Source organism: Rhea pennata, chromosome 3 (assembly GCF_028389875.1).
Source record: "Rhea pennata isolate bPtePen1 chromosome 3, bPtePen1.pri, whole genome shotgun sequence".
Lineage (NCBI taxonomy): Eukaryota > Metazoa > Chordata > Aves > Rheiformes > Rheidae > Rhea > Rhea pennata.
In genome coordinates this window covers 103,632,593-103,704,681 of record NC_084665.1, presented here as the reverse complement: position 1 = coordinate 103,704,681, position 72,089 = coordinate 103,632,593, and the positions used below count along the sequence as shown (strand labels likewise).

The window sequence follows — 72,089 nt, the reverse complement described above, 5'->3', positions numbered from 1 at the left end:
TGTCCGGGATACTTCTCCCTCTGTCACTTATTCAAGTGTTAGTAGAGCAAATACTGGTTAATATTTGCACAGTGCTTTCAGACCACATGTTTGGAAATTGCGCTTAGAGTGCAAAATGTGGGCTCAGCCTTATTAGGACCTGAGTGCTTCCAGTCCCATTGCCTTCTTTGAAACCCCTGATTATAAGTGCCATCCAGTATTGAAGGAAGTACACACACAATCAGACATAAGTGCTTTGACGGATTCCCAGATGACGGTTGGCCTCCATTACCTGTTTGCTGTCAGCCTGTGGGATTATTGTGTAAAACTACAGAGATTTAAATAATGTTTTATTTCACAACTGCAACAGGCTGGGAACACAAGGTGGAACTTGTTCCTGGTGCAAGCAAAGTGCAGCAGCTGCCTGCAGGGGCAAGCCACAGGCAACAGCGCGCTGCCTGCTTGCCTATAGGGTTTTTTTCCCCAAGACCCATGCCACCTGCACACCTGCCCAGGTCCCGCTTTGCTCTTCCTCCTTCCCCCAGACCCACAAGCAGAACCCACTCTGCCGTTGCTACAGACTTCAGTTTTGCTTGTGCAGCTGAGCAACCTCGAGCCAACTGTCCTGTGGTCGGTTACTCCGGTTCAGATGACAAACAGTAACTCATTAATCATGGTAATTTACCCTCAGAATACTATTGCAAGAAAACAGATCAAGTTCTTCTCTCGGCTCTGTTAATCGGCTTTCAGGAGCCCAAGGCAGTGGAGGATCTGGCCCCTAATCTCACCACAGGCTCCCAGTTGATGCTATGAACTCCTCCTCGTGAGCCCTCTGAATTCTCAAGCAGTTTTCCTGTTGCAAATTGCCTTGCAAGTAAAGAAAAAAAAATCTCTTCGGGCTAGCTAGACTGAATGGTTCGTTGTTCCTTTGTTTTTAAACACAGTCAAGCTGATTTACTTCTGCTGCCGAACAACTGCTTTAAAGAAAACTCTGAAAACACACAAGAAAACAACTGGGTGTTGAACGTGAATGGCCATGAGCCCAAAGAGAAAAATACCACATCTGACAGAGAAAAGAAAAATGATATATTCCTCCTATATATAAGGGAAACTGTGTATTTTTAAATGCACAGGAACAAATACCTTTTGTTTTCAATGTATGTTTGAAAACGGTGACATCTATGGCAGGGAAAAACAGTTTTAATGCCTTGCTCTGGGAAAAAGGAACGGGAACTTCCTGCCTTTGTCCATGAAACATTCCTTAATCTTGGCAAACCGACAGGCCCTTTCATTGTTCTGTCTGAATGCTCCTGTACTTCTCATTAAAATCATGTTCTCCCTTTCCCCTTCCAGTTGTCAAGTCCAGTGTTTATCATGAGGTCACTGAATAAGCCTGTTAGATAAGCATAAGGTATTATTAACATTGTAATATTCCTGAGCTGATTCTGTAACTTTTACAATGCTATACAGGATATGCTAACTCAGTATTTTTTGCTGGGCAGCAAGTGCAGAAGCCAAATGTATGATGGTAACTACAAATCTGTTCTCGTGGTCTGTGGAGGACTTTTCTGAAAGCAAAAGAATGAGCTCTACTGTGTGCACGCTCTCCTGCTTGATTTCTGACTCCTTCTTCCAGTGTGCACAAGAAATTCAGCAGCACGTTTGCAGCATAAGATGATTTCGGTCTTGCTGTGAAAACAGCAAGATTTTCACCTCAAAATCTTGAACTGTTTGCTAACTTAACTACTAAACTACTAAAGAGAATAATTTAAGATAAATTTTTGGGGCCTAATTACAATTTCATGTCCTCTGGCAGTAGGCAAAGGCTTTAAAATTTGGATACACTAAAGGCTTTTTTATCTTGCCAGAAAGATTTATTTCAGTTCATGTATCAGTAATGCAATAATCACTTTTTTTCTGTTGCTCTGATTTGAAATTACGTGACATTTTCTCACATCTCCCATGGATAGCACAATTAAGGACAAGACCTAGATACAGCAAAATTATATACTCCAGTGTCTGAACTTTGTAAAGGATGAAGTTTTTATCAGAATGTAGCTTTTTGTGACTTTACCTTTTCCTGTAAAATTTGTATTTGATATATATCGTTCAGCACACGTCTGAATATTCATAAGGGGAAAATGCTCCTCAGAAAAAGCTTTATCTTGCCATCCATATGATGCTAATATCCACTGCAGCTGAATGGACAGGGCAGCAGGTGAGTATATTGTAGTCCTGGCCTGCCTTTCCCTTGCAAAAAATATTATGCAAAAAAATTCTGTAAATTACGTTCAGTGTATTTGAAAAGCACTCTAAGGATGTTGCCTTCATATGTTTTAAAAAAGCTTGACTGCAGGTGTATGTTATATAACATTTCCAATGAATGGATAAGCAGATAAGAATAACAAAAGATAATCTGTTTACCCATTCCAATTACAAAAACCTCCTGCCAGGTGACTTTCTGCTGTCATTTATTGTTGCTATAACACTGAGGTAACCTCAATGCTGTTACTCCACATTTATAGCCACATAGGTGAGAGAACCAGAATTTGGCTGCCTGCCTCATTTTGATATAAAACACTCTGGACATAAATTATCATCAGATAATTGCAAAGATTTGCTCTGCTCTGCAGAGTCTCAACAGGCAGCCATCCCTGCTTTGAGGTGCTATCTTTTTTAGATAACTGCCATACAATCAGTAAAAGTTCAGGAGAGAACCATGAAGTCAGTAGCATGGGAAACATGCCCAGCATTGGAAGTCCACGTGCAAGGTGAGAACTGGAAGGAGGAAGGGACATATGTTTGTGCTTGAAAGACCAGGAAGGTTCCTCCAAGCACAGCAAATGGTGCCTGGGGAAAAGGCACCAAGCTGAAAGTTGAGAGCAAATATCAGTGGGAGTGTTTGGGTGGGAGGATGTGAGGGCATCACACATCACAAAGTAAGCATAAAAGGAATATGCTCTGTTCTGAAACATCGAAAACTAAATTGTTGATGTGACTACCCAGCTGCTACTTGACACAATTAAAGGCAATGAAAAATATGCGTTGGTATAACCAGGCCTGTTGGTCTATATTTGAGGAAGTAACAGAACCCTTATTAAAATGTGCCTTTAGCTTCTCTCCTTTCTCTTCCCTCTTTACATCTCCCTCTCTCTTTGCTCCTACACAACTCTTTCCACCTTATGTAGAAGAAGGAAGATCTACATGTGAGTCCAAGAGACCTGAGCTGCTCCCAGGCCTGCAGCCTTTCTGAAATGCCATGGTTTCCTCGTTGGTCCTGAATAAACACAGAAATAGAAGGCAAGGAGGAGGGACGCCTGCGGTACCCAGCTCCTGAGCATCAGGACACGCTCCTCTCATCTTACCCAAACTTACCAGTGCTGTATTTAAGCCCTGCAACACTTCTGCTTGGAGCAGATCCCGTACTGTTCATTTGCCCAAATACACTTTAGTCTGAGATATTCAGAGAGGACCTGTAATGTTCCTTCACACACAGCAATGCTGTGTGATCTGATGACAACACAAGTGTTTGAAAAGCTGACAAGGTGAGGCATTCTACTGGACCTCATAATTACAACAAACAAAGGACTGGTTTGGATTGTGAAGGCCAGGATCAGCCTTGGCTGCAGTGACCATGAGATGGTGGAGTTCAGGATCTTGCAAGGAGGTAGTAAGGTAAAAAGCAGGGTCACCACCCTTAGCTTCAGGAGGTCAGATTTTGGGTTGTTCAGGGACCTGCTTGGAGGAATCCCATGGAATATGGTCCTAAAGGACAGAGGGGTCCAAAAGAAACAACGAAGCAGAAAATCAAGCAAAAGTGGCAGGAGGCCTGCATGAATGAACAAGCAGCTCCTGACTAAACCCAAACATCAAATGGAAGCATACAAGAGGTGGAAACTGGGACCCATGAGGGCTACAGAGACACTGTTTGATTGTACAGGGATGGGGTTAGGAAAACCAAAGTGCATCTGGAGATGAATCTGGCAAAGCAAGTGAAGAGCAGCAAAAAAGCTTCTACAAGTAGAAGCAACAACGGAAAGACCAGAGAAAATGTTGGCATACTGCTCAATGTTAGTGGAGCACCCCAAGGGTCAATACCACTGCCAAACCTGTTTATTATCTTCATTAATGACCTGGATGATGGGAATGAAAGCACCTTCGGCAAGTTTGCAGATGATACAAAACTGGGAGGAGTGGCTGATATACACCAGAAGGCTGTGCTGTCAGTCAGAGGGACCTTGATAGGTTGGACAGAGAGGAAGTTCATGAAGTACAACAGGGAAATGCCAAGTCCTTCCTGCACCTGGGGAGGAATAAATCCATGCACCAGTACAGGCTGAGGACTGACCTACCAGAAAGCAGCTCTGTGGAGAAGGACCTGGGGGTTCTGGTGGACAAGAAGTTGACTATGAGTCAGTAATGCATCCCTGTGGCAGGAAGGCTAAGGGTATCCTGGGTTATATTAGGCAGAACATTGACAGCAGGTCAAGAGAAGTCCTTCCCCTCTACTCAGCCCTGGTAAGGCCACATCTGGAATGTTGTGACCAGCCAGTAGAGAGACAGATTTACTGGAGCAAGTGCAGCAAAGGGCCGTGATGATGATAAAGGGACAGGAGCATCTCTCCTATGAGGAGATGCTGAGAGAGTGGGGACTGTTCAGCCTGGAGAAGAGAAGGCTGAGGGGAGATCTTATCAGTGTGAATAAATATCTGAAGAGTGGAGTGAAAAAGATGGAGCCCTGCTCTTCTCAGTGCTTTGTGGTGACAGGACAAGAGGCAATGAGCACAAACTAAAACTCAGAGAATTCCATTTAAACATAAAAAAGCTTTTTTTTCCTGTGAGCATGATTGAACATTGGGATAGATTGCCCAGAGAGGTTCTATCTCCGTTCTTTCAGATATTCAAAATCCAGCAAGACAGGGTTCTGGGCCACCAGTTCTAGGTGACCCTGTTCTGAGCAGGGGATTGAACTAGATGATCTCCAGAAGTCTCTACCAACCCCAAATATTTCTTGATTCTGTTCTTTAATTTCTAAACTTCCATGCAGTTGAACTTCATGTTCATTTATCAGAAAAGCAAATAAATCCCTGCTCACGCTGCAGGGAACAGGCACCCCTCCACAAATGAGAACATCTATTTATTACTACTAGACACTAAGCCTAGATGTAGCTTTTCAGATGTTTTGCAGAAAGTTGGACTTGAAGATGAAGTGTAAGAACATTTGTTACATGAGACTCAAATACTGCTTTATTTTCACAAGGCTGAATCAAATATTTCTGAGCTTTTGCCATTGCCTGGAGCTGCAATATTTGACCAATCTCCTCAACTGTGAAAGGCTCTTGGGTACTATATAGTACTTCCCATCAAGTGCTGCTGGATTAACACAAAGGCATAAAATTCCTCTAGGTCTGTAGGGATATTGGGGAACAAAAGTAAGAAATGATTTGGGTATATAAAAGTTAAATGCCCTTATGCCTAATTTATAGACACCTATTCTGTCCAGCAGAAGTTGGTGTGAGGTACGAAGGCTACATCGCTGTTAGTAAATGAAACAATCTGAGGAGGCTGATGAGCTTTAAGGCCAGCACAGTTCATGTCCATACAGCCAGTCTCTCTCACCCAGTGTGGCCGAAACCTGCTGCCTTTGGTTACTCTTGGGCCATGCCCAGGCATTGCTTAGGAGAGTGCTTGTCACCTAAGGGTGAGACTGTGCCAGGGAGTATGTTAACCATATGTCTTCTGTGCACAAATGGCCAGGCCTTAATAAAACTGTATCTGAGCTCTACAGTCTTTGTCCACTTCATGGGGGTGGTTTGCATGTCCATAGTTCAAAGAAATGAGCACTTCAATCAAAGGGCTGGTTAATGTTAACAAGTTGTTAGAGCAATGTTTCCCAAGATGTGGGTTGTACCCATTAATGATGTATAAGAGATGACTGGGAAGGTACCTGGGGCATGAGAAAGAGCAAGGATAGGAACAGTAGCATGTCACTGCACTTGAGTAGTCAGGGAGAGGTGTGTGAATGATTAAATTCACTTAGAGCAGGACCATAGTGCAGAACAATTTGGAAAATGCTGATCTATGGCAAAACCAATATGGAGCATTGAGTTTTTCCTTAAATTTGCCTGATCAAGGTTGCTAGGGAAGTAGCTCTACAAGAGCCCTCAGTCCTCCCCAAGAGAAGTTGCTGAGCTACGATCACTGGTGGGGCTGGGCAGGCTCCACTCTCCTGTCAGGGGACAAGGCAGCGCTGCTGCAGCTGCACTGGTTGTGCTTCTGCACAACACCATTTTGTTTAGAAGGCTCAGCCAGAAAGGCAAAAACCTGAATCTAGCTGCATTCTCAGCCAGCTCCGTTCAAATTGCTAACAACCACCCGCAAGAGGAACCGTCAGTCCACGTTCAGGGCTCAAACCAGAGTAGTGTAGTCTGGTGACTGGGATGTTTACCTGCAAGGGGAGAGGTCTGAGAGGTTCAGATTCCCTTTTTCTGTATGCTTCTGGTGATTGCTTAAATACTGACACAGCCCCGAATCCAGGACCCATAGCCCAATGCCTGCCTGCTGGGCTGCAGTCCTTTCTTTCTTCTGTGTGCTCTTCTCAATTAATGCTGAATTGTGTAAGAACACAGAAATTGTTTAATGCAGTCAGACCTGAGATCCAATATTTTCTCTCTGACAGATGTAGATACTTAGGGAAAAAATGTAGAAAACAGAGCCTATACAAAATGATCCTTTCCCCAACATATTTTTCATCTTCCAGCAGTCTGTGGTTTGGGGGCTTCCTTGACCAAAGGTGGCACCCAGCTTCTGTCAACTAGAAAGCTAAATATTAAAGCAGATAATAATGATAATAATAGTGATGATGATGCCACTAGGTACTGCAGCTCTATCTTTTGCATCATTTTGGCTAATACGCTGCTGGACCCTTTCATACTTTGGCCTCCATGATATCTTACAGTGATCGATTCCACAATTTACTTAGATGATTTAATATTATGTACCCCTATTGTATTCCCCTCCCAAATGCCTATTTTCCAAAAGTGAGAGTCCTAATTTACTTTGTCTCCCTTGTTATGAAAGATCTTATATTTTTCTGATCATCCTCTTTGGCCTTGGCTGTCTCTGGCTCTATTTTATGCTTTTTGAGATTAGGCAACCAGAACATTGCACAGTAATGAAGATGTCAGTACTTTATAGATTTATACAGAGATATAAAAATATGTTCACTTTTGTGCTCAGTGGTAGCAAAGCTCAGTAGGAGGGATGGATATTCTGACCCTTTCCAGAGCCCCTGTAGAAAACATGTTAATGAACTAGTTTAGTTACTTCCTGAGGAAATTATGTGTATTTGAACACTTTCAGGCAGCACAGCATCTAGTATCTGACTTTCCATTTTCTGGGAAGTGCTTTAATTACAAAGGTCTCATACTGAAGTTTTTTTGGTGAGTCCATCTTTTAAGAAAAAAGAAGTAGCCACTTACTGCAATTCGTAGAGGCCCCAGCATGGTCACTACCTGTTGCTTACCCTCCAATTTGAGTCCCTCTGGGATGCAGACATTTCCGACTTGGGTACTGACTAGACCTGCCCGGATCTCTTGCTGTTGGCGGCTGACAGAGAGGTATGTGCAGAGATGCCTGGCTCAGACGTGAGAGGAGCGCAGAGCCACCATGAGTGATAAAAGTTTCAGCTGACACACAGCCATCATCACTGCGACATTTGGGGTGCTACATAGGTTGTGTTGGTCTCAGCAGGTCTCCAGCCTCAGTCACACAAAGTCCCTTTTCCTCAACAGCAAATTCTTTGATTGTAGTTCTGAGTTTTACTGGCTAAGGATCAATATGCCCCAAAGCCTGGTTTCCCTTTAAAATTTCCATTTTATCTGAGAAATGCTTCTTTCCCTTTCAGTTTATACCACACAGAAGGACATGTGGAGGAGGGAAAGCCCAGCTATTTTTAGTGAGAAGGAACCATTAGAATTTTTTGGAAAAGCATTAATGGTTATATATCAAAAACCTGTTCCATTTCAACCACATACACAAAAGTTACCTGCCTACCGCTCTGCATACCAAAGCAAATGAGGTAAGACTATAAAAGCATTCCTTGACAGTCATTTGAGGACTTCTAAGTTGCAAGGTGTGGCTCAAAATTAGAGATGTTTTTAAATTTTTAAGATAAAATTTTGCAAACAAAAAAGACCTTCAATCCCAAATAATACCTTATCTCCCTTGAACTATCAGGCATCACGGACACTGTCACCCTCTCCCTGATGTCTAATCATCCCTTGCTTTCTCTTGTTCTGCTCACTCTTGGTTGTCCTCCTTACTATCTAATCACTTGATCAGGTTGCCTTTGGTGGGTCCTCTTCAGCTTCTTGCCCTTTATATGGCTTGCGGGTCCTCATTTCTTCTGTCTGCTCTCCTGTCCTTCTGGATAAAATCAGAATTTCAAATATTTGTTATCTCGCAGACAATTTACAGATCTTTCTCTATGCCAGACCTGCCTCTTTCTGCCCACACTGAAATCTCAGCTTGTTTTTTTTTTTTTGAGGCGGCAGCCATATAAGCTGAGTCTGGCCAAAATGGAGCTCTTCAATATCTCCTCCCCCCCTTCCACTATGGACAAAAAACCCAAACACTGCCACATAACTTGGACTCTGACCTCTGCTAGGTCCCCATGTCCAGACTACTTAAGCCTTGCAGAGTCTTCCTTCATAATGACAAACAATACAAGGTATTTTAAGAGGACTATGGGCTGGCTCATGACTGTGTCTGACACTGCAACTTCTTCTGGCTCTTCCATCGTTTAGGTAGTGAGGAGGCAATCAAAGCCTCCTATTTTTCTTCCTTATATGTGCAGCATTGCCAGTGTGCAGCTGGAAAAGAGTAGTCAGCTTCCTTTTTCTGAGGGTGGAGATTAAATCAGAAGGCGGAGTTTACATGGGAGTGGAAGAAGCAGTTGGACAGGAGACTAAACTGTGGAAATGACCAATCTGGGGAAAGAGGAAAAGAAGAGAGGGTGGGAGGGTGTCCTGAAGGAGAAGGTAGGGCTGGCAAAGTGAGATGGGCAGGGTGCACAGAGGCAAAGCCCAGCAGCCAAAGGAGGGTGAAGTACCTGGGAAGAAGAGACTGGAGCTGAGAAAGGAACAGCAATGCCATCTTCAGGTACTTTGGTACGGGGCTTGGGATCACAGGTATGCTCACAAGCCTGAAAGGGACCCTCTCTTCTTTAGGGAGACACCCTGGAAGACGAGAGTGAATTGACTGATATTGGGATACGGTTGGTCGGCAACGATTTCTGTTAGTGGATCCCTCTTTGCTATGGGACAGAGACCATTAATGATGCAAACTAGCCTTTCTGCACCAAAATTTTCTCTGGACAAAGTTGAGCTTTGCTTCTTGCCCTATCCTGACAAAGTTTGTTTACAGCTCTCTGTCTGCGGTGAGTGTTGGTTCAGAGCAGCTGAGATTTGCAGGGTACTTTTGAATTCAGATTTGTTTTTTTCCTATTCCTATCCAGGCAGAAATCATCAAGTTATTCACAAATCTGAAAAAATCATGTTATGTGTCCCACCAAAAGCTCTTGGAAGTAGCTGCTGTAGTAGGACCTGTCATACCAGCTTCTTTACACAGTTGGAAATATGACATGAAGATGCAGCATTTTTATTTAATGGCTTCAGCGCTTTCTGTAATACCTCCTGGAAGTCACATACAGCCTGTGGTGTCCCAGGGCACAGTCCACAGATGTCACACAAATTAGCCACAAATCTGGCTGATCACAAGTCCTTACTGCAAGTGGGCTCCACCAGTAAATGTTGTTTAAAAGAAAACTGCTGGTACAGACCAAATTTATACATGCTGTGTATTTGCTTGTGTCAAAAGGAATGAGATGGATGTGCAAGACCATCACTGTCATCTCTTTCAAACTCTGGACACAGTTGTTGTAGTGGTCTATGGATAGACCATTCTGATACAAAAACAAACAAACAAACAAAAAAAAAAACATTGTAATGCTTTTCACTTTAATTGTAATCAGATCTTCACTACTCCACATCAGTCTCGGGGTCTGTACTGACTGGCGCTGAGCCTGCAGCTGCCATACACCAGCGGGAAACGCAGCCTTTAAAACGCACACATCCAACTGTGGTGCTGGAGCACCTTATAACAACAGCAGATGTTTTTGGCACGAAAGTTTTCAGACTGCAAAGCTCTTGAGGACAAAAGGCAGATAAACCCCGCAAATGTGGGATGGAAGCAGAGCTGGGAACAGAGTCCAGATCTGCTGATTCCCGGCCAGCCGCCTGTTTGGCGGGTTGTCCGCTCCTCGGGACCACGTGGTCCTGGAGGAAGCACTTTTCTCCCCAGGAGAACAGCTTGCCCTTGTCTATCTTGAAAACCGCTACAAAGCTTTGTAAAAATGCATGAGCAGAAAGGCAGGCCAAGGGCTGCAGTCAGGCAGAGCTTTTCCTCAGACACTTTGTTGCACAGTTTCATTCCTCTGAGTTTCCTTTCTGTCTCTTGGAATTTGCTTTTCCAAGGTAGGCAGAGAAATAACTTTCTGTTCCAGCTTCGGGTTTGGGTTCAGGGCAAGCGTCACGTTTCATCAGCTCAGTGCGCGGCCAGTCGTGTTACGTCGCTGCGAGCCGGAGCCGCGGCCTCAGGGGCTGCAGCGACGAGAGCCGGCCCGCGGCTTGCAGGACTGCCGCCTCATTTCTGGGAAGATGTGGCTGCTTTTGAAAATCCCTTCTGCCTTGCCCCCAGATTCTGCTTTTCAAATCGTGAAGGTAGTGGTTACCTGCGTCTCTGGAGGCAGCAGCAGCCGAGCGGCGAGATGTGCGTTAGGCTAGCAAAGGAGCGAAGGCAGCAGCCGTTTCTTCAAGGCAGCGGCCTTGGTAGGTGCTGAGGGTTTCCCAGCAGCTGCTCTGAGAATGGCCCCATCCCTCATGCAGCAAAAGCGATGGGACCTGTGCCAGGCTGCATCATAGATAAAAGGGGGGGAAAAAGACAAAACGCTGAGATATGTTATTTTGTACCATTCTCTGAGTAGGATCTTTTTTTTTTTTTTTTTTTTTTTTTTTTTTTTTTTTTAACGATGAGTGAGGTTTGTTGGCTAGAACTGGATTTTTTTAGGACTAAGAACTAACTAAAGTTGAAAGGGGAGCTCTCCAGTTCATCTCGCAGTTGTTCAGGATATGCCATGGCCTGAAGTACTTAGATGTTGCAGATTTTTATTTAGACAGTGGTAATTTTGCTCTCAGCAATGCCACCGTGCGGTTGAGCTAACTGGCCTCTTCTCCAGCCTCTGCTACTGCACAGTCTCTTCCCATCAAAGCACACATCAGGTCTGCTCTGCTTGTAGGGCCCCGGGCTGCATTCACACCGCACATCTCCGGGAACAGTCAGGGCTTCTGGCCTGGGGGACGTGGCCCACTCAGTCCATCCTGCCCCTGCCTCCGCTGCCTCCTCCCCTCCGCTCCCCCGCCTCTGCCTTGGAGAAACCCCACATAGGCAGGCTGGAGGAGCCTGCACATGGGCTGGAGGAAACCCTGTATGCACAGGCTGGGGAGATGCTGTAGCTGCTCCACTCAGCTCGCTTAGTGGGGTGCAGCATGAGAGAGGGTTTGCACAGTTCACATGGGCTAGGACTAAGCCCATTACTAGACATTCGGGCCAAAATCTGCAGAGCATTTAAGTCTGGAAGACCTTTGTGGTTTTGACTCTTTTTTCCTTCTGATTTCCAGAGAGGCCAGGTATTTTCTCTCTCTAGCTCAGTGTGTTGCCTCCTGCCTTAGGAGGCCACCTAGGGCTGGCCCTAGGTTTAGCAAGCAGCTTCTCAGAGCTTTCCGTGTCACCAAAACCCCAGCTGGGACTGTGTCTGATTTTGCGCTTTCCATGCTGGGTACCTTTCCCTTAGCACTGCCGTAGCTCAGGGATCACAGCAGAGTTTGAAGTGCTCCTTTGTAGTTCATCCTGCTGGGACGCAAATTTACAGACAGAAGTGGTTTGTGCGCAGGTGTCCAGGTTACTATATTGCACCCAAAACACAAAACACAACCCACAAACAAAACACAACTGCATCTTCCACCCCCGGAGATCAGGGACAAGCTCTTGTCCAGCTCTTGGACAAGACAAGAGGGTTGCAGGCTTGGCCTCCCCCAGCTCACGTCCATGGCCATCCTTGTCCTGCTGCTGCTTCAAATCAGATGGGCCTTGGCTGGTGCCAGCGGGATGAGTAACGTGCAGGAACACCGACGGGTGGGGTGAATGGTACGAAGTGTCGATGACGCCGAGCACTGCTTCCCTTCGGCGTGGAGGCTTCTCAGGAATGCTTTCCTGTTTTTCATTAGGCAGCTGCATGACAGTCTCTGGGCATGGAGTCCCAAGCCCTTACATGGCCAAGAAAAATACAGCAAGTTCTTGGCCTCCGAATGCCCATGTTGTGAGTAAGCTCAGGGGGATTAAATGTCCAGCCCTGTGTGTGTGTGCATGTATGGGAAAGGACTGGGAGGCACACGGGCCAACCTAGTCAATGATTTAAAGGAAAGAATAAACCTAACTGAAAGATGTTAGAGAACTTGAGGTCATCTTGGTGCAGCTGCTTCCCAGCCGGCTCCAGCACAGATCAAAGAGTGGAATAAGCAGGGAAGTTTTCAGGGACTTGATGCCGAGAGGCTTCACTCCTTTACACTGTGCTCCCCACATTGCCTAGCCTCTTCTTTTAAACAGGACCTCTTCTCCTCCTTAAATAAAATCCTAGCCTGGAGCTATTTCTAGCTTCTTTATGCCAACACAGATTTCCCATGCAGAGAAGGGATAATTTAGCAGTAAATCTTGCACTGCTTTAAATTCAGTTTGCACTCTTAGTGGCAGAAAGTGGGCTTTTCATTATAGGCCTGGAGAAATAGAGAGCTCAGAAGTGTCTGCCATTGCCGGATATACACAAAAAATGAACCTGTGATTTATCAACAAATCTCATCTACAAACTGTCCTTTTTGTTCAGGACAGAATGAAAACTAAAATTTCCATCCTCCGAAGGCAAGAGTAACACACACTCCTCGCTTCGCACACAAACTGTTTGTGGTCATATAACAAGGGATTATTTGCCCTCATCAAAACCTATACTGTCATCTCCCAAAGAAGCTGCTTTCTTTGGATCTAATTGCATTTAATAGGAGACTTGAATATCTCCAGAGTAAACACAGTTGTTGTTTTAATATTTTATAAACTAGCATTTTTGCCAACCAGAACACGAACTCTTAGAAGTCAATGACAAGGAGCCATCGTGCACCATCCAATACTTTCCTTTGTAACTCTGAGCACTTTCGTTAACGCTTTTTCTCTGTCTTACCCTTACTTTGCTGTACTGTAATCTTTTTTACTTCTCAGTGTCAGACCGATCACGCCCGCCCCTGTTGATCAGTACAACAGCAGCAATTTTCAGAGTATCTTCAGAACATGTAATGAAGGGCTAAATTAACAGATTAATACATATAACCTTAGAAAAGACTATGTAACAATTTCTTGCTTAACATAAGTCACAGAATTTCACGCAGCCGTTCAATCCATGGCCATCATTTATAGTTAATTAAAACTCTTCTCCTGCAAAGACATTGCTTGGCAGTTATGGGCTTTGGAGTGCAGGTGTTGGTCGCTGTCTTTCCTAAACCTCTGCAAGTGGCACAGCGGGGGAAGCGGCGCAGCTGGCAGCAACGGCTCCCCGCTGCTCGCCGCAGCCACCAACGTGCACTGTTTGAGAGGGGATGGACAGATCCCAGGGGCTTGCAAATTCCTTCCTGACTTCACTTTCCCAGGAGAATTTTTTAAAGACTCAGCAAAGAGTTATTACATATATAGCACTTCAAATGTCTTTTTTTACCAGGCTCTGCTGAGAGCTGCTAGCTGCAGACACACAGCCTGGGGTGTCACTGGCTCCTTAGCACCCACCAAAGCTCACAGGAGCTTTTCTTGCACACCTGCCCCAGAGATCACCACCAAATATACTGGCCATATTAGAGAAACCAAGCAATTCTCCCTGAGATGAGAGAGAAGAGGCATTCACTAAGGCACAGAAGTGCAAACATTATATTGCATATAAATGTACATAACAGAAAGGGAAAGGTGGAAATTTGCATCATCTTCAGCAGATTTTCCACTAAATAATATAGTTATGTTGTAGATATTCTAAATGAAGCATATTGTTCCTGGGAAATTTAAATGGTTGTTTAGTAAAGAAACCCTGTGGGTAATCAGCTTTCTGGAGATGGGAAACACTGCTAACAGTGTGCTCTGAAAAGACAGACTGCAATTCCACAAAACTATAGCGATACCTGGAAAAGGTGGTGTGTTTCTAAAGCTGGGAGAGCAGCGTCTCTGCAGTGGTTGGTGACACCGTGGCCCTTGCAGAATCACAGCAAAAATGATGCATTGGCACCTGCTGGGGGGCACCAGGCCACGCAGCTCCACACAGCAGCGTTCGCCCGCCCCTCTCATTGCAGAATATTTCAGCTAGTATTTAATACAACATTCACAATTCACACTAAACCACAACACTCCCTGGAAGGAGAGCAGAAGACCCGGGCTCTGCGTGGGCTGACACCAAGTCTGAGGGACTGTGCACAGGTGCTGCCACCTCCAGGCCACCCCTGGGATGAGCCTCACTGACGGTGATGGACCTACCAGAGAAGGAAGGGAGGCCACCAGCCAGCGCAGCAGCCCTTCGGGAGGCCGTGAAACCTTACTACCAGCCCATGGGGTCAATAAAAGTAACACAAGGATTTGACATTCATTATTGTATCCAGTATGACCAGTCTTCAAAAGGAAATCCTAACATTTATTTTTTTTTCCAAAATAAACTGATGGGGTGAATCTCTAAACTGGCAATAGTCTTACACAAGTTTTAAAAGAAATTAAAGGAATTCTTGTCATTTGTCACAATATTCTGTAGCTTCCTATTGCCAAGCAAGGATGTGAAATGCCTCTTCAAGGGGAAGGCTGAGCTTTCCAATGCAGTAGCTGTAAAATAGGTTAGATTAAACAAATCTAGACAGGTTAGATTAAAAATCAGAGAAACCCTTAAGGGGTCAGATGCTCTTATTGGAGATTTTTGCCCTAAATATGCCATCAGCAGCCAGCTGAGCTGTAGCTTTGTCTAGCATTGAAGCAATCAGGGCTGCTGCTCGGCCCTTCCCGAGCCAGTCGAGCTGGCACCAAAGCTCTGCAGCACCCTTGCCTGTGTCCCTGCCTAGTTACAGCACTTTTCTGAACTGGACAATGCCCTGTTTTAAGGAGAGTTTGCAAAACTTCTGCCTGACACTTTGGCAGGCATTTAATGAGCTACTTTATTCCGCTTTGCTCCGTCTCCATTTCTTCCATATAACTCAAGAGTGCATTTTGCTATCTCATGATGTTGTGGGAGTGCTTCAATTATTTCGTATTAGTGCAATATTTTGATTATATGATGTCTTACATGGAAAAGGTTATGCATGACTTTCTCCTTAGCTGAAGAGCATGAGCACTGGCTTGGCTGAGCATAACTGGGGCTGGTATGACCCCTGCCACTTGATCCTCTTTTGCTGAGGACACTACAATTAAAATTTTAATTTTTGGCTCAGTGAAGCCTGACAGAAAGTTTTAAAACACACACTGCCAGAGGGGGAAAACCAATACCCCATCTTCTTCTTCACAGTGATCTGTTCTACGTGCTCTATAGGAGGGAGGATGAGGTAATTATGAAATAATCTGTCTACAGAGAAAGAGGAATCAGCCATAGTTTATTAATCCCTTTGCATCTTTTTTTGGCAAGTACTTGAAGTGGGACCCTTAAATCCTTTCAGTCTCAGAGGTTCAGAGTTATAAGTATGGGAGATTGTGGAACAGTCCTTATTTAATTTATACTTGATCCATAAAACAAAACTCGATCTATAAAATTCAATCCTATAAAACACTACATACAGCATGCACTTTGGTGTCCTTCAATTCAGGACACCATTACAGCAAAACTGGCAATGCTGTGAAGGTGCTTTTATGATGAGTGTCATGAAGCTGTGCCTATTTCTGCCATATTTACCATAGCATTAACTGCACCACTCCACCCTCTAGCAGGTACAAACAAGCTCACTGCAAAATTTATCACTGCAAATCTAAGTTGCTCTTTCCTCTTCCCAAAATTGCTTCAAGAAAATTGTAAGAAATCATCAGATCTTTCATAATTTGACACCCCCAGTTTCTGCCATGATACTTAAATTTAGTATTTTTCTTTCTGTTCTGTTGTATGCAACAGTACTGCTTCTCATTACGGTCAACGGCAATTTTGCAGTACACATTAAAGCAAGGCGAACTATCATCCGCATCCCCGCATCTGCTTTCCTGGACAGGAGAACACCCTTACTGGCACATTTTTGCATGCTTATCTTAAAGGCAATTTGAAAAAAGGGCCTGGCAATACTCCTCTCCTGCTGAAATCCAGCTCACACTATCCAAACTGTGACTGAAAACAACCTCTGCCTTCACAGCTTCTACAATCAGCTTCCTATGTAGCAGGTTTCTCACAAACGCACATAAAGCCAGGTCAGCAAGCAGAACGTAATCCACTAGATATTAAGAAGCAAAATGGCTACAAATAATAATAATAATAAAAAATAAAAAATAAGAGAGAGAGATTGGTTATGCTTTCAAGAGACCTCAATGCAACTTCTACAAATTGTATGATTTTTATCTCACCCAGGTGATCAGGTTACTTCTGCAGGACGAGTGTGTGTTATATGAGGCTTCTGACCCACCACTCCTGCAACAGCAAAGTGCTTGCAGAGCTGCACACACATACAAACGGAATCACATTTTAAAGGCTTAATACATGATAAAAGCATAATTATTTTTGAAAAAAAGGCACTTACACTGAGGTAATTTGACTATTAAGAAAGAATTGGGAAACATTACAGTGTTGAGGGCTCAGAAAAACAAGAACCATAGGTTTTCTTAACCTGAAGACAGAATGGAAGGCAAGGATTCAATCACTGCAATTGAATTAGGGCAAGAACATTAAGATGTTTGTGGGAAGGGTTATGATTAATGTGTTACTAAGTTCTCTGGGCAAGGAATCAATCACTTTTCACCTCAGGTGCTTGGTGGTTCTTTCCTTCCCTTTGCTCACATAGCTTTTTGAAAGGTCATTACTTCCATGTAAGCCCTTGATGACTGCAAGACCAAAAATCCTAAATTCTTAGCCCAAGGGAGTTTCTTTCCACTGGAGCTCGGCTGGAGCCTGCCAGCACGAATCTTGGCCTAGGGAATGCCTCTCCACCTCTAAGCGTGCGCAGATTCCTGTATTTAGTCACTTCTAAGGTATATTCAAGCTAGTAACCGCTCCACAGCGGCAGCAGAACTTGTCCTTTGCCTAAAGGGACTCTGACTTGCCCTGCGTGAAAGGCGTCATTTTACCACATCACCTAGAACAGGTTGGAGCACATACTTTTAACTCTTCAGCTGAGGAAGATAGGCTGTTTAGATACCACAGCAACAGACACCTAATCAATCATCACACAACAGGTTTGCGTTTGATCTTTCCTATCCTTTCTTAAAACATGTATACAAGAACACACAAAGGAAACTTTAAAACACATTTAAGTGTTCAGACAAAAATTGCTCTCCCCACAGGACAGTGGCCACCTACCAGCCTGGAATAGTGATTTAATGTCAACTTAAAGAAAAAACAAAAAAAACAAACAAAAAAAAAAAAAACAAAAAAACAAAAAAACAAAAGCATAAGCTGGTTGAGTACAAGCAGAAAAGCATGGTCTTTTTTAAGGCATCTTCCAAACAAACTGGGGGCAGATAGCTGCTACCACTGCAAGGACAAGGACTCTGTCCTGCAGGACTGGTAAAGCATTGGCCATTAGCCCTTCTCAGAAGTTTCACTAAGAAAAAAGTCAATGTTAGTAACGTGAGCGGTACTAACTAGATCAGTATCTTAGAGTTGCTTAAGACGTGCATTGGACGCATGCAAGTGAACAACAAAGACTGCAAATTTTTATTTTTAATTTCCTTATTCCAGAAACTGAATTAGCATATGACTGCGATTACACCTTGATTAAAACAAATCCACCATAACAGAAAAAAAGCATTCTTTTATTCTCTAATGCACACCAGTGAACACAGCACAAATTTTAATGTCAGTACATAAAAGCATCCTCTTAGTGCACCTTCACTGCAGTTTCTCCATTAGTTCTTTTTAAAAATTATTACATCTTAGATACTGTTTATGCTTGCACGAAGTTTTACAAAATCTACCCATAACACAATTCAGTTTTTGAAGCCAGTTAAGAAGCCAAATTAAAAAGGCCTCATAAGTTTGCTTTATTTACAGTTGCAATGGCTAAGTTTTAAATACTTTACAATCACTCCCAGCCCTGACTCCCAATTCAGAGGATTAGTGCACTTCATGATCAATTTTACAGAGGGGATTAAGCTGCCCATACTTACAGCTAGTGAGGTATCTCAGCTCTCTACATCAAGTACATTTTAGGAAATAAACATGCTGACAAAAATACTTATAATAACGAGGGACAAAGGAGAAATTCAACATTTGGAAAGCATCAGCAGGTCCTTGGTTCTGTGCTGCAGTCATTGACTGAACAGCAGCAACGGGGAGGGGGCACAAAACAGCAGTTAAGGAGTGCCACAGAACAGAGCAGGTACCTCTTGGGTCCCCCGTAAAGAGATCCTTGTTTCAGCTCTCATTTCCTCCTCTTTCTCTAACTTCCCCCCTTACAGCTTTTTCAAAAAAAATAATTAAAAAAAAAACCACACAGAAACTACTCGAGTAAATTTTTGAACTATGACAGCATACGTTTACTTGAGAGGGGGAAAAGAACAACCACGCATCTGGGAGAGCATCTATTTATGTTAGTCTTTTTATGCAGGAGATGCTCACTATGTAAGAATATGGCAGCCCTTTCCTAAGACTACACTTATCAGGAGACAGACGCACTTGCGTTATCTGAACGAAGACAGACCGTTTCCTCCCAACTGTATAGCTGGTGAATGGACACAGGTCTTGTGGCAACTGAGAAACTGCTGTAAAGATTAACAAATAGAATGCACATGCATATATATATTCTTATATACTTTCCAAACCAGAATGGAAGGGAGAAACCTCTATTAATCAGGTAGGTCCAGAAGGTTTGTTTGTTTGTTTGTTTTACGATAAGGTAGATTACTTAGCACATTCCAGGTTAGACAAATTACAGTAAACATTCAGTAACTGGAATGTATATAATATACAAGTACTATTACATTTACAAAGCTGTTCAGGACAATTTTTTGTTTCTAGAATAAGCATAAAAAAGTTACAAGCTAATTCACAATAACTTTAGATACAATGTTATTAAAATACATTGATGTTAATCATAAAAATATTTTACTATTTACATGTACATTGTATAAACCTTAACAATAAAGAATATGCCCACTTTAGGATGCCTTAAACGAATATTCAGGCAGATTGGCCCATTTTATAGTGCAGCATCACCAGTTTTGGTCTTCTCACCATGAAGCTGTACCAGATTCACAGTACCATTGCTAGTGCCTTGTTAAAATTCTTAAAACTTTCTACTGTGTAAGACACATTCATTACAAAGAGCCAGTTTTGTTTCCACTTGGTTTCTTGTTAAATCCTACTCCCAATAGTTCAGGACACTCCGCCTTGCCTTGTGCAATTTGGTTGCATTTCCAAATAAGGCTGTAATTCATTTCATCAGTTATCACGCTATCTTGCTTGTAGTCTGGATGTTGTGCAATAAATTCCCTCATCCATCGAGCAACTGTCATTAACTCTCCTGTGGGCAATTGGAAGTCAAGGGTCAGACAGTTAATACATTCAATTAACAACACTTAACATTCTGCATATTACATACACAATCAATAAATACTCTATATTTTCATGATATATATGCATGTATTTTTAACCATGGCTAAAATTGATGGAAAATTCAACAGACATATCTGTCAGATAGCCCAAAACCTACTTGTCTGGAACAATTTTCAAGCCTTCAGATGTTTTAACAAGGTAGCACAGAGAAAAGTATTATACCCAACTACTGGAACAGGCATTACTAACAAATTATAGCAAGAGGTCTCAAACATTTAACAGAGAAGCTGTCTGAGATAAGTCAAACTGCACTCCAGATACCTCTACAATAATTACATACATATGAAATGATTTTGTGGCTGATCCATCCAACTCAGCTCCTAGCACGGCTCTGTCTACCTTGGATTATTCTGCTATTTTCCTCTGCTGGCAGCTCCCCTAGCAGAAGATAGGCAGATTCCTGAACATACTAACTCCTAGTTTGTATACACAGTGTACTCGGCGCTTACTTAAGCAGGATTTACTTGACCTAATGGCAGTCACTGGGATTGAGACAGCTGTATAGGGCCATTACGTGACACACACTACTTCCAGGAGACCTGTATCCTTGTGAAGCAGCAACTGGAGACCAGCTGGACATCAGTGTTCAAGCTATTGAACCCTGCTCCTGAATGCTGCATAGGTAATCAAACCTCAACTAGCACAAATTAAGCTAACTTCGATAACAAGGCATCAGTGTAGACTGCCAAGGTGTCTGAAGAGCCTAGCAGAAGTCAGTTCTTTTCACTGTATAGAGTTGTTGAGATTCTAACTGCATATAAACACACAGATCACATTATACACACACATATACATATATGCACATATATAATAGCAGATAAGAATTATTCAAGAAGTATTTTTTTGTAATGCCTTCTAACTCAAATGAGAAATCTCTTAAACAGACCAGAACAGGGAATCTGTAAGAAAAATCAATAGGGTCGGGGATTACCAGAGCACAACATTCTTCAACTAAAAACCTGTTCCACGCTATCAAAGCTCATGTAAACTAGAAAGCATCCTAGCACATGCTAACACAGACACTTAGTGTTCAGCCAGCCCAATTGCTCCTCACTGGAAATAAAATGACATGCACTAACCGTCAAAATCCAAAATACATAGATCAAGAACACAGCATACAACTCTCAGAATGCAATAAAATCAGAAAAAAAGCACTATAAATTGATAAGAAGTATTAGACAACTTCTAAATAAGAAGAGACAGAACGAAGAAAGTCTCAAAACTGGGAGAGACAACAGACCAAACCAGTTTACAAAATTGTGAATGTTGATGAAAAGTGAGTAGAAAAGTATTATCTTACAAGAACTAGAAGGCATATCATGAATGTTTAAACAAGCAAAAAAAAAGTGTACTTTTCACAGAGCATGTAATAAAATTGTGGTGTTTTGTGAGGAGCAGAATTATAATTACTTCAAAAGGGATTAGATATATACCATGGAAATCATGACTGTGAATAGCAACTAGGCACCACAGTTACTATGCCACCTTTGGCAGAGAAAATGCCTACGCTGCAGACTGCCAGGAGAGCACATTAGGGCAAGGATGCAGGTCATCTTAACACTACTTTCTCTGGTTTTTTGCAGCTGTGATGGCCAATAGCTGCTGCTTGCCTGGGCGAATCGAGGGTAGTGGTAGCTGCACACAAGCTAGACCTAGACCAGCAAGGACAATACACATCTGTGCTGCTTGAGAAGATTTCACTGGCAGAGACAAACTATGCCAGGGCAGGGTTAAAGCCACAGCAGCAACGCTGCAGCGTTTAACACACAGGAGTGCTCTGTGTTCACCATCTGAAGAGAGAAATCTGAAAAATGACCATTCTTTGTAGGCAAGACGTGTCCTGTGCTAGATGGGCTGCATTTCAGGCACATTCAATTTAAGACTGATGGAAAGACAGAAAAATCCAGAGTGCATGACTGAGAAATATCATGGCACAGAAACATAATGGCTAATGCTTTTTCTGTGAACTCTAGTTCTTGTGAATTATCATTTAAAATAATTTCAGTTTAATCACAGTTAAAGAGATAAAAGCCCTAGATTCCATCTACCTTGCTCCTGCCTTTTAAGTCTCTGTAAATACACGGGCTGATTTTTTGCAATGCCTGCAACTTGAAAACCATTTGCACCACAAACAAAGCAAAAAAAAAAAGTTCTTCAGAATGACTACGCTGGCCACACAGTGCTGAGCCTCAGTTAATTAGCTCTCAGGAAAGGAAATAAAAAGAACAGAAACAAAACTGAACTTATGCATTCCTTTTCTTTTTGAGCAGCATTCCTCTGAAGGACAAAGCCCAAGAAAACATTGTTACTGCAGTGGCTAATATGCTTCAGGAATTTTTCTTCCTGTCCGTTTCTCATCCCTCATTCAGTTAAGCCAAACATCAAATCCCAGTCTGTGTTACTCGAGAGGCAAAAACGTGAAGCCTCCTACAAACAAGTAGCCTTAGGGATGGACATTTTCAGTTAAAGTAGTAATTAGTGAACTTGCTACCATTATGAAGCACTACTGAAATATTATACAGCAGGTGTGGGCAAGTGCTGATTTTCACCTCAGCTTTAAAAATGCCTTTAGCTAGAAGTTTCTGAAGTAATTTTCAAGAATTAAAAAGGAACATAACACTTCTAATTTAACATCTATGAACATACTTTATAAAAACAATTTGTCTTGATTTGAGACTGAAAGTAACCATCTGTCTAAGCTTACAGCAAGGCAAGCACACAGGTGATCTGCACACAGAAAAGTATAAAACTGTTACAGATACAAACTTTTGTACCCAATTCTGAATGAAGTCTGCATCTCTTACTAGTTATTTTGGTGCATTTTAAGGAGTATGAAAAGCCATTATATTGCCTAGTTTCAAAAATACTGTAACATGGGGGAGGCAGGGAAGAACCTGGTTTGCTTTGGCTTTAAGGAGTTTTGATCCTTACAGAAGAGCTTTCTTATCAGGGAGCTAAAGACAAGGCCTTACGCTCTAGCATACCAGAATTTAATCTTACGAATGTCAGCATGCTTTGGAGTCGCACCCGTAATAATTGGCTGTCAGGCCCACCCTCACATGTCCTTACAGCAGTCAAGTTAGAGGAAGAAGAGACTAGCGTATGCGCAACACTACTACAAAGTAGGTTATGCAGTGGCAAAAGCCAAATTAAGTTGTGCTGGAAAGCGGTGCTTGGATTGGAGAGATACTACTGTATCTACTAACTGTATCAACTACTCCAAGCTTTTAAGTTCTAAAATGGATCCCTTGAACATTTAAGGTCAGAATCAAATAGGACCAAGATTTAAGCCAGGAAACATGCTCTAGTCCTTTGTTCCTAATGATTTAATACTTAACCAGAGAGCTGCAATTGCAGCTAGTCTTAACCCAACTGATAACTAGAAAATATTTACAAAATATTTATATGAATATGTAAATATTTAAATAAACTTAGTAAGTTAAATATTTATATGACTCTCAAAATAGAAAAAAAAATCACTGTCAGAAAAATCACTGTCCAAAAGTGTCAGACATACCAGATGCTCTCTTTTTTATTAACTTCAGGTAGTTTAGGATGGTGCACCTTGTGTCCACATCCACTTCCATATTTTCAAGATAAGAATTCAAAATTGGGATCAAACCAGGAAAGAATCCTTCCTGTACAAGAGAACATAGTCATCACAAAAAATGCTTTATCTAATTTTTGGGAGGGTGGAATGGAGGGAAAGGTTATGTGTCCAGAAGACAGAAGAGGCTATGACCTTCCCATTGATAATTGTATCAATGCTCATTAGGGCGTACTCTTCCGTGTCTGTGCCTGTGCCATTCTGTGCAGAGCCACATCCATCCACAACAGCATTTCCACCTTAGTGAGTGACAAAGGAAAAGGAAAAAGCAGTTAGAAGGCAAAAGGTGCACAAAACGGTGACAACAGTGTGTCAGATTGCTTGTTACAATACCTTTACAAATATCCTTCCTGAAGTAAAACATCCCCTGCCGGACAGCATCTCTTTTCTGGGCCACCTTCATGTTTTCGTCCACCTAATAAAGGAAAATTTTGCAAGACATTAGGATCTCCAAACCCTCACATTCTGGTCTCATTAGCTGGGACATCTACTATGTTTCTTACTATTCCACAACACAAGACCAAGCTCTGGGGATATTTTATTTTGTGGTTTTGTACAAGACCCGTGAAAAGGAATGACTTTCCATAAAATTAGGTCACTAGCAGAAAAGGTAACAGTATTACTAGTAGGCTGCTATGTTAGAACAGGCAATGCTAATCTTTAATTTTGAATAGAAACAGAAGAACAGCTCTGATTAACAGGTTGCATTCCATCTGGCAAATTTCCCTATGGACATCTAGATTCAATTTAAATGAGTACAGAACAAGAGAACTAGCATTTCTTTAACTATAGTCTGTTGTTTTCATTAACGAAAACATTGAAGTCTTTAGAAAAGTTACCATCACATTTAAAAAACTTTCAGAAATAATATTCCAGATAACATATTTGAACTAATAATTGGAATCATTATCTATCCCAAATCCAAACACCTATCAGGTAGTTAAATAAAATGAAATTGCTAGTAAAAAAAGTTCTAAACTTTAATATTCTCAAAAACTACACAGCAGTGTTACTAAGTTTCTGGATAGAAGATTTTGTCCATCATTTATTTTTCAGACATCTAGCTTTACCATTGCCTTAAGAAGAAAGGCCAAGATCTGCCGAATTCTTTGGTTGGCCTTTTAAGTGCAATGCAAAATCTTCATTTAATTTTTAACTTTCAAAGCTTCGTTTTCAAAAGTCCATTCTCACTCATTATGAAATATATTTATACAACAGGTTGTTTTGAAAGATTAAAAGCATTCTAGCTGTAGTACAACCATAGTTGATTAGACAGCAGAGATTATTCTGAGATTAGCCCTATAAATCCTTATCCTTTTAAGCAACAGAGGCAGGTTTACTGATGGTTGTGCAACTCTGTGCTGCATTGTGTGCCAAATTACTTTGCAGGCTCAAATACTTGATTTTTTTTTTTTATTCTGTTCAAGTTCCCTCTACACTCAATCTTTTTTTAGTCTTAACTAGTATTCGCTTAGCTAAAAATTTGCATTTTATTTATGGAAAACTCCACATGCACTGCATAAGTAAAATATTGATTAATATTAAATTGCTGTATTTTATGCTCATTTTCATAAAGTCTGAACTCTGTGACATCAGGAAGAGAATTCCTCCTTTTAGGTTTGGTATTATTTCAGTCTTTCCTTTCTTTTTCTTTTTTTTTCTTTTTTCTTTTTCTTTCTTTCTTTCTTTTTCTTTTTTTTTTTTTTTTAAGAGTTAATAGCAACTTCAGTATTTTTTTTTCAATTTCAATTAAAAGCACTAAGAAAAGCAGCAGGATACTATTGGTAAAGTGTAGGAGTATCAATTTAATTAATTTTTTTTTGGTGTCAGGTGTCAGGTCTCTGGAAGATGTGCAAGGACATTTCATCCAAAACAGTCCAACAACTGTGCTCACATGATTAATGAGAAAAATCATTTTGCACCGCTGGTCTGTTTAAATGCTAGTCACAGTTGTGACCAGTGTCAACAGCAGCTGTGTTTCCACCCAAATATCCTGAAACACTAAGTATGCTGAACTCCTCCTTTCCCCAAATAAAAGCAAAACAGAAAACAAGAACATGAAATACAGGCCACAGCCATATTAAAATAAATGCCCAAGTAAGTTTTTATCTTGACTGCCATAGGTTACTTTCCCCATCTGTTTCCCGTGGTGGAAACATGCCAGTTAAGAGTTTTGTGATAGTGAGATTTATCAACATTTTGGAAGTAGCTGGACATTGTTAAACACACAGAAATTCCTCACAACAAAAATCAGCAGTCAAGGCCTCAGAGAAGTATTTCAGTCAGTTTTCACTAAATAGGCTTGAAGCCACACGTTGAACAAGCTAAAAGTGAAATACTGAATGGCTGCTGCACACTGAAATGTAGCAAAAGAACCATAAAAAGACTTTGCAACTGAAGAGAAGATGATGGCTTAATGCATATATAAAAAAGGAGAATGAATGAAGTCTCTACAGAACTTTTTCATTTGGTAACTGTAATATGATTACTCCAAAGCTGTAAGTGTATTTATTTCTTCCCGCACATACAGAACTTGCACAAGAATAGTTGCCTAAAGTTTAACTTCTATTCTTTCACTAATGTAAGACAGCAAAATAAACTTACATAGAGAGTTAAAGTACCTTGTCACTGGTGCTGAACAATACAAATTACTGTAAATTACTATATTTTATTTACCATTGTCAGAATGCACACTGATTATTGTTGTAGGACAGATCTTTTCTACTGGATGTCATAAATATAGATTATACATGTCATAACAAAACCCTTGCTCTGAGAGAATGGATTCAATACAATGCCAAATCTATATATTTAAATATATTAATTAATAGGAGTAAGTGGAGAAAGGAAAAGAAGGCATTAACTTGTATTAGTTGTGAAGATGTGACTCTTTGAAAGAAATCAAATGTGCCTGGAAGACTGAAGTTTGGCATCCTAGAAAAAAGTTAATTCTGTAATTTATGTTACTTTTGATATAAAAGCTAAAATGGAGTGCCTAATAGGAACAAATATAATAGGTAGCCACATTCATATTGCCATCACTGAAATCCAAATTCCACTGCTTTTAGGAGGGAAAAAAAAAATCAAACTAAGACATTCTTGCTTTCACTAGATTTTTAACAAGGCCTGTAAAAATAAACAGTTTCTGAATAAGAGTCTATTGGACATTTTTAATGGAGACATGAAAGGTAAACAAGAAATAGCTAACCATTTATCAATAAGCTTAATTCCATTAAATAGTAGTTAAACATTTGTTTAGTATCATAGAGTTAGAATTGATTGTAAAGTCCAGAAGAAAACTGACTCAAAAACAGAAATTAGTATTCTGTTAAGTATACAGATATTAATTCCTAGCATGCAGAGGGTAAAAATGAAACTTGATACATCTACTTTGCATTTAGCTCCAACAAATGAGGTCTTTCACATCTACCTTGGACAAAGGAATGAGGAAATCCAGTTTATATGAGAGAATCACTCTGGTGAGCAACACCACAAATACAACATAAGCAGAGTTTTCAAAGTCTGTTAACTGGACCTAGACATGAAAAGATTAGAGATAAAATTACTTCAGTTGGAATATGCCAATAGATAGCTATCTGGAAGAGCTTGAAACAGACTCAAATGTTCATGCAGATACTTGTAATAACGTATTCACAAATGTTCTACTAGCAGAGACAGCGATGTGCGTGCTGGAATCATGAACATTGACTTCAAATGCACACTTCAGCGCACACGCTTCAACAGCCTCAACCCTTTAATCCAATGCCAAAACATGAGTTTTAAAGGCTATCTAATAACCTGCACTTTCAGGCTCTCTGAGCATAATAGCTCTTAAATTTCCACTTTAAAAGGATTGAATTTAGCTCACAAATAGACAACTCTAAAATATAAGCACTTGTGGAAAACAAAACAAAGGAATTGTTCAGTACCAACAAAAGTCCTGAAGAAGTAAGGTTCCCAGGAACTAAACACACTTTGTTTGCAATTGCTTTAATATAAGCCTGATTCCTCTCCTCATCACCTCAATTCCATTAGCGTGCTTTTACTATGCTACAGTAGATTCAGCAGTCAGTTACATTCCCAGTCCTTGTTTGATTAAACACTGCTGTCCACTCCACTTACATCTAGCAATTCAGAGGGGAGAAAACACAGTATAAGTAATATGAGTTTGATACTGGATGGCAGAATGCCTGGTGTTTTTTCACTTTTAAGTAAATGTGCTTTTGTGCATATTGACTCCTTCCTTACCTCCATAGGCCTGAATTCTACTCGCCATCCAATATCTGAATTTGGAGGAGGTGGTTTAAATCTCATTGTCTGCCAGTTTGTAGACTGAATGTTCTGCAAAGCACATGAAATAATCTGTCAGTCAAAATATGCATCATTCTATAACACAAGCAAGGAAAAAACAAACAGATGACTACAGTCTTACTAGTTTCCCCAAGAGCAGCCCAACAAATTACAGAGAAGTACTTCCAAACAAAGTGCCATGACTTCCTAAAAGCCATGATGTAGCCACCCATCCTAGGGTATGACAAATACATCATACTTACTTGTATGATATGGTTTGAGGATTACATACAAGATACTTGGAGGCAGAGATTAACTGACCTTCTAATAAAGTGTGGATGCATCCAAAACTAGAAATACTTATCATCATAGTTATTCTTTCATAAATCTGTATAAGAGATGCACTTTTATATAAACACATCATGCAAAACAGCTTTTAGTAAGCCAAATTTTGATAACAATCATCTACATAGCTATAGTTTGGGCTCTACTTTACTGGGTTTAAAGTATGAGCCCCTACTGTCTCCAAAATAAAGTATAAAACAGTTTAGGAATATACAGAAATAAACATGCTTATAACTGAAAAAAAAAAAATCACACTCCAAAGAACTAATTACAGTAAGTGAAAAATACAGGCAGAGAACAATGTTATTAGATAATACACGATCCTCCAATAGAGTAGTACAATGAAGAATAAGCAATTTTAAGTATGTATGTATTAAATTCCTCTTAACCAAACATAACCTCAAAATGATCAGATTCATTCGCATCATCTAGATGTATTTTCTCCTCAAACAAAGTCAATGGGTCTCGAATGAACAGGTGTGCAATATGCTGTGCCAAAAGGTGATCAATACCTACAGGATGAAAATTCAGAGAAACTGGTCAGCGATCACATGGCTGGCTTTAGGAAATGATATGTGTTACAAGAACCAAGACTGAAAACATCCAATTGTGCAAGGCTACCTCAACCCGCCACATTCGGTTAATGTTTCAATGATGACTTTAAGAGGGAAGGAAACGATTAAAGAGAAAAGAGAACGTGTTCTTGTTTGGAAGCAGCTGAACACTGGTCTAATTGCCATTCCTCCTGATTTCTTGTGCACCTGTGTGTCATGGTTCCTAAGACAGCTCTGCTCTCTCCACAAAGATAAAACATGAATTCATCAAACACTGAGCTTCAAGGTGGAAGTAGGGGTACAGTCTCCATTATAAATCACTATTTTTACTCTCAGGTCCAGACTACACAGATAATCTTCTGTGTGAACTTCTGCGTGACTCCTGAGCAGAAGTCACTCTCAGGGATGCACAATGACTGAAACAAACAAAAACTAAAACTTAAACCAAAATATTCCCACACGCTGCAAGCGGTACTCTAAACCTGCTCATAACAAGGCAAACACTTACCTTCCTTTATCAGGTGCTCGTAGATATCTTTGTCTATTGTCAAATCAATGTCATTGTATTTCTCACCACATTCAGATAGATAACTGTCTATGGAATCATATCTGGATTTACTGATTCTATAATGGTTGTTCTTCAGTGGCTATATAATTTAAGAATACAATATTTTAACAGCTTGTTAACAATGTTACCCAACTTTCGCTCACTAACGACACTTATCTGAGAATTATTACCCTGTTTAACTACAGCTTCAAAGTTTTTCAACTGATATTGAGTCTTCGAAAAAAAAAATCAAAGTAAGTCCAGATGTACAGACACATAAATGTGCAAGAAAGATCCTACTAGCACGAGTCTTAAATAAGCTTGATGGAAAGTCATCCTGAAATTGACTATTTTGCTCATAGAAACGTATTTGAATGTCAAATATAGCCAATATATTTTGAAGCATGGACTACTTCTCCAAAAATGGAAACATTTTCCTGATGCATCACAACATCTCAAAATAAACCTAAGTATCTGGAAAATACTCTTATACCTACAACACATACCAATACACATATGAATACCAATACAGTTCAATTATGCACACATTATTAGAGATGCTCTTAAACTGAGTATTTCAAGAATTACTTCAAGTAGGGGTTTTAAAAATAATTTTATTTAATAATGTAGATGCCTTGGATGTCAATTCCTGCTTAGAGATATTTCTTAATTTCAAGTTCTTATTACTGGCTCCTTTCATGTAGTTACAGTTTATGCTAGAACTTTACTCAGCGTTACCTGCCATTTAATACAAAGCAACTTTTGCCTTTTGCGCTCAAAACACAGAATGCATAGAATTTCATCATAGATAGGCTTTTTCAGCAAGTTATAGAAGAGACAAGGCAAAGTTTTATTGGAATTCCATATTGAACTAAAACACGTATTTGCTACTGTTAAGTTGTACAACCAAGGAGAATGTTCACACCTTCTCTCCTATGAGGCATTTACCACAAAGAATGCAAATTCCCTCTTTAGGGATTCTGATGACTATATACAGAATTTAACACTAAAGAAAGTTTAAGTTTTCCGTCTCAACAAAATAGAAGCCTACTGCATAACATTACTTACCTCTAGCCCTCTCTCTTCTCGTGTTCGATCATCTACAGATGCAGAGATTACACCCCAGCGACAATCTATATCAGACACATAGCCTCTGTAAAATGGAGATGCAGCACTCAACGCCATCTAAAACAAAACAGAACCTGATATGAAAACAAAGGACAAACCAAGAAACCACAAGTAGTATCTTAATCTCACAAGAAATGGAAACTTGTTGGTCCAAAATTAACTGAAGAATGCATACTTCAGTTTAGCATACAGACAAAGTCTGTAACTTCACAAATCTCTCAAAAAGCTATCTCCAGAAGTAGGTACGTACAATGGATAGTGTTATTTAAGTGGCACCTGACATTCTCCTAATTTATTATGCCTACAGGTCAGCATTTTAGGAACAAAGAGTTGATACATACAGAAGTAATTTCATGATGAAGCATTAAGTATTCTGCTTGCACAGCTTCAAACTCAAAAAAGTTTACTTGGCCACCATTTTCATTGGTTTAGTGTATTGGCCAGGCACCTTATTAACAGAGCTGGAACAAATCTCACTCAAAGCTAGAGCTCAACATGTAAAATGGACTAATACTTTACTGTGTAATATCTGTTTCTAGATGCTCTCAAAAAGGACAGATATAAGCCACTTAAGTTGAAAATTTCCACAATATCAAACTGGAGTTGAAAATATAAAAATTCTTTAAGGAATGAATGCATTTGTAGAGGTGTTTGACATAAGTCTTGTGCATGTGGGAAGCAGGAAAGAGGATGAGAAACAGGCACCTTTTTCTTGGTGGTATCATGTATGTTTTTGGAAGATTTTATGCACATTCCCTAGAATGATTCCCATAGAACATTACTTGGTGACAGTTCAGGTGCATGAAACCTCTTTGGAATAGTAAGTTTTACTAAGTGTCACGTGACAGTGCAGTAAGGGACACTGATACTTTTCCTGAAATACTATATTTCTCACTAGCATCTAGGCTTTTCCTCATACAGATCTTATTTTTTACATTTAGGAGCTTTTGCACGTTAAATAGTCCCTGTGACAGAACTGCATTACTTACCACAATTGGACAGATTGTGGCTAGCTGATCGTAGAGGTATCTTGCTTCAGAAATGCTGCAGGCCTGGAATGTTACCTGTTGAAAGAAGTACAATTGCTACAGTAGTTTTTATAGTCATAGCGCAAACTCAGTCTTGCTGGAATTTGAGCTTCTACTAGAATCAATAATACCATAAAAAGATCCTAATATCAAAAATTGTAAATATCTTTTTATGATTCTTGGACAAACTTTTGCTCCATCTATCAGCAGCATTTACATCATAAGCTTCCTTCCCCATCGTTTCTGTGTTCATTAAAACATTTCAGACCGCAGTATTTCGGCTGTGACATTAAATATACAAACATTTGCCAGAATGAAAGAAAAGAGTTAACATCTACAATACATACATGACTTGTTAATGCAACTTCAGGAAGAACGCCAGGAACCAAATCCCTTAAAACAAATCAGAAGCTATTGTAGATGCAATGTTTGTTTTACATGACAGTTAATCCTGTTTTATAAAATTGCCATAATTTCAAGATGTCTTTGTTTGATCCTGCAAAATTGAGAAAAATAGCTTTGTGTCTACTCTAACTTCATTAAAAATAATAAAAATCCAATTTTGCCTGTATTAGGGGTCAGGACACAGAGATGGAAATGAAGTATAACGCTAAGAAATTACTATTAATATGGTGTGAAATATATAGGTTCTTCTCAAACCTTTACCTAGCACTGAAGCCCTTCCCATCCTCCAACAAAACTAAACCTAACCTAAACCTCCTGAGCTTAGTGAGACACACTTCTTTCTTTCCTTTTTCCAATCTCTAGGCAACATTCCTCAAAACATCAAAAATAAGAAAAAAGTGTGAGAGGCAAGAAAAATATTTCTTCGTCTATCTTTCACTTGGCTATTGGAAAACATCTACTTTAAAAACACCCCAACTATAATTCCCTTGCAGAGAAGTTTAATTTTGGATTTCCAGAACTAAGGAGACTCTCAAGGTGGGGGTACAGTACCACACCCTTCTTCTGACATAGGTATATACTCCTCCCCTTCCCCTTTATGTTTATCCCAAATCGTATTAAATCTGGGATTTGACTCAGTCACCTTTTAAGCCAAACATCCCGTTAGTGAAAAAGGTACGGCAGTCTTCCCCAGAAGAGTGCTACAAGCCCCACAAGGACTGCAGAAAGCAGCACGCAGGAGCACGATGCTCAGTAGACATACAGACACAGAGCCTTGGAAAGGGCAGGAGTACCCTTTCTGCCTACCCTAGGAGTACCCTAGGTCTGCCTAGCTAACTGCAGAGACAGAGTCTTCCATCCTATCTGCTGCTCTGGCAAGAACTACACTATAATTGCAGACAATCCCAAATAAACTGAGGAGTTATTATTTTGGACCTTGAAAATATCTCAAAAATATATTTCATTAAGTTATAATCTTGGGGCATGGGGAGGGGGAAAGCAGCTTTATGGGAAATCGGCAGAGTATACATGCTTTCTTCTTCAGTTATCAAGGATTAACCATTGCACATAACCACATAAGCAGTGGCTTACAGCATCTACAAGCTTTATTTTCATTTTCTCTTTGACAATAATAAGATTGCTGAATTTGATCACTGATTATGAGGATGGCAAATATTTACATGGTATTCCCTATATAGGAATTTTATATAATTTTAGGCAAGTTCATATGAGAACTGAAAGGTAAGGCTGTATTTCTTTTGTTGGTCTTAAATAAGGAACAGCAATGGTGAGAAATAGGCCCTATCAAAATTAATATTGCATAAAAACTTGCAGTACTGTATACACCCTGCTACTTTATCAGATTCTCCCTAGTTTGCCCTTAGTGAAGAGAAATCTCCTGTAGTTGCTCAAGAACATTTTGTTTATTCAGCTTTTTTAGTTTCTTAATCTCAAAGGGAAGTGTTTCAAATGGGGATTATTTTTACCAATGTTGTGAAACAAGAAGAGCTTGGAGAATTGCTTTTAATTCACTAGAGACTTAACACACTAGCCTCTTCTTAGTTCTGCTTCCAAGAGAGCAGTGGCAACAGACAGATGTTATCAGCAATCCAAATACATTGCTACTACCTAAGCCATCAGCCCCTAGCATCAGATTGCTATAACAAAGAAGCCTTTAAAACAAAGATTTTAGAAGAATTAAAGCACTCCCAAAACACAAAACTTAGATTTAAAATTAGGATACTGCAGGATACTAGTAACTCAGGCAAAGAAATGAGAACCATATGAGGAGAGCATGCATTAAAAGGACAAAAACAACATCCTCAAAATGCCTCCCTGCTCACACTAACAGAGAACAGCTACCCACATGGATGTGGTAGGTTCATGGGGCAAGTACTAAGAAGAAAGCCTCTTAATAGCTTGTTAATAATATCAAAGGATAAGGAATTTTATACAGGAGTTACTGCTGTTTGTAAAGAATATAAAATTACATTGAAGGAAAAAATAGGGTTTTTTTAAAAAAATGACACACAAATTTAAGATGTTCCAATTTAAGATGACTTGCTATTACTTGCTTTGAAGCATAGGAAAGGGTTAAACACAAACACACGCACACACACACTCACCCCACTCCAAACAAAACCACCAGACTCCTATGAGACAGTTCAGCTCCCATTTCCACAATGCCCTTCAGTTACAGACCAAAGCAAGGTAACAGTGATCTTCTGTCCTGATCTTTCACTCTTGAAAAACATTGGAGTGCAAAGGGAGGGTGCTTGGTCAAATGAATGGGACTTGACCAGTTCAGTGATCAAGTAAACTCTTTTGGCAAGGCATGAAAGCATATTACAAAGCTAGTAGAAGAGAAACAGAGTGCAAACAAACAAACTGGGATTTTAAGAATACATTATCATATGCAAGATAAAGTTGGTTGTTTTTTCTCCTTTTCTCTGCTTTGAAAATTCATCATCAACTAAATTAAGCTAGAGAGATTAGAGAAAAGGCAAGTCTTAAAAGGGCACAGTTTAAGGCAGACAACATTCTGTTACACCTTGAAAGCAGATGCATTTTTACCTGAAGACAGCAGTTTCCCATTCCAAAACCCATAGCATCCATATATATGTAGTCGGGTTTAGCTGCTCTTGCTGCTTCTCCATCATCATTAGGAAAGGTTTCTATAAATGGTGATGGCGTGTTCTTATCTTTAAATACTGTGTGGAAAACACAAGTACTCAGTAACCAGGGTATCAGATTGAACAATTATTTTGAAAAAAAGGAAAAAAAAAAAACTTACTTGGTACATTTATCACAACCTTCTCTCCTCTTCGGTGCCGAATATTTCTAGTCAGTGTACTAAAACAAAAAGACTTTGCTGAAACATTTTCACATTTAGTTTCTCAGTAATTTTCAGAATTTCAGGATGTCAACTTATCTCATTAATTTTCAACATTTTCCTTCAGGACCCTTCTCTCCTTAGTTTACAATAGACTATAACAAATACAACACTGATTTTTTGTTCAGTAAAGTCAGTCCTATTTTGAGGGACTTCACTGTACTATGCTGGTAGAACTCCTAGAACTAAAAGGCTGTAGACTTGGAGAAAGCTGCAAGTGAAAAAGCATGCTTAGTTTTCAAAATAGAGTAATTTTTGGCTCTCTCAAATCTTATTTTATAATCGAAAAATCTTCTAGAACTACACATGTAGTGTGATACCAGGCCCCATTCCAGGGTAACTACAATAAGTTTAATACTGTGCTATTTCCAGGATAAAATGTGTTGTGACATCCCTAAATGAAAGCTGTTTTAGCTCTGGTAAAAGTGCTTAACTATGGGGTTTCAAACTGAAACCAATTTTGCAATAGCAAAACCAGTAGCACTAGCCTCATAATGGCATGGTCTCCTACATAATGTTACTTAAACTTTACTTAAAATCACTTTGACATGTCATCACAGACCTCTCCATTTCCTTAGGATATGTACAGCAAATAGCCATGTAAATCTCTTATTAATCTCTTATTATATGCATATCTGCCACTCCTTAGATATTTACACAAATAAAAATATTCAGTTTCTCCTTCCCACTCCCCAAATACTCTTACCTAAATCTAGGATGTTTATTGATGGCTTCATCTGGAAAAAATAAGGACTTTGAAGCTCCGCCTTCTACTGGTGTTGGCTCACATTGTGGCACTGTAAATCCAGGACACCCTAACCTGTATCACACAATTATGTGAGTCCAAGTCACAAAGCCAACAGATTGTGATTTTAAAGCTAACAGATAAATCTGATTAGAATTCTAGTAGATAAAAGGATAAAATTTTTTTTTAAAGGCTTGTATTTACTGATTATCTCCGAGGTGCTTTTCAACACACTTATTTAAGTATCTGGAATTGCCAGAAAGCAGCCTTAAGACAGTTGCCATTGAACAGTCAGTGCTTGCTAATAACTATGGTGGTCAGAAGAGAGCTTTTTGACTGTTTTGTTTGTTTGTTTGTTTTAAAAAAATCCATCCACCAGTGGATGCTAAACATTGACCTTTTAAGAGCCTGAAGCAGGGAACTTGAGTATTGTGCACAGGATGCACACACACATTAGTACACTAGTACTTGTGTTAATACTGACATGCAGCACCATTCCGTGCCTTAAATTGTTTCTCTAGAGTGTACTGGTTAACATCGATTCCTGAAGTAATTCACTAGTTCCACTCCTAGCAATCTACCTCTGTTAAAAAGACATATCTAATCTGCTCCACAAGAATTAAGTCACTTCAAGTATTACACATGTCCAAGTGTCACGACAGTTTGCAATTTTGTAACTTTGGAAAAAACAAACAAACAAACAAACAAACTTTTCCTCACTTATTAAATTTGTCCCACTTACAGGAAAGTTTCAACTAGTGGACACAAAATGCAGAGAGGTGTGCAAGTAAACCAAAATAAAACTCTTCCCTTTGGAAGCTCTGTTGCAAGTTCAAGTCACTGGAAACCACATTAAGTAGGTTTGCAGCCCAACTGAGACAAAGGAGTATTAGAGAAAATGGAAATAAAGTTGCAAAAGACAAATTTCTCCATCCTACACAGTATATAGGACAAAGACTGCACTATCTAGAGAGGCCACAATATTTTTTTCTTTTTTTTTTTTAAGTTAGCTAATAGATACAAACAAGTCACTTGAGACACCAGGACACACAATCTCATTTCTGAAAATACTAAACATATATTTCACTATTAGTTTCCTCTTTCTGACTTAAATAGAAATGTTGTCTTCTTAGTTAGAAATGCTGTCCCACTAGCTTTATTGCTTACATAATAAGCCACAAATATGCTGTTTAACTATGCAAAGTTCACTACTGCAGTTTTTAAGAAAACATTGTTTGCTGGTTCTGTGACAAGGATTCACAACTTTAATTAGAGATACCCATTTAACTTCCAAGTAGGATAATGATTTGCCATGACATCTTAGGTAAATCCTACGCGTTTGGCACTTCAGCCAGCAAAAAAAAAAAAAAAACAAGCACATCAGTGCTTACTGTATTTTTAATATTCAGGCATTCTGGAGGTCATTTATTTTACATTAAATTTAGTTATTTTAATTCGAATAAGCCCACTCTTCATCAGCACTCTATCAAGTTTTTTTGTTGTTGTTGTTCTTTTAAATGGATAGGTTTTTTTTTTTAATCTATAGGTCACTATAGAGATGACTTAACAATTAAAAAAAAAATCCTCCAAAATGTAATTTAGCAAGGTTTCAGTCAAACCAACAGAAACTTGAAAGTCAAGATGAATGGTAAAAGGCTATTTAATTTCTCATTCCTGCCTAGGGAGGAAGAAGCCATACTTAGGATGATTCTTAAGTCATAAAAAAGCTTGTACATTTTATCATTTACCAACTTTCACTGTACCAAGTCCCATGCATCGCCTTCTACAACCATGTAAAAGGCATTTACCTGTATCTGTAACATGGTAACAACCCTCCTCCTTATTCATTAAGTACAAGTCTGAGTCTGAAATCTATGTATACAAAATTTATTAACATACAACCATTTTGTAAAGTTGCGGAGCAAAAAAAAAAACACAGTTTTGTAATATATTTAGAGCTTATTATATTGCTTTATGTAAGCTCTTATTAGGATAGAGAACTGGTACAGTTCACATTAGGAAAGAACACACTTTGTCAGTGTTCTTAAAGAAGTATTCATGGGGCATAACTCAGGCATTTTGGTTCAAGAGCATGAATTTCACTCTTAAAATTCATTTCACATTTTGTATCATATTTGCTGTGAGCAAGAATTTAGAGCCGTTGCATTCTGTACTATACCAGAAACCAGCCAACGACACCAACTGAACTGAAACAGCTTCTGTTTCCACTGTGGAACAATTTCTTATTATTTTAAGCATAACTATCCTCATTCATTTGACTGGTCAAGTTAGTAACAATGAACATACTAAATTCCTGCTTAGAATTACGTTTGAAAGGAAGGCCACAGGGTATAGTTTCTCCCAGGCAATGAAATATATGCTCAATTTCATCATTTCTTCAAGAGTCTTTTTACAACAACAACAAGAGGAAAATGATCTTTTGTCAGGATGCTACAAGCTTAGCAAAGGTGCCCCTTTCTAGATTCAATAAATACAGGATTACAGAGGTGGGAGGTTTTCATTTTGTAAAGATAATCACAATCCCTTTCTACTGTGTGCTCGAAGTCACCAAGAAAAGTATGTGTGAACTTTAGGGAATAACTAGTGTTAAAAATTAGATCAGGTTAGTCACATTTTACAAAGCTGCTATTTATAAAAATCAAAACCTAGAAAATAGATAAAGAAAGACTTTTTATATATGACTTGCCATGTCAATTCATGATTATGGTCTACTCTACGATATTTTATTTTCGTTATTTAAGACATTTAATACAAAATCATAATAGATTAAAAGTAACCTACAGAAGCGAAAGATACCAATTCATTTCTCTCTCATCAGGACAAAAATACTTAGAAAACAAGAAATTTAAGTTAAATTAACTGAATTGTATTTTGCTCAGTTTCACTGTACAGTATAACTATACAGTATTAAGAAGAGAAGTGTAAATATTCACCACTACAGAGCTTTACATATCTCAAGCAAACAACAATCTAACCTTGGAAACGATGTCACAGTGCAAACAGCCTCATTTTCTTTAAGTACAGAAGCAGCTTCTTGCCTTCTTTTCCTCATGTTGTCCTGCACGGTATTAAATTCAGACATGGTTCCCCCATACGGCTGTCCAGGTGTCCCTTCAATCATATAGCTTCCATATTCTGGTCGCCAGAGTGTTGGGTGACTTAAATAAAAGAATAGTTTAAGTATTTATACAACATCAAAAGAGATGATTTATTAGCATGAATTTCAGAAAACTACGCAACATGCTATTTATTACATCTATTAACGATACAATGTTAATATAATTAACAATATAATGTTAATATAATTAATGTTATACAGTTATATCAATTATATATTATATTAGTTATTATTAATGATTATTTTGCAGAATTAGACCTTCTAATGGAAGCCCAATGGGAAACAGCTAAAAGAAACTAAGGCACAGTTCTGCACTTGAAGTGCTGTTGTATAGGGCAAAAAAATAGAATTTGGCCTTGTCAAATTGTAATCTTTACTATCTGACTCAAGCTTTGTTCTGGGGGGTTTTAGCTGTCACTTTTTAGCTGTTTCCACAGTACACGGCAAGATAAAAACTACACTTTAATTTTCTTTCTACCTTCCTGTGAAAACTTGGTCATACTTCAAATAAATTTATAAATTTAAGAAATAAAATGAAATGTGAGTGCATGTGTTTACCCAAGGAAAGTAAAACTTTCCCATCCCCTTGACAAGCCACCTCATCCCAATGGACCATGTTCTACCCAAAGGCACAGCAGAATTTTCCACTACTAGTCCTCTTTCTACCAGTAGTAATTTCAAGCACGAAGTCTAAGAGCAAGGCAATCCTTTCTCCAAGCCTTCAGTACTCTCCCTTTCTGACATTCAGTGAGAAAAGCAAGAAAGCCTTACAGGAGGGCAGAGGGTTAGGATACATAGAAAGAAGATGACAGGCCCAGGGCACAAAGGCCTATCGTCACTAGGAAAAAGTTTCTCTAACTTCTTGTAATCTGTGATCTGCTTTTGGCTCTTTCCAACCAAAACACTCCACTATCTCTGGGCTTGTTCCTTTGCCTTGGAAAAAAATAGATCTGCTACCATAAATTAAAAGTCAATACACTGTTATCTGGAACTAGTGATACAATCTAATTATTTTCTAGAACCATTTTGTTTGAGATGCCCTATGTCAGACATAAAGAATAAGTGTGGAGGGATCTCCTGCACTAAGTTTTGTCTGCTGACAGCTAAAAAAGCCTATTTGACCATCTTTTTTGTTCTCCAGAAGACAGTAGCAGGAGCATAGAAAATGCAAAAGAAATCATCTCTCTAATCTTAATTTCCATTTTCTTGCTCTGGAGAAAATGAGGGTGAAGGTTCAAAAGATGGCCACAACAGGCTCACATCTCACGATTAGAATCATAAAACCATAGAATCAGTAAGGTTGGAAGGGACCTCTGGAGATCATCTAGTCCAACCCCCCTGCTCAAGTAGGGTCACCTAGAGCATGTTGCACAGGGTTGCAGCAACAAGGACCCCTCCCCCCTTGCTGAAGCCTGGGTTTGAACCAGGGACCTTTAGATCTTCAGTCTAACATTCTCCCAGCTGAGCTACTTCAGCCCCAGTTAGATGGACACTACCGCTGCTTGTGATGACACAAACATCAAAACAGAGGGAAAAAAACATGAACATCTAAGATTCTGCAAGTTCATCATTACATCCTTATTTTTTTTTCCCAAGGTGCAACACAAAAGGTATGCGGACCATCAGCAGGTGTGCTTATAACCTTTCACTTCCCTGTGCCCTAATTTTTCTGAAAATATTGCTATCTGGCCTACAACTTTACTGAGCACAGATTAAAAGCTCTGAAAGCAAAGTTAGTTCTACAAAATCCCATACATTGTCATAACAGGGAAAAAAAAAAAAAAAAAAAAAAAAAAAAAAAAGGAAAAAGCTACTCACTTGGGGTTCACCTTTTCCCCCTTGTCTTGCAGTGTTTGAAGAACTTCTTCACCACTTAGCACCAAGCGTACCTTCTTATTCTCATGGTCAAATTTCACTAACATATATTCCACCTTTTGTAAATAAAAAACAAAACAAACAGTTAAAGAGAGAGTATTTTGTTCATGCACACACTCACACAATCTTAAGCATTAAGTAGAAAGGGATGCCAGATGTCAGGCCGAACTTTTTCATCTCTATAGGAGCTTAAAAGCAGTTACTAACTGAATATAGTAACTATAGCAGAACATAGCATAATTTGGTGCTATTGCTAATGCTTATTTCATTTCAAATAAATAGTTGAAATTTATTGAAGACAGCTTTGAAAATTTTTCCCTCCATTTCTGACTACGGATATTCCACAGAAAGACTCCTGAATTTTTATTTGCTTCTATGTTAGTTTATTTTTCATACACAAAAATAATTGAAACCCCATGCAGACTATTAATCACAAGTTTCTCTCTGATATGTCTGGAGTTAAAGTATCTCAGCTCAAAAAAAAAAATCTACAAACAAGACATCATATCAAGATCAAACATCAAACAAAAAATTATATCAATCACTTGCAGAAGCTATTAAGACAGATATGACAGATCATCATTTACACCACAGAAGTACATGGCTGTAGGAAACAGTGGCACTCCTGCTGTTAATGCTCTCCAGCTCTTGATATAGCACAGGGGTTTCCAATTCATTCTTGACTCAGTTTTACTTTCATGGCCTTTTCCCACCTTCCTGCTCCCTACCCCATCTCATCTCGCCCTCATAACCTCTGGTTTATTGTGTGTCCCTTCCCCAAGCTGCTACTGCTAACTTCCCCTTGCCCAACACCAGTGGAGAATGCAGTTCAGCAGCAATTAATGAAAGTGATGCCAATAACATATTACCGAGCTGAAGAAAAATGTTTCCCTAACAGACATCACCTGAAAATAGCCAAACCTGGAACATCCTCATTTCAAACTTTCTGATCTCAATTAGAAACCTGAAATTAGTACCCGGAAACCTATTTGGCAGTAGGCATGTTATGCTGTTTTAGGAGCTCTGAAAGACAAATCAGCTTCAAAGTATGATGTTTTGCATGCCAAGTAAAAGCCGAAATCATGCACAGAAATGCCACGCAGAGGTAATGGCTTTGCAAACTCCAAGCTGAACCAACTGAGATGCACAGTTCCTGTGGTTGGAGGCTTTCAAATCATGGACTCCTGCCTCTGAGGCTTTCGCAACTAGTGTAATGCAAGCATCAGGTTGTAGTTATAAATTCCAAAGCAGAGTCTTTACATCACACTATTCAGTTTTGTTTTGTGACATGGTCTAGACCTGGCTACATAAAAAACATCCACACCTAATTATTGATATCTACTATTTTGGTGTCAGGAGTTTAGATTTATGCAAGATGATGATTTTAAAGTTACAATGCATTAACTCTTAACAACTCTTTTTGTACAGAAATCAGATGTGCATTGTTTTCTAAAACACAGGAGACTTATGCAGCATTTTCCAACAAGCTGTAGACAGAACTGTGCGCTGCTCATTCTTTGATCAAGCCAGTGTTCAAGGAAGAGTTACTGCTAGCTACGGTGACAATGGATACAATCGTCCTCTGGGATTTGCGATTAAATCTAAATCCAGGAATGTTTGTAATGCTACAGAATTTGATTAGACAGAAATACTTGAGGGACTCACTAAGCAATTATACATGCTTAGAATGTTTTTTTTTTTTTTAAATCAAGTCTTAATCCCCTAATGAAGAGTAATGATGTTATTCCAGTTTCTGTGAAAGACAGCATTTCATGTGGTTTATTAATAAGCGATTTGAGATAACTAGACACAACAGTCAATCAGCATGCACGCAAGCATGATTTAGTTATTATCTAGTACTAGTCACTCTCAAGCAACACTTGACTCAGGTGTGGCAATAAAAAGGCACCTCTTTCCTACACCCAGGCTACCCTGCTACAAGCAGCGCCGCCTCCTCCTCCTCTGGCAAAACTGCAGCTAACACATCCTCACTTGATCCCACTCTAATCTAGCCAAGGTATGTTAAGCACACAGTTCTCCAAGTTGCAGAAGACAGATAAGCGACTGGGTATCAAATCTACTGTACTCCAAGCCTCCCTCCACACTGCCCTTACAACGCCTTCATGGATCTGCAGCAGAAGGAAGAGCAAAAGAATTTCAACTGCATCCATTGACTCTACAGATGAACATTTGTCCAGTGTGGCATAAATGTGTTATATTACTGAGATTAGCCTACTACCTTAAAAAAACCCTCCAAATATAACTACGATACACTAGTAGTGCAAACACTGTATTTCTCAAACTATACCACACAGAGTTTAAGTTTCATAAAAGAAAAATATGCCAAAAGCATAAAGAAACACTTAGCCAAGGAGGTAAAAACAAGGAAATCAAAATATTTCATTATTTGAATGCACTAGTGAATGCATTCCACTTATACATTCAGCTCTAGAAACAACTACTACTCTTGCCTCAGGAAACACTGACTAATTCTTGAAAGTTGTCTTAACACACAGAAGAGCTGTTATTAATTTTAATGAAAAAAGGAAAAAAAAAAAAAAAAAAAAAAACTTCAGCCAACAATTCCAAGTAACCCACAGAGGTTACTTGCCAACAGAGGGGCTGACTGAATAGGCATCCTTAAAGAATTTAATTTAAGCTCTTCAAAAGATTTAGCCTACAGCTAGAAAGAGAGAAGTTCACACATTTTTACATTAACTGCAGGTCTCCATTCACAGACTTCTCACATGCTTGCTTTTCAGCCACAATAAAGGTTGGAGAATTGCAGCCAAGCTGTAAGTATCAACATGCCTGGGAGAACTTCAGGAGCCTGAGAGCCAAACATATGGGGTTTCACCCAACATTTATAATTCATCGTTTTCCTGAACTCCTTTACAGTTCACTTTTCTCCTTAATTTTAACTAGTCTGCCTAGCAAGCAGCAAAATACAGTTCAGGTCAAATTACAGATGAAGAAAGCTGACAAGAAGCGCTGCTAAGTGTCTGCCAGAAAAGCACACCCTACCATTTTAAGGCAGGCAATCGCTTTGGACCTGGGTGTCCAGTGGGCATTCTGACCCTGAAAAAAATCATTTTGCTCTCATTTCTCACTCATCTCTTTCTCCACCTGCCACGCACTGCGACACTGGTGAGGGTAAAAGGCCGCCTCCGTTGCCTTGTGGCATCTCTCTCCAAAGAGGAGAGTGCACCATCTTTTGCCCAACCGATCTCTCCGGTCAGCACATGCTTGCCCAGCAGCTTGCAAAAATGCTGAAAGCACCTCACCAGAAGGAACAACAGCTTTGCCAGAAAAATTGCTAAATGAAAGCTGTAAATCCACACACACAAAAATAAGCCTAGAACTATCTTCAAAGTTAAATGCATTCAGAAGATTAATCACTTACAAAAAAAAAAGTGAGTATCGTAAATTTACTCTTGAGCCAATACAAAGAATAACTATTCTTTATAGGAATACTAGTTAGAATAACTATTAAAACAATATTTTATTTCTCATCTTCCTTCCTTTGAACCACTGACCTGCACTATACTGCAACTTCATAACGCTTCCAGGTGATTTTTACTCAACTGCTGTATCTTCTAGGAAAGAGACGTTATACAATAGCTTTTTGGCAGAACACTACCTAGAATGGTAGTATTTCATTTTGCAGGATTATTTTGCACAGCTGCCTAGAGAAAACTTAAGGCTTCTGAAAATTCTTTAATGTCAAATCTCTAAGTCCAACTGTGCACCAGACCTTGAATAACCCTCAACTGGGGAGGAGCCAAACCACTCTTCACATATTAGGCCAAATAGTTGTACTGAACTTGCCCAGCAACAACGAGAAAGACAAGCGTCTTCTGGAAAACGGTACGCATGTTTAAAATGACATTGAGCTCTAGAGTTCATGCAGTTTGATTTGACCATAATTACATGTATTCTTTCTGCATAACACACTACTTAAAGATGAAGTATCAGTAAAGCAACTCTTCAGTAGCAATTCTAAAAAGCAAGAAGAAATTAAGTTAAGGCAATACACATGTCCAGCACAGGATCTCTGTCCAAATACTTGCCTTTTGACACCTAGCACACATTCAATTAAAATCATTATGCTAAATACACTTGGAACAAAACACATGTTGTATTTGACTGCAAAATCCTGGCTCCAGCACTTTAGACAAACGCTTTTAAAATACTCAATATTTGCTGTGAGGTATTTGTTTTAGCAACATGTTCTGTATATAAAAATCAAAGTAAACATACAGTCTTACATTTTGGTAAATCCAGAAAAATGGTGCAGAGGAGGCCAAGATTATATAGCAGAGAAAAATAATTTAAGAGGAATTACCTGAAAATAAGCTATTTTTGAGAAGAGCATGCACACTGGTATACTCTTTACCTTTTTCACCCTCCTACAAAAGATACTGCAGAGACTGTTCTCTGCGTTCATCTTTTGCCACACTCTTAAGACTTCTACCCAAGACTGAAAAACCTGACCTTAAATGATTCACGGATCACTGCTGATTCCAGAAGAAAAAAAATCTTATTAATGTTTCTTTTGTATAACTCTAGCTACTAATGTTTTCACAGTGCAAATATTGCTGGAAGTACACAGAATAATAGTTTGAGTCACCTTAACGTCAGATCATTAGGGGTCTCTTTACATGTACTTTCCGTTTGATCTGGAGATTTAAGAAAGATTGAAAATTTTTACTGAGCACCAAACAAGATCACACAGCTTTTGTTTATTATTACCAAAAGTCAACACAACACTTGATGCAAATCTTTTCATATAGCATGTCTCACATATTTACATAACCACTAGAAAATAAAATCTACGTAAACTTTCTCAATAGTCTCAAAAAAGGATTTCATTAGCTATTACGCTCTGCTACAGAAAAAAAAAAGGAAAAGAAAGTCTTTCCTCATTTGTTGGTCATCCAGCGTATCATTAAAACGCCACATATCACAAAACTGATGTTTTAGAGAATAATAAAGTCTCAATAATCTGATTGCTCATTAAAGAGTCTCTATTGCAAGCCTTCAGCAGTAACACGAAAAAAGACGAATTTTTTTGCACGTATATGTACTTCTGATACACGCAAAACATAATGCTCAGAGTTTTCTAACGCAGTTATCTTCTCACCATTGCTGTGGTGAAACCGAGTCACAGTCCATAACATACCTTTAATGACAGGTTTAATAGCTCCCAAAGGAGGGTCTAGTCCTTGGGGGAGTCAAGTGTAGACGGAAACCAACTATGGAAACACAGTACAAGCCAGCTTCTCCGTGTCTCTTCAGCAAGCACCCAAATCACTTACTGGCACCAGGCAGAGCACGTCCACACTCACAATATTATGACAGATATTTTCTGTCATAGAAAGAATTAAAAAAGAAAGATCTACAAATAGCAAAATCAAGAATCAAATATTTTTCTCAAAAAGCTTAATTTTTTGATCAAACACATTTAAAGTAGCTAATTCAATAAAGTATTTATATTCTCTAGCTCTCTATAAAATTGACCTACAGAAATTATGTTCTAAAAACAAAAGAACACAACTGTCAACGTGATATAAAACATTAGTAAGTAAAAAAGTGAAAAACTTCCATGCCCTATTAAAAAGCATTGTAAACAAAGAAAATTAAGGGGATATCGTGGCTCTCAGCTAACGAAACCAGCCCTGGCTAAGTGTTCCTGCCTGTTCCCCCTCCCCTTTGCATACATCAGGGCTGCAGATTTTGTTCTTTTGCATGTGATACAGCATGACTAAAGGATGTCCTGTGCAGCATATACCACAAACCAGGAAGCAGGGTTACTAAAAACTCAATCTAGAGATTATAACCATTTGCATGCTTCTAAAGAACAAGATGTAGCACATTAAAGAACAAAGGATCTCTTCTTTGACCATTGCACTGTGTAACATCAGAGGTAATACTACATATATATATATATATATATATATGTGTGTGTGTGTATATATATACACACACATACAAAAAAGACTAGGATAATGTTAGACTTCTGCAGAGAAGCACAGATTTAAGACACTCACGAACTGATAAAAAAAAAAAAAAACAAAACTTATTCAACTGTGCAACAAGATGCTGCAAGCTTCTAATTAGCCTCTTGCATCAGAAAGTCAGAGAAAGCTTTCCTGTTCTCATTCTTCCTACTCAACCTTTTAAACACGGTTAACTGAAATAACGTATCTGCACAGCAAGGAGAAGAGGAAATCCTGTGGCAAAAGAGGAATTATATTGGAGTAATAAATTTAAAAAACCCAGAATGTTACAGTAATTAATTTAATCTCCACAAAAGGCAAGAAGTTCACTGTGAACAGAGTTATTTCTCCACCAAATATCTAAACTACATAATTAATGCTCCTCTCATTAAGACCTGATACTGTAGAGGAGGAAATCAATATATATCATGGGTAGGTCCCTATTTGTGACAAATTGTAGCTTATTTAACCCCCCCCCCCAAAAAAAAAAAAAAAACCCACAATGTGTGAATTACAAAAATACTTTCCAAAAACCATGTCACTATAAACTACCTGCTGTAATACCCAGTCTAGTTCTGCCAAGTACCAGTAGCATTAGACTAATGCGTTTTATAAATGAAATTCCAGATCAACTGACAGCAGTTTAAATAAGAGGAGTAAAAGCTTCCTAAAGCAGAAACATAACGTGAGTGGAAACAGGCACAGGAAAAGAAGTAAAGCAGAAGACCCACAGGAGGAAGAGGTAACAATCTTTATCCCAGACTGACAGAAAAGCAAAAAGAAAAACACACAGAAGGAAATGCAAATCTTTCAAAATCTTTCTTGCCTATTCCTGGTTCTCTGTGTTAGACTTCTCAAAGTTGTGTCCTCTTTCCAAGTCTCAGCTTTTGTGTTTTATTCAGCATAACGTGCCAAGTCTTACGGCTCTTACGTATCTTTTCAGATTTTCTTCCCTCTGTTTGTTTGTTCCCCTCTTCCACAGTCTGGGCAGTTTAATGCTCAGGAGGTAATCCAGACTAAACCATTGCCGCATTATCAGGCAAAAAGAAACTTAATAGAAACACATGCCTAGAAATCAGAAATTTACACAAATACAACCACTGGATCTGTTTTCTGTTTTCAGTGGTATTTGTAGAGCATTACAGATATGCACTATGTTTTAATCAAAAAACCCCAAACAGGGTAGGTCTACATTATATTTTCAATAGGATTACAAAGACCACAGTGAGCTCAGCACTGCCATGTTACAAATGCTTCCAGTAGTAGCACTTACTTACTCAAAGGCAGGTCAGTATTTCTGCACAACAGTCTAAGAATATCTTATGACCTGGCCACAGAAGAACTGAGGAAGGAAGTTAGAGCAAAATAATCAAGTCACTGGGGAGGTTAACACATCACACACATTTTGAGAGTTAGAGGCTTCAGATGTAATTTAGCTTAGGCTTTGCCTTAGAACTAATAAGGGGATTAAGAAGCGGGGTGGAAAAAGCAGTTTTGTGACTGTCAGCCAAAGCATCCAGAGAAGACACAGCAATAAACATGAGAACTCTTCAAGGGCAGCTGCCTTGTTCAAATCAAGATTTGAAGAGTTTTATTTGCATGCACCAGTGAGTTCATTTAGAGATCCCTACATCTCGAGCAGTGTCAGCTGATGGACATCATACCTTCAAATCCTATCCCTGAATGCAGCTCCACAAGTTCGAAGGAAGCACTGTATCTATTTGTAAACAAATAATGTCATTGTCCCTCTCTGCCTCCAAGCTCTATTTGACTGAATAGAGAGCATGAACACGCAGACACGTGACAAATGACCAAATCACTCACGAGTGCTGCTTTTCCTCATGTGGCAAGCAGGCGAATACACCAATTAAGACAGCTACCATTCAAATGCATTCACACATGCTGCATTTGGCAGGGAGCCATTATGAGGAATTTCTGCATGAAAGAAATTCAAAAATACATTCTGTTTGGGGAATTTTAGGGGGGCACACACTAAAAATGACTATTTTAAAGTAATGAGAGCACAAATGTTGAAAATGTACACTTTTGTAAGATTTGAAACTACTTTAGTGTTTTTATAAGCGTGACATTCTAATGAAAAGCTGAAACAAGAAAAAAAAAACCCACACCACACAACTTCTGCACATCAGCCTATTGCAGCAGCCTGTGCAAACTGAGACTGTCAGTAAGATCATTCCTCTTCACATTGAGGAGGAATAAATCCCAAACTCTAAAGAGTACAAGTGCTAATACTAACTAGCCACCTCTCAAAATAATTTCTAAAGATCATAATATTAATGAATAACTAGTAATTTGGCTGAAATTTTTAAAAGATTTATCATTGCCAGCTAGGAAAATACAACTACTTACTTGGTTTCCAGTTTATTTACAACATATACAATTAAAAGCTATTAAAAAAGTTTCAGCTGAAGGTTAAAGAAACTGCAGATGAGCCACTCTGAAGGTACTGGTGTACATGGTTTGGATAGAAGGGCATATATGCTGCAGCATGAGAAGTTTAAAAAACACTTTGATTAAAAACAAAGGAAAAAAAAAGAAAAAAAAAGAAAACCCCTACACACTAAAATGTTTTTTCTTGTCATCCGTATGTCTGTCTGAGCTTCAAAGACCTCAAAGGATATTCTATGCCAGGGTACCTCTGGACTTCGCAAAGCAGTGATTTTAAAAGGACATTTGCTACTTTTCCTTTTCACTAGCTTACCCAAATTCCTTGTAAAATGAGAAAAAATGAACACTTATCCTGTTACATGATGTCCTCTGAACCTAGTGCTTCTTTTATCACAAAAGACGACTCTTTTATCATTTCTACTTAAATGTTTCCTTGCATTCACTTTTTTGCCTCTGAGTACCTTTCTTATATTTTAGAGAAGAGACAACCAAAACTTGATCTTATAGATGGGAGCTGTACCTACTTTATACAGCAGGTCAGCTAGACTCATCATTGTTAAAAATTAATCTAGACTTTGTTTCCAGTTTTACATGAGTAACACACATCAAACACGAGCATCTTAACTTCGCATCTGAACTCAAATCGATTTCCTTAAGTTGTAGCAACTATTCACCAATCTAAAATTCTATAGACATTAATGCATGTTTCACTGATGATACCAGTTTCACAATGTTGCTGTCCTGAAAAAAATAACTCATATATATATATATATATATATATGTATATGTATATGTATACACACATACCATACAGGATGTAAACACCAGTAAGACATGAGTACTGTAGCTTGTCCCTGGAAAGAACCATTCAAAAGGAGAAAGTGATTTTCACAGCCCATCCTTTCATTAGGGAAAAAAAGAAAAAGCTTTGGAGTGAATCAACACATGGGACTTTCTGGTAAGAAACCCACAGCCTCTCTTCTTGCAGCATCCAAGAAGAGCCACTTTGTTTTTTGCATTAGGAACGGCTGAGCAGGAAACACTCATTTAAACTCATCATAACCCAGCTATTTCATTCCTCTGACTTGTAAACAGTGCAGTGGCACATTTTTCACACTGCCTTATACAATTAGTTGTCAAATCTATTTTGAAGACATCCAAATTTCACTTTGAGTCCCCACGAAGAAAAAGACTCTTTAAAAGCTAGCATTGTATTCTATGCCACAGCACTGACGGTGGCAAGACTTGTATGCAACAAAAGGATCATTATGTCCAATTTCTCTAAGCAAGGTTGGGTAAATCAGACTGAAAGTATACGTGGATGAAACAGCAAATAAAATCACCATGTTTTGTCCATTTTTGCTTTCTACATCCTTTCTTCTGAATGGAACTCTCTTCAATATTCCTTTCTCATCATTTTCATAGGCAGAAGCAGCTTCTCCTTGTTCTTTATTTTTTATCCCTTTCAATTTTTCCATTTCCAGCTTGTCTTGTTTATATCATTCTTCACAGTCCAGATGGGCATTCAGCCCAGAGAACAACTAACCTGTCCCATTTAACAGCAAAATAGACTGCAGGAAAACTTAAAAACATCCTCATGCACACACACATACACACACACACACGTAGTGTCACTTTGTACACTCATATGCACACAGAGCACAAAGTCATGGAGCAAAGCGTAGGCAAGAGCCAGCCATTCTACTCTTCTGATACGTGTGTCCACGTTAAGCTGCAAAGTGAAATTTAAGCAATGTCAGTCAGCTAGAAGAATGCAATCAGCAGACAAGAAGCTCTGAACAGCACAGGAGACTGGTAATACATTAGCACACAAGAGAGCTTTCCAGGAGAAAAAGGGGGAAGCAGCAGAATATCCTTTGCTTTACTGACATAAACTCTTAAAAACTGCTACTGCTAACATATGAACATCTGCCAACCTGCACAAACTACCTGTTTGCTTTCTATGCCTCCTACTATCTTTGCTACAACTCTAAGCAACAGAACTGAAAAAGTGCATATTTTTGTATCTGCTGCACAAGCACAAATTCCATGACTTCTACTCTGAAATAAAACACAAAGAATAAAAACACACAACGTTAGATGGGGGAGAATGAAAATACAAGGAAAATATGAGACAATAGTGGTGAACATGACAAATAGGGGTCTCCCTGCAATATCTAATGGCTGGACAAATTTTGGGGGTAGGAAGGTGAAGATAACAAGAAGAGAATGTTGTCTCATTCTCTGTGAGGGAGAATGAGATACTGCTGTGAATGTTTCCTGTTTTCCACCCGCAGGAGAAGCCTAGCATAAACAGAGAGGCTGACTGACAGTTTGAAAATAAATGAGGCAGAAGGATGATTAAGAGGTAAAGGACTTTTACCTGTAAAAGCAGGTACATAGAGTCCTTTAGGAAGAGTTTTCTAGATAAGTCTTATTCTCCCTTATATTCAAACCTGTGGGCCTTCTTTTTGCTGCAAGGCCTTGACGGTTGGGTGTGAGAAGTTTACGGAAAGCAAAGAGCCAAAAAGAACTGCCCTGAAAAAAAAGACAACAGCAATTTATCTCCTCGAGTTCTCCTAATCCTGAAAACAAGATAGCTTACTTCCTCAAGAGGTAGCAGAAACAACATTTTGCCTTTTCCAGCTCTTTGGTCAGGGGAGGACGGGAGCCGTAGGGAATACTACCACCCTGTTAACACAGGTTGTGATGATGGCTAGCTTCTTTCAAAACAAGTGCCACCACACTGCTCTGAATGTTAACACTTATGCCTTAACATTTTGGTCTGATGTGCAGCGACTGAAAGCATGTAACTGTTCCCCTCAATTTCACTCGCAGTCAAGGGGACTGGGATCCATAATAGGTTACAAGCATCCTAAAGGACCGCCATAGTTATTGTAATGAGTCTTAGAACACACAATATATACATTGTACAATACATATAGCAGAGTCCTGTTGAAACAAGGGGGAAAAAAAAGCAATGAGTGTTTTTATACTCACAAACTCTGCTGCTTTTTCACATTGGAATTATCTAGATGGGAATAACATTTAAAATACATTTGTCTGCACAAAAGGATAAACTCACTATGTGCTAAGCAAGTAGATTTTTATTCATAGGCATCCCTTAAAAAATTAAGTACAAAACTATCTTTCACCCACTTGGTCTGAGAAACACCTTGTGAATACAAGGGTAAATTCATTTATTCTGATTTCATCACTAACATTCATATGAGGGCTGTCGTCTCCATTCTTGATTTCTATCCTCAAAAGCTTTTAAGACTATAAAACATCTCTCAGGCTAGGACTTCCTATATGAAGGCCAAAGTGCACAAAGGGCTTTTTTGGAAGGGTGTACAGCTAATTGATTTATCTAAGCTGCATACAAATGTGGCATCCCTTTCTAATAACTAGGTATTCGAAAGGAGAAATCAAAGACAAATATTGCTTTTCCCCACTCGTCTATTGGCAGCATAGTCAAAATAAGGTATGGAGACAGGTATGTTTTCTGTTGTACAACAAAAGCAGACTGGCAACAAGTATCTGGTACATTAATACACTTTTAAGTGCTGTGTTATGTAAGAAATTGCATAATACAGAATAAAGACAAGTTGCCACACCAGAGGTTATTATCATTTACTAAAATCACAGGTAGATCATCCGAGTTACTTGACTTTCTCCAAATATTTACAGGCATTTCAAACATGGCTCTTACCTCCTTGTCAGAAACCATACTGCTCTTTAAATTCTGCCTCCTGTCACTAGGCATGACAAAAACAAATTGTGCTTCTTCCTAAATATAACGTGCCACCATTTACCAAGTATAAAAACATGCTTCAGTAAGCTCCCATGCCAAAGGGACAAGAAGCTCTTGGGGTACAGTTTTACTGTACATCTAAGGTTACCTAATGCCATGCTTACCCAGTGCTGCTTACCGCAGCACTGACTGCTGCGAGGGCCATTTCTGCTGCCCCCCCTCCTCCATGCATCCCAGTCACTTTACCCACACTAACAACAAACCTGCTGGATCTCACAGTGAAACAAACTGTGGAAGCTCTGCTAAGAGAACTAACCATCCTAAAAAAACAAAATAGAAGGAAGTTTAGTTTCTTGATCCTGCGTATCCAAAGCCAATGCAAGGCAGGCAGAAAAAATGAGCCTTGAGCAAGGAGAGGGAAGCCCAAACATCCAAACATCACACTCACAGACAAACCTTAGCAGCATCATGAGATCTCACCTTAAGAAAACAGGATTGGAGCAGGAAACCTCAGAGACAACACTGAAAAATACATCCCACCTATTAAAGATCCTTGAAGAAACTCTCAAGTAAAGTCTCAGCATAACAGAGAGAATCCCTGTTCCCTATCTTCCTGAACTTATGTCTGTTTACAAGGGACTTAATATAGCAAAACAACCCTTGTCTGCATTACAGAGCCTCTGCAGCCTTAACCGCAGCACAGACTGCCGCTGTCCCCCATGTACAGGCTGCACATGCCAGCAGAAGATGATGCCTGCCAGGATAGCTAGTACCCCTTTCGCACACATCACAGGCTAAGATAACAAAAGTTCTTTCCTGTCAGCATAACTTCAGCCATGTCAGAGATCTAGGGACACAGAGATGTCAGCCAGCAACATTATGTATACGTGTGTGTGTATGCGCATGTGCGTGCATATATATTTATATACATGCATATATTTGTATATGTATTTATACACACACATATATGTACATACCCACAGAGGTGTGTTTAAGCTTTCTGAGTCTACATAGCTCTGCCTGCAAAACCACGCAAGGTAGACTTGACGTGCTGGCTGTACCACTTCCTCCATGGAACAGACTACAGTAGCAAAGCCCCCTCACCCTTGCTGAAAGAAGATGAGCTCCAGCACTTCCCTTGCTAGTTTACATGCAGTATGGTAACATTTACTCCAGAAGAGAACCCATTTTAAGCGGCCAGGTCTCTCAAGGCGCACAACAGGAACAACGCTTTCCTCTCGCACAGAGCGTTTGCGCACAGTTTTTACCACCACACAGTTTTCTCACAAGTGTCCTTGTAGTTCAGCAAGGGACCAAAGCACAGGACACGGACGCGACTGACAAACCCCCGCGCTGCCTGTGCTACGTTTCTCAGCTTCCCTGCAGTTACATCGGATACCTAGGTGAGATGCTGGACCACATTTGCACCGTGAAGGAGGACGGGCTTCCAGTTCAGCGAACTGCCAGCCAGGCAGCTCTCCATCCCAGGGGACAGCTGGGACCTTAGCTAGATCCTTCGCTAGATCCTAAGCACCAACGCAACGGCGAGCCTCTGCTCAGGCTGGGATGCAATACCAGCAGCACCCGGATAAAGTTGTGGTCCTCAGACACAAGCACCTGTGACGAAGCTCGGGTCACAACCCCCGCGACCGCCCCTGCTCGGGTGGGGAGAGCCCCTTCGCCCGAAGCGTGGCCGGCTCACGCCCGGAGCACGAGGCCGCGGCACAGGGGCCAGGCGCGGACGCCAGGGCCGCGCCGCAGGGCCTCCTCCGCCGGGGAGGCCGCCCGGCGAGGCGCGTCTGCCGGGGCCGGGGGCTCGGCCGGCCACCCCGGCGCCAGGGGCCGCCGGCTCCCTTCCGCTCCGCGCCGCGGGGTTAACGCTGCGGCCGCAGATCGGAAGCAGAAGCGTTACGGCCTAACCAGACCCCGCTTCAGAAACAAGCGGGCCGCAGGGGCCGGCGGCTGCTCTGGGCGCGGCGGCTCCGGGGGACGCAGGTCCTGCGAGGCTGGCGACGGCCCGCTCGCAGGCGCCCGACGAAAGCCCTGGAAGTTATTTTAGCGGTTAAAAATAATAATAAAGATAAATATAAAGAGCAGGGGCAGCACGGCTAAGCAAGCGGCGGCAGGACGGGCTGGGGGGGGGGGAAGGGGGCATCCAGCGGGCAGCGCTGAACTTTCCTGCCTCGCTGCGGCAGCCCGGCCGCGGCGCCCGCGGGGGCCGGCGCGGCTCGGCGCGGCCCGGCTCGGCGCTCACCTCGTCGCCCCACTTGAGCACGTCCTTGTGGCGGTCGCGCAGGGCGCGGTAGATGTGGAGGAACTGGAGGATGCCGTGCTTGCGCACGTGCTCCGCGTGCCGCCGCGTCTCTTCCCAGCTCAGCGGCGAGCCCTGCGACAGCAGCCCCATGCCGGCCTCGCCTCGCCTCGCCGCGGAGGAGCGGAGCGGAGCGGAGCGGAGCGGAGCGCGGCGGCGGAGCGGCGGCTGCGCTGCGCTGTGCGCTGCGCTGTGCGCCGCGGCGGTGGCGGCGGCGGCCCCGGCACGGCCACACGTGACGGCGGCAGCGCGTCAGCCCGTGACTCAGCACTTTCCGCCGCCAGGCCCCGCCCCCGCGCTATCCTCCGCGCCGGCCTCGGCCCCGGCCCCGGCCCCGGCCCCGCCCCCGCCCCCGGCCCCGGCCCCGCCCCCGCGCTATCCTCCGCGCCGGCCTCGGCCCCGGCCCCGGCCCCGCCCCCGGCCCGCCCCCGACCCGGCCTCGGCCCCGCCCCCGGCCCCGGCCCCGGCTCCGGCCCCGGCCCGGCCGCGCGGTGCGTGATGCGCTGCGGCGCCGAGAGAGGGAAAAGCGAAAGCAACCTTTCGCGTTATTTTTCAGCAGGAATTTTTTAAGCTGTTGGCTGCCGAGGGAAGCGGTGCGAGGGGGCGCTGGGTGGGTGGCTGCCTGCCTGCCTAGGCAGGGAGGAAGCGGGGAGGAGCGCGAGCGGGCAGAGCGCGGCAGGGGCGTCGCGGGGAAGCTCCTGTCCGAGGACACGTGAAATGAAGGCCCGAGAAAGAGCTCGGTCCTGGTCTGCGCGTTCCCCCAATCCGCCCCCGCCCGGTAAAGCCCGGGGACTTCGGCGAGTCCCTGCTGAGATTTGGCGAACGTAAATGTCACGCTCGGGAAACCGCAGCGCGGTGCCAGCGCTCCCGATCCCTGCAGGATCCGGTGAAACGAGGTCTGCTTCGATGCTGCGGCAGCGCGCGTGCCCTCCGCAGCCTGCAAAGGCGCGCGCAGCCACCGCGGGGTCACGCCAGCTCGGCCCCCGGAGAGCCCTCCTGCTCCTGGGTGCGCCTGACCCCGCGCGCGAGCGCGGCCGGCCGGCCGGCAGCGGCCTGGCGGTTGGTGGGCGTCCGCCCGGTGCCCCACCTTCCGATCTGGCCAGTCCGGTGTTTCTGGTGGAAGGGACGGTTGTGTTGAAGGTGGTGTGATACCGTCGCGTGACATCGCATGGGTGATGTGATGAAAGTGTTACTAAGGGGTCCTAACTAAAGGTCTTGAAATGCAGTGTACCAAAAAAAACGTTTGTATTTGGATCAGTGTAGACCAGAACATAAACCTGAAAAAAGAGGTGACTACAGATGTTTTGTTTGGCTGGAGTGGAGCTAGAAAGATGCCTCATCTTCCCAAGGTGGTTCTGCTCAGCCTCTAGGCTGAGACCGCATCCTGTTGTGCCTAGAAAAGGCCAAACTATGAGGATGTTAGAAATAAGTTAGTTATCTGAGAATTATCTGGGAGCGAATCTCAACAGCATTCAGCTCAAAAAAAAGAGGAAGCAGGGAAATGCCATATATTAGATTTGATAGAAAACAGAAGAAGGGCATATCAGCACCATTTAAAATGTTTTCTGAATGAAGGGACAGAAATAAGCCAATTAATATTCTATATGAAGATAAAGCCTCTCACTTCTCAGATGTCCCTTAAAGATACACTGAAAGCTGAGGGATACAAGCAGGTTTGCAAAGCATACAACAAAACAGGTTTAGCTCAGTTGGTTAGAGCATGGTGGTGTTAATGCCAAGGTTGTGGGTTCAATCCCTGTATGGGCTACCCTGAGGGCTGGACTAGATGACCTCCAGAGGTCCCTTTCAACCTTACCATTGTATGAAAACTTAGCAGGTGAAATGTATTTTGCCTGAACCCTAGTTTTCACTTTACTTCTGCAGCTCATTCTTCACAGACCTCTGGGAAAAGTATCACTGGTACGAAGTAGGACAGCACAGTTAAGAGTCTGAGGCTTGGTAGAATATTTAAGTTGTGGCATAACCTGCTAATGGATGATTTAGATATGTCATTAACTGAATGACTGAACTGACAAAAAACTGCCTAATTGTCTTTCTTACATGATATGAGGTGCCTCAAGGATAAAACAAGCTCCTAAGGCATTAAAATAATAAATCTAAAATGCATTACTTGAAAATATTAAATATTAAAACCACTTGAAAGTAAAATGTTCTATATCTTGGGTTTTTTTTGTTTGATGGTTTAAGTTTGTATAACAAGGGCAGCCGTGACAAAAGTCATTATAACAAGAACAAGCGCTATAATTAAAATTACAAGCTGGTTTCATTTATAATGCCATGGTTTTAGAAATCATTTTTGACTTTTTTGAGACTCTGATTTTTGGCTAAAGTTTTCATGGTCAATGTCTAGCTGAAAACGATTCTGTTGCTGTTGATACTGCTGTAGATCTGGAGAAGGCCTGTTGAGTTTGTGTGAAGGAGGAAAAGAAAATCATCCTTTTCCTTTAGTTAAAAAAATCCCATAGCCTTTTTCATTTTCAAAACTCAGGAAGTCTAACTCTCAAGATGGACAGCAGAGATGGGATGAAGCATATTCCTCATGCAAAGCCACATTCTACTTTGGTCTAGGGTCATGTGGACAGAGTCACTTTATGCACCACCTGGCAAATTTGAGGACAGCTGCTCCGAAAGTTTAAAATTTGCAACGTGGTGCCACCACCCCACCACCCTGCCTCAGATTTTCCACAGCTTTAATTTCCAGCTGCAGCACCTTAGGAACCCCAGCAATGACAAATGCTTGTAGCTGCTACCTGAAATCTTTTCTCTCCAAGCTCTGTTGGCCCCTTTCCATTCCTGGGGGCAGTCAAGCCCGGTTTCGGAGCAAACATTGTCATATCAGAACAAGCTTATGTTGTTGTCTCGTGAATCTAGGAATGCCTTTCTGGGTTATTCAGTATTCTTGCTCATAGCTCATTTGGCTGATAGAGCACTACTTTGCTGAGAGACACATTTTTGAAAGAATCAGGTACTTGGTATGATCCCTGCTGCTTTTAGTGTGCTGTTTTTAGTATCATTCTGTACATTTCTAGCAACATTCACAAAATTCCGGGACGAAGATGAGCTTTATCGTAATGCCGGGTGTTATTAAGCAATCTGTAGTTTTGAGCTAACCACTGACACTACTCTTTGTCCTGTAGTTCAAGAGTGCATTTTCAGTATCCATCTTCCTGTACGTTTATACTGCGCTTATTCTTAGGTTATTTCTGTGCCATTATCTTCTGGTTTTTGTTTGTACAGTTCATGGGCACTTTATCTGTAGCCCTATGAACTACAGAACTAGTACTCTGCTTATAATTGAAATCTGAGATATTTTCCTTCTCCACCGGCAAACTGATAAAAATTTAAGTTTTGTTTTCTCACATCATAATCTTTAGCATAACAATGTGACAAGTCAGTTGTGTTTGTGAGGTCTTTACTGTCTTCAGCTGAAGTTTTTTTCTTCCTTCAGTTCTAAACATATGTGTTCTGACCATACTAAAATACAGTTTTTTTTCTTTGTAGAGCATTGTGGTATGGAAGAGGAGTATAAGCCATTCTAAGGCTGACAGCATCACAAATAGAAATGTTCATTTATGCATAATATGGAATATGGCTTCAGGAGATGCACAAATATTGTAAAATATATGCATATATGCATAATTATGTATAATTATTTCCAGTACATTCAATGTCAAAGACAGATTGCCAAACATGCAGGCAGTACTTTTGATGATTTCATTAGCTTAGCTGTATACCAACTTCCTAGCTCCTGAGACTTCACTATTTTCTCTGTACAGTCCAAAGAAAAAGTTTCTTCTAGCTTCATCTTTGAGATGAATCTTTCACTGGAAAAGCATTTTGCAGGGAAGAAATAGCTCCTCCTGAAAAATGCCCTTTGCCTGAATTTAGCAACATGTATAACATCTATATGTAACATGTATATGCATCTGTAACAGTAGATGCAATCCAAACTCCCCTTAAGCCCTCGCTTTACTCCAACAAGATCTATTTTATAAGTAGGCCATACCTTGAGTAGCTGCTCTTCAGTCCCATCTAGGGACTGTTACTGATTCCTGAAGCAGTGTCTACTGATCACGTAGCAAATTAGTATTTATTTTGGAAATTAGAACAGGGAGCATGATTTTATTAGATTTTAAAACTGGATTTTTTTTATTTTGTGCTCAGTTTAAGCAATTAAAATAATTGATCTAATTTAATTTCATATCTAGATAAACAAATATCAACTTTTCATTTAATTTATTCTCCTCCCTGTTCTCTTTTAGGACAGAAGTTTAATGGAGAAGTCTTGCCTAGTATGAAAAGGAATACAGACCGTCTGCATTGAGTGATAATAAGGAAATACTGCTTATTCTTTTCAGAGATGGGAAAGTCTTCTCTAGGTGAGATTTAGCTTCTTGTTTATGATGCTGTTGATACAGCATGATGACACCAGAAACATCTGTGCCAGGGAACAAAAATATTTTAAGAAATAAAGTTGTACTGAAGTTACAAAATCACAGGAGTTTGTAGTGATCCTTGCTTTGCAAACCATTAGAAAACTATTGGCAGTTGAAAACCAGATGAAGCTGAGTGGGGATCTGGAACTCTGGAGTAGTGAAGGAGAAAAGCCTATGTACTTTTAGGCTGGAGTCTGTGGAAACAGAATAGATGGCATGGTATCTGCAGTAGTGAGGATCTGACCTTAAGGGTCAGATATGTTCCTGTCTTTCTAGGAGTTCCACTGAGAACAACCCACTTTTGTGTATTTGCAAAGCAATTAAAATTAGCTGCCACTAAATCTTAATTGAGTAACTCTGCACATGTGGAATATACCCACTTGGAAAGATGAAAGATCTGTAGAATCATGGGTGAGACTACTCCTGCAGAATGGTTTCTTTTACTCGCTGTCATTAGAAGTAAAAAGTAGATGTCTTACGATGAGGCTGTTATTACAGGGAAGAAAGAAAGGTTTGTCTTTCTTCATGAATAATTTGAAAAAAATTTAGAGTAGCTTTGTTCAAGGTGATTATTGAGTTGACGTTTCTGAATGTTATGTAATTCTGGGAATAAAATCAAATGAGTTCAACTGGAACAATCCACTGTGAAAGATTCAGAGTAACACATTTGGTAGAAAAAAATCATTATCTTTTCTGATTAAATTTATATGTTTCCAGGTGTAATTTATGACCTGCACCTGTGGCCAGCATAAATGACTCAGATGAGATATGAATACTGCCTTTTTTGAAGCTAGGAAGTCTTCACATTCCTAATGAAGCACTGAAGAGATCTGTGCTCAAGCACTTATCTCTTGATGGTGAAATCTTGTTATCTAGTGACGTGTATTAAATAACCTGTTTGATGGAGGTCACAACATTGAAAAGATTCAAGTGAAGAATGTTTTGGTCTTCCTGTTCTGCAGCCAGGAAGATGACTAAGAAAGACCTATTCTAATCAAAGTTATGATAATAAATCCTCTCTTAGCTAACTTGTCAATTAGTGTGTGAAATACACTGTTATGACTTCTCTATATTGCCTTAAAACTCTTCTTTTTCTTGTCTTCAGCCTGCTGCTTCTCCACCTGATGTATCAAAAATACTGAGGTAGGATTAAATTTTGTCATTGGTCTGAGTGGCACTTTTCTAATTTTTGTGGGATTTTTATTCATACTATAGGTTTTGAGAGTTGGAGGATTTTACTTATACCCTTCAACAGGAATGTCATACACATTTCAATGTATAAAGTTCAAATCATTTATATGAAAAGTGAAATTATCGCATTTTTTTTCAAAACTTTGACCTGTATGAGCATGTTCATTCTGCAAAGAACTTGCATTTCTAGTTTCTTAGCAGCTTGTATATTCTTTCACTGTGACTGTGCACAATACATGATTATGGTTTTTTAGTTAAACCTGGTGTACCTAATCATGTCATGAATACTGCTAGTGTTAACAGCAGGAGCTGTATATATACTAATTCTGCATGAGAGTTGCTGAGCCACTATATCATAAAGTAGTCTCGCGCAGCGATGGCCATTCCATTCTCTTCATATTTCAGTCCTCTCTATGTCTCTTCTCCTGCTACTACCTGTTCCCTCGGAGATGCCTTCTCTTCCCGGTTTATCTGTTACTGCCTCCTAATCTCTCCTGAAGAGTCTCTTCTTTGGTGATACCCACAAGATACTAACTACTGTTAAAAGGAGAAAGTAAGAACTTCCAAATTATTTCCCAAGTTGTCTTTTTTTCAGCATTTTCTAAACTGGAAAATGTGAATCATAAGACTGCCTTCATGTTTTCCAAAGGACTGACCCAACTATTTGTACTTAATAAATCATAACTGTGTAATATACAATAAAATAAAAGAATGCCAGGCAGTCAGTAACAAAGAAGAAAACTGACTACCTCATCATCCTCTCTGCTTGCAAATTTATTATCTTTAAATTGTCATTTAAAGTGAATTTAAACTATTTTTCTAAATTTAAACTAAATTTAAACCATTCATAGTGAATATCAGAAACAATGAGATTCCTTTTGGAGAAAGAGAGGAGAAACAATAGAAGGCACAACCTAAAACAAGCGGTATCTGCAAAATCCACCCAGAGGTGTTATTAACAGATAAGTTGTACAGAGGACTGAATTCAGAGATGTGTGCAGGTTCACAAAGAAACCAAATTCTTTGATTATTTGGATTTTGGATTCCATAGGTAAGAATAGAGGTCTGTGTACTTCTAAAACAGGTTACATGAAGAAGTCATAACTCCATGATCAACTCCTCCTCTCCTGAAAACAATCTGTTAGACCTCACATATTAGTTGACTATTAGTTGAGACATTTCAAAGTCAGTTGAAAAGTAGAACAAATAAATCATATTTTTCTCTCTAGCAGATGACTTTTTTTCCGGCCATATACAAACTGTATCGTGTTTACTTTATACAAAATAAATTTAACAGCTCTGAATAAAATGTATTTCCATAATGGAAAAAACAGAATTGTTAAGTAAGGTGCATTATTAACATAGCTCTTATCTAGGTTTTAACACCAGTTTTCCATTGTAAGTACTTCCAGACTGGAAAATAAAAGCTCCGCCTGTGACCTGCTGTGCTGGATCCAGCAGAGCTCTGCAGAGAGGCAGAAGGGCCATAGCTTGGCGCTGTGCTCCCTGCTTGGGATGGCCATCGCAGGTGGCCTGGGCTCAGACGAGCCCACCTGCAGACACGTCCCCCTGCCCAGCGCCAACTGGGAGACATGAGCTTCTTCTGCTTCTGGGAGCAGTTTCACATGCTGTGGTGCAGTGAAATCTTCCCCACTGCGGAACGTAGACATCTGGGAGATGTGTAGTTATCCAATACTAAATTCAGAGTCTTCTTTGACATGTGCAGGTCAGATCCAGCTCAAGATACTGAACTACCACAGTAATACATCTGTGAAGCTGGAAGTACCAGATATCCCATGATAGGCTGTGGCCTTTTTTCCCCTTTGCGAACTTGTTCTTTGCATGGCAGTCTTCTGTGAGTTGCAGTTCGGTCTCCTTTAACCATTCAATATTGTCACTACGCTTTAGGTTACAGTTGATTGATTTGCAGTGGAAACAGTATTTACAAGATCACTCATTCTGTTAGCTTTTGGTCGTGTAACAATGAACCAAATGGGAATAACCCTCTTGTGTTTTAAATGGCCCTGCATACAGGTGTTCATACCTTAGATAAAACAGTGGCAGGAAATAAGGTAACCTTCAAGAAGAAAATGACAGAGTAGGATTTGATAAGAACTATTCAAACGCTACAGTGAAAGCTTTCTAAGCCCCTAAGTCCAGAATCTCAAAAAATTATGTGCTTTGAACACTAATCTTTCTGTCAACCTGAAGCAGGGATGGAGAATCAAGTCCCAGACAGTAGCTTAATCTCAAGAACTGCAACTCTTTAGGAAGGCTGAGGCAGATAGCAAATACTCTTTGGTACTTTGCTCATCTGTTCCTAATAACCAGGACATCAGTTTCCTTAGGGACTAACTCACTGTTCACATGGCAAGAACAATAACTTACAAGCTTTTGTATAATAATACTATTTAGTAATGGCTTCCTTTATAAAACTATTGAAAAACAGTTTCAAACTTCTACTGAGTGCCATACCTTAGTTTGTGTCTGACCTGTGGCTCTTGATAGCTAGTGCAGAGTAATCTATTTTCAGACATAGTATTATACCAAATGATTTTTTTTCAAAAATATATTGAAAACCAGGATACCTTAAATAGCAAGAGTAGAGAAAATAGTCCCCTAATAATCCAAATCTGCAGTCTGCAGACATCAGTTACACCTTTCACAGTTGTAAATCTTTAATTACCAAATATTTTAATCTTATCTACCTCTTTTTGTATGTTATGTATGGCCTACTTTATATTGAATACAAAGTTTTGCTGAAAATCTGAAAAAATGTCAACCACTGGAAATGCATTCTCCTTTTCTCTTTGATGAATTTGGATACTTGGTGGTTTTCTAAAGGTTTAACTGTTTAACAATCAACTGTTGTCACCGTTCATACCTCCATGGTATTTCCAATTACCAGCCAAATACCTGTCTGGGTCTCTCTTCTGGAGAGAAGTCAAAAATGGTTTGGAGACTGCAATTCGAAGACAAGTAAAACAGAAAATACTAAAGATACTTTTTTTTTTTTTTGAAATATCTCTAACCAAATAGAGTAACTGATACAATTTTAAAAGTTGGTCTAGTACCTAGGATTACAGCACTTTCTATTATTTTAGTGTTATTTATAGCGTTTCTGAGGAACTGGCAAGTGGGAGTAATCATAAATAACTCAGATGATAGACAAATACAGGTAGAGAAACTGAGGAGCAGAGATGTCAAGATACTTTGGGTGGAATCCAGGATGCTTAATTTAAGCACTAAGAATAATAAGTGCTTTCTTTACCTTAGTTGTAGGTCCCCAGCTACAGGGTTGAGACACTTATAAAGGAAGAGCTGAAATTTCCCATGAAGTCTACCACTAAATTACTATGTAAGAAAGAGTGCTGACACCCGCGGATGGAGGCTGACAGTGGTGGCGTGACCACCTCTCCGTCAAAGACAAAGTCTGTTGGAGGCCAAGAGCTGTCCTGCCCTGTGGTGTGGGCACAGCCATGGTGCTTCCTCTGCCCCTTGTGCCTCAGCTGGAGGACTATTTCCATAGAGACCCCAAGACGTGAACAAGGCAGTGTTCAGCAGACTCCACGGGTAGTCCTGTTCTTGCCCTTCCCCTGTGCTTGTTCCCCTGTGCAGAGCGGGGAACTATTTAGTGGCATTCCTACCTTCTCCCAACTTCAAGCACTCGTGAAACTGTGTCCTTGGTGAAATTCTGGACTGTAACTCAGAAGAGTTTCAGATGGGATTTCCAGTGACTGGGAAGTACAGGAGAGAGCACCATGTCAAAGAGGCTATTGAGAAGGGCAGGACTAATGAGATATCAGTTGGCCAAAGTATATTCCCTAGCAAACTTTTGACACAGGACTCACAGAGGGCTGGTGAGGTACTGATCTCCTGGTGGAGAAGGTCAAAGGAGCAGGTAAATGAAGTGTGTGCTGTGTCTTAGCCCCTTCTCAGAGCTTCTCAGCCTTTTGAGAGGGCTGAGAAACCATATTCTCTTGGCCATTCCACAGCTGATGCTAAAGCTATGATCATAAAATAATAAAGACATGCAAATAATTTTCAAAATAGTTCTATACTTCTATATAGTTGTGTATGTGCTAATAATCTTGCATATTGACTTTGTGCAATGTTTATATTTCAGTTGTTTGTATTCACAGGTTCAGCTCAGGCTTTGCAATATATATGCCTTTCATGTGGCCTTCTCAGAGGTTTTTTACTTTAAATACGAAGAAATAGTTAAAGTTTAGCAGGTGAGGTAAGAGTTGGAATTCAAACTCTGCTTTGCATTACTAAATCCCTAAAGGCTCCATTGTTCCAGTATTTAAGGTTTATAGAGAATAATTACTTGGTTTCTCTTCAATGCCTGTAACTGATTATATGCTTTAAATTCTAACCCTTGCTGATACTGCCAGGAACAGTAATACTGTGTCTATGTGGTAACGCAGTTGTTCACATCCGTAGCTTTTTTAATCTTTGTCCAGGTCCTCATTTCTGCCAAAGAATATATCAGACAGAAAGATAAGACTAAGGGAAATTTTACCCTTGCCCCAAATAACATATAATGTACTGTAATGTTTTATCACAAGAACTGTACTTTGCTCAGTTGTGTAAAAAGGAAACTCTCTCCTTGCCAACCCTCCGGTGCTCCCATGCTCAGTAGTGCTGACTCCAGAATTACAGCCTGTTTTTGCTCTTGGGATTAGCCACTATTCACTGGCCCGTTCCAAAACTCAGATCATAGGCTCAATCTGCACTCTTGCTCCCTGTGGAGACTGTAAGGCCAGTGCCAAGAACAGTGCCAAGATCATGCTTCTGATGTTTTTGGTGCACAGTATAAATTCATGCCGAATGCAAAGGGGCAGAAGCAGTCATGTCTGCCGAGGGACACAATGTAGGCAATTCTAGTCATATAGGAGCAGAGGTATAGAAGGAACACCAGATATAATAGTCAAAAGATTTGCTTCTCTAAATAATTCAGTTTAATACGAGTTAATTTCTTCTTGGGCTTTGATGCAGGAATTATGGCATCTTATAACTTGCCTTTTCGTTCTTGACAGTACTGCAGCTTGTGGTCATATGAATTATCCCATTAGAAACCTTTGTACTCATCAAATTTCCTGTGACTTCTATTTCACAAGCCTGCTCTAACTTTGCTTTTCACAAGCAAGAGCTATATAATTTTGTGGCAGTCCAACAAGGAAAAGGCTGTAACTAAATCATGAAATAGTTGTTCAAAATCCTAGAGAACATCTTGTTTATTACTGTACTGTACTGTATTATACAGAGCAGAAGATTACATTTGTTAATAAGCCTAAGCATGTTTCAGGCATTTCAAGAGAAAAGACATACACTTAGCTTGGTCAGCGAATACTAATGAAGCTAAAATGTCAATATGTCATTTACATTCTGAGTAAATAAAGCAATTAGATCAAAAAAAGAAGTGTTTCTCTTCCATTGAGTAGTTCATATATTCAAATTTTATATCTTCCCTGTATTTTTCTTTGGCAGTTTGTATCCCTCAGACAGATCTTCAGGTCCTGAAAAGAATGGATGGAATATGAATGCAACAGCTCTATTCCCAGTGTGAAATCGTATTGTTTGAGAAATGGCTCTGCTTCCATTCACTGCTATGCACTGCTGTTAGAAGAAGTAGCAAGGGCCATGGGCTGCAGTGGCTTTGGTGTTCTCACTGCACATGTTTCTCAGACTGCTGTAGAGAGAAAGATGTGACCCTGAATGAGAAAGGAGGCTGTGTGTAGCTGAGGACCAGATTCTTGAAGACACGAGTGCTACCATTGAAAGTAAATGTACAACTCTCAATGGATATCTGGATGCTTTGGAAAAACCCTGCTAGACACCGCTGTACATTTTAGGCTGCTAAATACTTTTACTATCTGATCTCCAAATGAATTTTCTCTCTAAGTTCTTTATAACCCATGTATCATGTTGTTGCTCAATCCTCTGAGCCAGGCTAAATGATTACTGCAGGGTTGCAGATGGCTGTCAGGACAAGTCTGCAGAGCAAGTAACAAAGAATGAGAACGTCTGCAACAGGCCTGCCATGGCTGAAAGTACATGTTAGGGCCTGAGATCACCTCAGAGCTCATTTCCCCATAGAGGAAGAGGCTTTGTGCCCTCTTCCCTCCTCTCCTCCTGTCTTGACCCTCCTCCCCTCACTTGCAGTGGCTTGTGTTTTTCAGATGCTGCACCAAGCCAATTCAGTTTACTGGAATCTAAACAAAATTAACCTGGAAAAAAAGGTGAATCATTTCCTGACAAGTTATTGAGTTGACTCAGAAGAGCAACAGGGCTAATGCAAAGGATGGGACAGGATTGTATGGCTGGAACTGAGTCTAGGAGAAGGAAGAAGAGGAAAAGAAAATGAGATCTCTATGGTAGTGGCAAGCTGGTAAATCAGCTTTATTGTAATGGGCCACAACACCGTAAATAATATGACCAAGTTCCAGTCATACACAATTCACTTTCATAGCCTTCCTGCACATGTTAGTTTTATTTACCGTTACAGATTTGTCTTTTACACAGTGACTGTACATGGATAAAGCTGTGACTACAGTATTACAGATTAGCCAGTGTGATAGCAGCAGCAATGGCTTGCTCTAAGGGAAGATGGTCAATAAAAGCTGGATATTTTGTAATCTCATCTCTCAGCTCCCTCCAAGAGAGGTCAGCAATCTGTCTTGCCTGCTCCCGAAGACATAGGAAGGCTTTTCTTCTCCATTTTTTATTAATTTGCTTGTCTAATTTTTTTTTCTATCTAGGTTTCTGAAAAAAAAACCAACTTTTCATCTTCCTCTCAAAAATCTGTGGAGAAAGTATGAGGCTAGCCAGCAAATAAATAAATGGTAATGAAATGTACTTCCCATGAAGGATTTAGCATGATTCAATTGGAGGAAAAGAGTGGAAGCTAAAGAGTGTCAGCAATGAGTAATCGCTCCAGTGTTCAAAGTTTTTTGAGATTTTCTCAGATATTTTCTATTTCCATTGGAGTCAAATGCAGTATGTCCATTGGCTGCAGTTAGAGCGATTTTAATCTCTTAAGTTTTGAACTGTCATTTTTTAAAAAAAATATAAAATAATAAGACATGATATTATTTCACAACTGAATCAATTGTCTGGTGTATGGAGTCATCATTCATCATAATGGACACTCTGCCTTTTCTTTTATGATTTTTGGTCAAGCCATCCACTTTCAGGATCCTTCTAATTGTAACAAGCTAATAAAACTGCTGTTAAGGATTTGAGAGATGAGTGAATTCTCCTGTGTGCATCCCCGTAGGAACTGGATATGGTGGTGAATTCTAGGGAAGATCAGAGGGTATTTGGGGTTTTCAGCTTCACATTTCCCAATGATGCCCTTAGATATGTTTCTGTACTCTGCAAACATACTCTAGTCAGTCAATCAGCTAGTCAGAAATGCGGCAGCCCGAGGACATTGGGATGACTATGCCCACCGAGGCGATAAAATGTACCTTCTCTGAGGCTGAACTGGAGGTTGAAACAGGCTGTGCCCTGCAAGGCACAGAACATTTGCTGCAGAACATGGGAGCTTTAAGGTTGTGTCAGGAACATGAGAGGAGAGAAGGAAGAGTATCCCAGCCAGTGCAACTGGGTGTTGCTGTAGAGATTTTGCCTCTATTCCTGTCCCTGTCACAAAACCTATAGGAGGCAGGACTTTTCCTCAACTTTGGAAGAAAACAAACTTCTCACAGGTTGCATCTTCTTCATTTTTTTAGTTTCCCATCTTAAAATACTGAGTGCTATCAATCACAACAGCACCTGAATCTTAATGGGAGCTGAACTTTCAAAGTGATGACATAAAATATTATGCTTTTAATGTAATAAGAGCTATATTGGGAAAGAGTTCAGTAAACAGAGCAGGGTGCTACAGTCTGAATGACAGCACTAATAGAAATCCTGATGAGATTCTTATCAAGAAATCCTTGCTACTGTGTAGTGAATGAAGCAGGGATCTCTAGAAAAGAGCATAATACAATTGTGTCATTAAAAAATGTATTAAAATATATACACAACAGGGTGCCACATTGGGCTTCTAGGGCAAACTTAATTTTGGCATTTCATTACATTAGAGGGACTGACTTTGCAATGTTAGTTTTCATGTAATGCAGGCCCATTTTTGTGGTGGGAGTGTGTGTGTAACTTCCTAGGTTTAAAAAAGGAAGGTGAAAATGCAGACATGCTATGTATATTGTAAGCGTATTACCACAGTTGTCAGCGGGTTGTATGTTTTAGATTCACAGGAGAGACGTCTGCCATTTGAACTCATGGACTGAGAGACGGGCTGTCCTCCCCATGGAGTCATTCCCCAAAGGACACGAAGATACGTGTGAAACCACTGGGTTTCCCAGATACTGGTAAGAGAAGCCTGCTTCTAGTCCAGGCTCTGGATGAGGCTGAGATGTACTGAACACAGAGCCATCCAGCTAGTTGCCTTTCACCATGTCTTTGAGATAAGCATGTGTGTCCAGCTGGTCCAGTCTCACTGCCCTGCCGTGCCAGGCTCTCTCTGCTGGCTCCCTGTGCTGATCCTTGCTTTGATCCTACTCAGTAGACCAAGCCTGGCTAAGCCTCAGCAGCTACAGAGGCACTGCATGGCCAGCCTGGCTGGCAGATCTGGGAGGTCACCACCTCCCGAGTTCAGAAACCATCTTCACAGATCGGAGTAGCAAGTTCACCCAAGCGTTATGGCCTAGATTTATTAAACGACTGGCGTCTGAGGAGTTTTTTAAAAAGCACAGCCCCCAGCTCTCCAAACTTTAAATTCCCTACCAATTTCATAGGTACTGAAGAGCCTCCCAAAACAGCAACAGCAGAAGTATCATTACCATAAGAAAAATGGCGTATTTCACACCTAGTCTTGTTCTCAAAGTGACCATACCAAAAAATGGCATATTTCATGCCTTATTTTGTTCTCAGCAATGACAAACATTTTCATCACCATTTTCTCGTGACAGACACTCTTAGAGATATCAAGGATGAAAACTTGCACCTGCACGAAAGTTTTGCGCAGTAATATGCTGTTGAACTGAAGATCTCCTATAGGGGACTGCTGGACACCTTTTCCTACAAATGGTGTTGCCAGCTGTGTTTATAGCACCAGTCAGAAAACATTAAATATAATCAGATTTTTGGGGGTTCCTGTCCTGATTTTAGCATTTAAATGTTCTTTCTCTAAGGCTTATCACTTCGTTTTCCCACTGTAAAATAAGGATAATAGCTGATTAGCTGTTCAAAAATATATATATATATATACTCGTATTTGTGAAGGAAGCAAGTTTTGGATCTCAGATTCCAGCTTTGGTAACTTGTCCCACTTGCACACTGACTTGTCCAAGACCTGTGGAGCAGCTCTGTGGCAGAGTCAAAAATAGAACTAAACCTGAGAGAGGGCTCAGGAAACAGAAAGTGTTGTGGTGCAGAAGGAAGCGTTTTCTTGACTGTATTAATGATAGTCTATTTTAAATATTCTCATCCTTTTGAAACATGGGGAGTTCTACAGGCAGAAACTGACACTTTGAAATGGAACATTATTACTTGGGGGGGATAGTATCAAAAGGAATTGCAATTGCCAAAAATCCACAGAAGTGTTTAGATGTTCTCAGGAAAGCACTTTCCCTGACTACACAGAGGGGCTCTCCTGGATCAAGTTGTGCTTTACGTACCGACCCGCCAGCAGGACCTGTGCTTCTGAAAGCTTAACGCTCTCCTAGGGATCCAGTACACTGCTGTCTCTTAGCAAATAGTGGTTGTGCTCCCTGCTACTTCTGGCCACCTGACTGGTACTCTCCAAACTCAGCAGCTGTTCTTGTGACCCCCTAAAATCTCAGCTTCCTACTTTGGTCTGGGACTGCTAGGAGCTGAAAACTGAATTAAAATTTGTGAATGAGTTTCTTCACTCTTCTTTCTTGGTCTTTGTATATCTGTGTGCCATACTACAGTTATATGTGACCAGTAAATCATGTTTATCACAATAAACTACATCATTGCATAGGTCAGCAGCAGTACTGTGAAAACCAGACCTTTAATTAGCTGATAGTCAGAGAGCAAGTATGATCAGGTTTGAACAATCTAAAAGGGTCGACTCTTCTTCTTTGAGAAAATAAGTGAGTAGACCCTTTCTGAGTTCACTTTGTTTTTCTGCTGACATATCAATAAAAACAGCTAGAAGGATATGAACTTTATTCTGGAGAAAAATCATCTATTTCCATCTAGGTGCAACTTAGATGCTCCCCAATGGGTCACTCATTCAGCATTCATAGTTTGTAACTCAATATCAAGTGAAAACCTGGGACAGCCTGTCGATATTTCATCCTAATGTTAATGTATTATTTTAAGGGGAGTCCAAAGGGCAGCCTTCTGGAACATGAAGAGGTGACTGCCTTTAGCCTTAACTAGTTTTAAGTTGTCTGCTTATTTTCCAGATGGCACCTCTTCTTCCTAAATGACTTTAACTCCTTGTTTGAATTGAAAGATCAAATTGGCCACAGACTTTGCCACTGTCCTACCAATAGTGTCAGGGAGCAGTGTGAAACCTGGAAATGGATAACTGGGACAACGGAGGTTTTCTCTTCTGGCTAATGAGTTGGTTTATTTTAATCCTGTGCACTGTAAATTATTTCTAAAAGCTTCAAGTGGAAAATCCAAATGTAAACAGACGTTTAATACTTAAATGAAGCGCAGCTTGCACAACAGCTTCAGGAGAAAGATAGTTTCAGTAGTTAAATTAACAGGAAAATCTTTTCTTTTTAAAGTGCCTTTCTATGTGTGTGGGGAGAAAGTCAGAGGACGCAGCCTTGAAGTTACCTCGGGGGGAATTCATGGTGTGGCAGTGCCAGGGAGTTTCCTAGCGCTTCGCTGGCCCCGGGAGCCGCCTCGGAGGCAGAGCTGCCTCGGAGGCAGAGCGGCTTCTCTGGTTGCTCATACCCACGCTGAGCACGCAGGTGCCTTTTAAATGTGTCGGGGTCTCCTGCTGCCTGAAATGCTAATTCATTCCACAGAGGAGGAAATGAGAAGTTGTCAAGCTGCTCAGTCACTACCAATTTGAAACATAATTAAAACAATGGCTGAAAGAGTAAAAAGTTCAAAGAATTGTTATCCATGTAATGGAGTCCTCTCCTCTCCAGTAAGTTCAGGGTGAATTTCATTCAAATTTGAAAACAGTGTTTGTAATACGATTCTAAATTGGCTAAAGGATACCCTTGGACAATTTTTGTGTTAATCTTAAGTTCTCTGCAAAAATGCACAGGAGAACGTCCCTCTTCTAAGGCTACGATGAGGGTCACATACCATGTGCACTTCTAAAATGTGAAAGCTCCCTGTAATTTCTGTCCAGTCATGCTCTCTTGGCCTTGTTTCACATGAGCAAACTTGCTAGCAACCCAATAACTTCATATTTGCACATTATACTGAACATAAAACCCTGAAAGCCACGTGGCTCTGGGATAGTCTGGCATTGCACAACTCTCTCATGCTATCAACCCAAGAAAGC

General features: G+C 40.4%; 1 protein-coding gene and 1 long non-coding RNA gene across 7 annotated transcripts; one reads left to right on the top strand and one right to left on the bottom strand.

The window, feature by feature from the left end:
- Window positions 1-17,992: 17,992 nt before the first annotated feature.
- On the bottom strand, window positions 17,993-55,116 carry GCLC (glutamate-cysteine ligase catalytic subunit). 2 transcript variants are annotated; one of them, XM_062572925.1, is made up of 16 exons: window positions 54,873-55,116; window positions 40,400-40,512; window positions 38,439-38,621; window positions 35,404-35,517; window positions 34,599-34,657; window positions 34,379-34,515; window positions 31,361-31,435; window positions 30,312-30,428; window positions 29,205-29,343; window positions 28,542-28,654; window positions 27,756-27,848; window positions 26,938-27,042; window positions 23,841-23,922; window positions 23,643-23,746; window positions 23,418-23,538; window positions 17,993-19,808 (listed from the first exon to the last, which is right to left on the bottom strand). In XM_062572925.1, the coding sequence occupies exons 1-16, from the start codon at window positions 55,020-55,022 to the stop codon at window positions 19,603-19,605; spliced, it is 1,911 nt and encodes a 636-aa protein (XP_062428909.1). In that variant the 5' UTR covers window positions 55,023-55,116; the 3' UTR covers window positions 17,993-19,602. The 2 variants fall into 2 exon arrangements, with proteins under 2 accessions (XP_062428909.1, XP_062428910.1); XM_062572926.1 differs by lacking the exon at window positions 54,873-55,116 and adding an exon at window positions 45,639-45,799.
- A 302-nt stretch (window positions 55,117-55,418) lies between these two features.
- LOC134137939 (uncharacterized) lies at window positions 55,419-70,404 on the top strand. Of its 5 annotated transcripts, none has more exons than XR_009957776.1 (8): window positions 55,419-55,539; window positions 59,213-59,329; window positions 60,492-60,529; window positions 60,983-61,130; window positions 64,720-64,812; window positions 66,071-66,363; window positions 68,834-68,955; window positions 70,229-70,404. It is a non-coding gene; the product is annotated as an uncharacterized LOC134137939 (long non-coding RNA). The 5 variants fall into 5 exon arrangements; XR_009957775.1 differs by lacking the exon at window positions 70,229-70,404 and adding an exon at window positions 69,556-69,685; XR_009957774.1 differs by lacking the exons at window positions 68,834-68,955; window positions 70,229-70,404 and having other exon boundaries at window positions 55,419-55,522; window positions 66,071-67,819.
- Window positions 70,405-72,089: the final 1,685 nt, after the last annotated feature.

Bases quoted from the DNA above. Each gene is read 5' to 3' on its own strand.
- GCLC (XM_062572925.1), bottom strand. From the start codon at position 55,022: ATGGGGCTGCTGTCGCAGGGCTCGCCGCTGAGCTGGGAAGAGACGCGG. The intron at 27,849-28,541 runs GTTATGTTTGGT...TGTGCTTTGCAG, and splicing joins ATGAATCTGATCATTTTGAG to AACATTCAGTCTACAAACTG. The intron at 19,809-23,417 runs GTATGTCTGACA...AATTGCCCACAG, and splicing joins AATAAAAAAGAGAGCATCTG to GAGAGTTAATGACAGTTGCT.